Source organism: Mus caroli, unplaced genomic scaffold (assembly GCF_978045245.1).
Source record: "Mus caroli unplaced genomic scaffold, Mus_caroli_1 scaffold_13, whole genome shotgun sequence".
NCBI lineage: Eukaryota > Metazoa > Chordata > Mammalia > Rodentia > Muridae > Mus > Mus caroli.
This window is the reverse complement of record NW_028227268.1, coordinates 6,639,694-6,693,480: the sequence shown is the minus strand read 5'-3', so window position 1 is coordinate 6,693,480 and position 53,787 is coordinate 6,639,694. Positions and strand designations below refer to the sequence as shown.

General features: G+C 50.5%; 4 protein-coding genes and 3 non-coding genes across 11 annotated transcripts; 5 read left to right on the top strand and 2 right to left on the bottom strand.

The window, feature by feature from the left end:
* The first annotated feature begins 476 nt into the window (after positions 1-476).
* Positions 477-14,388, top strand: Cdr2l (cerebellar degeneration related protein 2 like). Its single transcript, XM_021177965.3, has 5 exons — positions 477-961; positions 8,876-8,988; positions 9,238-9,386; positions 10,909-11,073; positions 11,595-14,388. Exons 1-5 carry the CDS (start codon positions 883-885, stop codon positions 12,484-12,486), a joined length of 1,398 nt encoding a protein of 465 aa, XP_021033624.1. The 5' UTR covers positions 477-882; the 3' UTR covers positions 12,487-14,388.
* Positions 14,389-22,130: 7,742 nt separating this feature from the next.
* On the top strand, positions 22,131-28,955 carry Mrpl58 (mitochondrial ribosomal protein L58). 2 transcript variants are annotated; one of them, XM_021177640.3, is made up of 6 exons: positions 22,131-22,272; positions 24,929-24,965; positions 27,493-27,552; positions 28,092-28,174; positions 28,264-28,433; positions 28,674-28,955. In XM_021177640.3, exons 1-6 carry the CDS (start codon positions 22,174-22,176, stop codon positions 28,756-28,758), a joined length of 534 nt encoding a protein of 177 aa, XP_021033299.3. In that variant the 5' UTR covers positions 22,131-22,173; the 3' UTR covers positions 28,759-28,955. The 2 variants fall into 2 exon arrangements, with proteins under 2 accessions (XP_021033299.3, XP_021033298.3); XM_021177639.3 differs by having other exon boundaries at positions 22,131-22,359.
* A 2,229-nt stretch (positions 28,956-31,184) lies between these two features.
* Trnar-ccu (transfer RNA arginine (anticodon CCU)) lies at positions 31,185-31,257 on the top strand. Its single transcript has one exon. It is a non-coding gene; the product is annotated as a tRNA-Arg (tRNA).
* Positions 31,258-31,521: 264 nt separating this feature from the next.
* On the bottom strand, positions 31,522-31,594 carry Trnar-ccu (transfer RNA arginine (anticodon CCU)). Its single transcript has one exon. It is a non-coding gene; the product is annotated as a tRNA-Arg (tRNA).
* Positions 31,595-31,996: 402 nt separating this feature from the next.
* On the top strand, positions 31,997-32,069 carry Trnar-ucg (transfer RNA arginine (anticodon UCG)). The gene has a single exon. It is a non-coding gene; the product is annotated as a tRNA-Arg (tRNA).
* A 1,762-nt stretch (positions 32,070-33,831) lies between these two features.
* On the bottom strand, positions 33,832-38,499 carry Atp5pd (ATP synthase peripheral stalk subunit d). Of its 2 annotated transcripts, none has more exons than XM_021176728.3 (6): positions 38,259-38,499; positions 36,744-36,874; positions 35,985-36,081; positions 35,005-35,076; positions 34,151-34,213; positions 33,832-34,015 (listed from the first exon to the last, which is right to left on the bottom strand). In XM_021176728.3, the coding sequence occupies exons 1-6, from the start codon at positions 38,367-38,369 to the stop codon at positions 33,884-33,886; spliced, it is 606 nt and encodes a 201-aa protein (XP_021032387.1). In that variant the 5' UTR covers positions 38,370-38,499; the 3' UTR covers positions 33,832-33,883. The 2 variants fall into 2 exon arrangements, with proteins under 2 accessions (XP_021032387.1, XP_021032386.1); XM_021176727.3 differs by lacking the exon at positions 38,259-38,499 and adding an exon at positions 37,957-38,236.
* A 38-nt stretch (positions 38,500-38,537) lies between these two features.
* Positions 38,538-49,889, top strand: Kctd2 (potassium channel tetramerization domain containing 2). 3 transcript variants are annotated; one of them, XR_003838041.2, is made up of 7 exons: positions 38,538-38,876; positions 40,375-40,483; positions 42,838-42,929; positions 45,810-45,905; positions 47,890-48,015; positions 48,476-48,615; positions 48,902-49,889. XR_003838041.2 is itself a non-coding variant. In XM_029483842.2 (7 exons), the coding sequence occupies exons 1-7, from the start codon at positions 38,538-38,540 to the stop codon at positions 48,942-48,944; spliced, it is 855 nt and encodes a 284-aa protein (XP_029339702.1). In that variant the 3' UTR covers positions 48,945-49,889. The 3 variants fall into 3 exon arrangements, 2 of the variants coding, with proteins under 2 accessions (XP_029339702.1, XP_021032385.1); XM_029483842.2 differs by having other exon boundaries at positions 48,566-48,615; XM_021176726.3 differs by lacking the exon at positions 48,476-48,615.
* The last annotated feature ends 3,898 nt before the right edge of the window (positions 49,890-53,787 follow it).

Below are 53,787 nucleotides of genomic sequence, written 5' to 3'. Positions count from 1 at the left end.
AGCTGGCGTTACAGGCTGTTAGGAGCTTCCTGACATAGGTGCCGGGGAACCGAACTCAAAGCCTCAGCAAGAACTCTTGACCTCCAGTGTTCCAGCAGCCAAACCCCCATTCAAGGTTCTTAAAGATGTTTGTAATTTGATACCATTTTTTAAAAAGTTCCTGGAATATATCAGTGGGTCAGCACGTTCTCCGCAGTTGAGGACCACTGTGGACATCAGACAGACCCTTGCTCCCAGGAGAGCCAGAAGGACAGACAACAAGCAAACAAAATAATTCCAGATGGACGTAAATAAAAGTCGGACGTGGAGGAAAAGCAGGACAGAGGGTTGATCCAGCAATTCCTGGACCAGGACAGCAGGAAGGTCCTTGCCTTCGGTCCCGCCCCTTATTTGCATACGTCTTTTGATTGGTCTCCGGCGGCAGGTCCCACCCCGCAAAGCTGGCGGCCTGGGAAGCTGAAAGCGGGCCGGGCGGAGATGCAGCGGCGGCTCCGGGTGTCGCGGCGCGGGCTCGGCGGTGTGCGGGCCGGAGGCGGGCAAGGGGTACCCGCCGCTGCATCCGCACTCTGCTGACGCCCTAGCCCTGCAGGCGGTCCCGGGTGGTCCCAGCTGTCGTCCCACTTTGCAGTCCCCACCCCTCCGCCCTTTGTGCCGCCGCCACCCGGCGTCCCCAGTTCGGCGGGACCCGGGGAGCGCGGGAGCCAGAGGCCCCGCTGGGCGCACGGGGCCGGTAGCGGATGGCGATCACGGGCGGCGGGCGCAGGGGCGCTGCAGCCCGAGCTCCCGACGTTGGAAGCCCGGGCCGCCTCCGCCGCATTGTCCCGGGCTGCGAGCCCAGGCCCTGAGCTGCCGCAGCGCCCGCCCACCGCCACCCGCGGGGCCATGCGGAGAGCCGCGGGGATGGAGGACTACTCCGCAGAGGAGGAGGAGTCCTGGTACGATCATCAGGACCTGGAGCAGGGTGAGCGCGTTGGGGAGGGAAACAGCGTGTGCCCCAAGACCCCTGACCACTACTCCATTGTTGGGCGGTATCCCCTAGAAAAGGGCTAGGCTGGACCTGGTGAGCCCAGCGGAGCATGGTGCGTCTTGAGAATGGGGACGTGGACCGAGAAGGGCGCTGCCCTGGAATATTCTGACGCTGGAGAGAGACTTGCAAAAGTGTCCAGTTGACAGGGCATCCATCGCCCTTCTCATTTTAGTAGCAGCAACTGCTGGCGTGCCCCGGTAGGGTATTATTAGGGGGCCCGATTACTAGGTAGAATGGAAGTCTTGGGGCCCACAGAGGATTCCTGGTACTTTTGCTAAGAATGCACTGTATGATGAGATAGGTCATCTCTCCAGATCAACAGCACCTGTTCGGGCTAGAATTTCTGAGCTCTAAGACTTCCAGAAAGTTTCCCCAACTCGCTTCCCTCTGCCCAGAAAGGGGGTGGTGCATGCTCACGCCTGCGAAGAAGCTGAAAGTCTCCAATCTGCCGTCCCAAGAGAGGCGTTCCCTGGTCCTTCCCTGCACGGGGCTTCCACCCAAGTGGCTCAGGATGTGAAGGGGTCCTTTAGCAATTTCAGACTTTTTGCCAAATGAGATCCCTGGGGAAAGAGGGAGCCACTTCCGTGACACTCATCTAGAAAATGACTAAAAGGGAGTTAGAAGCTGGTGATGAGGTGGCTAAAATGACATCATTGAGAGGTGGAGCCGACCTAACCAGAAGGCCCGGGAGGGTCAGGGTCAAGGCCAAGGCCTGCTGAAGTAGTCAGACCCCAACCTCCTCTCTGCTGCTTCTTACTGAAACCCTGAGGGTGAGGGTCACCTGCATGCTCTGAGGTATTAAAACACAAGCCTGGCACAGTGTGTGTGTGCCACGAAGGCCGGTCTCCATCCTTAGGGCCCAGAGCCCTGGTTTTGCCAAGATGGGAAACATGCACTTGGATCCTGGAGCCTTTGTCTCCTGACCCACTTCCCCATGCAGCCGAGCTTCACCTGCAGATGAGGGGCTGTCCCTGTGCTTGTCAGTGAATCAGAACCTTGGGAGAGCTCCACAGGGTAGAGAGTGTTGGGTTAGACGTTGCTATGCCTGAGCTTCTGTGACACCTCTTCTCTGTCCTGGCCACAACCTCTAAAACTTTTCTACTCTCTAAACACCTACTGGGCCCATGTGAGCTCCAGACATCAGCCTGGGACCTGGGCACAGTCACAGCCTGACCCTCTGGGCACACAAGGGCTGATGGGGTAGGCCCACTTGTATGCTGCTCTAAGCATAGTGATTATGGGATGGTTTCCTGGGAGAGGCTAGCGCAGAAGGAAAGATGAAAAGCTGATTTCTGGCGAAGATAGCCTCTAGGGGAGGCAGATGCTAATACCATGGCGGTCGTCTCATTTAGTTCCCGCACCCCTAATGAAGGCTTGGCACCATGCCCAGCCCAGATGTGGGAGGAAGAAGCCTTGCAGTAGGGGTGGGAGATGTGTGGCTTCTGCCAAGGGACAGGAACTGCCATTCCAACAGGATTGATAAGCCCCGAACACTCCCTGCTTCTTGGGTCCTGCTGATCAGGCCTGCAGCTCTAGACATAGACAGAGCTCAGAATCCAGGATGATACCCAGTAATGAAACACGCTATAAAGACAGAGGCCCTTCCTTCTAGATGCTGTGCCAGCATCTAGGGATGGAATCTCTATCCTCCCGATCATGAATTCCAGCGGAGGAGACGGAAGTGGGGAGTTAAAGTAACCAGTGTGTGACAGTATAGTCCCCTCAGCAAAGAGCTCTGAAGGAGGGCACGCTGGGAGAAGGGATGTTTGTAACCGAGGCCTGGGGCCAAATGAAGGACAGGAAGTAGGGGACAAAGGAAGCCTAGCCACGCAGCTCTGCATGCCAGGCCAGAACTGGGCAATGGGGTGGAGCGTCTGCCAAAAGACAGTCGTGTCAGAGGGCCTGTTTGTGTTCCACTTTGTACACAGTCCCCAAATTCTGTCCTTCCCATCCGCCCAGACCCACAGAGTGATTTCTTCCCCCACACATTGGAGTATCCTTCCTGCCCGCTTGCCCTTACCCTGGCCCAAGCCCCAAACTTCTCTCCCCAAAGAAATTGTCCCCAGAGATTGTGTTTGGCTTTAGTGTGGCTCTGTCCCAGAGTCAGGAGGTAGTGGTCTTAGATTTGCTAGATTCCCTCCACCCACTAACTTGAGCACCTATAAAAATAGTAAGAAGTCATGAATTAATTATAAATGCTGGCTCTTTTTTTGCCCTCCCCCTCCCCCACCTGTGACCACCTCTGTCCAGGCTGAGGGATGGCTGCTGAGTCACAGATTTTGAGAGCTGACCTCCCTTCCTGCCTAGCCTGACCTTGAGTCCTCCCCACCCTTGGGGATGCTGACTGGTAAAGAAAGGGATGCCCTTCCTCCACCCGGCTCCTCCACCCTGCTCATCCACCAAAGGCCTTTCTGAGTTCTGACTCTTGTGCTCTGTGGGGCAGGGCTCCCAGATCCACCAGCACAGTCTTCCACCTCAATCCATCCTGGCCTGATCCTTGTCCCTCTCCTGCCTCTCTGTCAGGAGTCTGTCCTGCTTTACCATGACACCCAGCCAAATGGGTGATTTGGGGATGGGGGGGGGCTTCTTTGTTTTCTCTGGGGCATTGCCTTATAATAACCACTAAAGTCCCATGAAGGAAGCCCCCAGAGAGCCCCTAGGGCCAGGGGGCGTGGCAGCGCAGACTCAGTACCTTCCCTGGCTTAGTTCAGAGCTGCCGGTTAATCGGACAGGCTTGTAGTTGTTGCTCTGTGCCTGAGTCCTGCTCAGCGAGCTTCCGCATTTCCCAGCATCCAAGCCACCAGCTCGAGTCCCGAGCTGCCACTATCCTTCCGCAAGCTCCCTCCCCTAGAACTTAGTTTTTTCTCAGTCCTTTGCTCTACAGCGTCTAGACTCCACCCATCCTCCCTCCAGGCTGCTCTGACCAGCTTAGCTTGCAATTCGATCCAGTTTCCCTGAGATTCTCCCGCCTCCACCCCAAGCAGAGTCCGTTCTGTCTTCTTTCCTCAGTCGTTCTTGGATCACTAGGTGGCCAAGTCACATTCGCTGTTTTTGCTAGGCAGTCTTCGATGTCTTTATGTTCGTAGTGTGGCGTATCCCCCACCCCCCTGGGATCCCCGCCTATGGGCAGTAAGAACTCACACATCTTAGCTCGCCTGGAAGGAGGAGCCCAGTGCTGAAATTGTCCTTGGCTTTCCCTCATTCTTCTGGTTTTGAATTCTGGCTGGGCTGCAGGGTCTTGTCACAGGCCACCTAGGTATAATGGTGTATGGTTACCTCCTAGACCACCTAACAGTTCTGAATGTTGTGTTTTAGAAAAAGATAGGGAAGCCACGGGTATGTTTGGTGAAGGCGGGCCCATGCTGAGGCATCCCTCCCCCCTGAGAGACCAGCCACACGACAGTATAGTATAAAATAGAGTTTATTCAGGGCATAGGGAGGGAAGTTGAGGGGGTGGTAGAGGCAGAGAGAGAGAGTAGAGGAGTACAGGCCGGCCATGAGAACCTGGAGGGGGTGGGAATGGGGAGAGAGGGGGAAGAGGGTAAGGGAGCAGGAGCAAGAGGAGGAGAGCAAGAGAATAAGAGAGAGGAGGGGGCCGAGCAGCCCCTTTTATAGTGAGTCAGGCGCACCTGGCCGTTGCCAGGTAACTGGGGCGGAGCCTAGACGAAATGCCAACACCAAGACCTTCATGAACTGTTTAGGAAAGGGATGAAGTGAACATCACTATCCTGTTACAGACTGAGAACACCGCGAGGTTCCCTCAAAGCCAGCCTTCCCTCCTGCCCCTCCCCACTGTTATTCCTGAGCACATGATATGTCATAAGGCTGTCATTCAATAATCAGAACATTGGGCTTCAAGCTTTGTACAACTTTGTAGATGCCTCCAGACTTTGGACCAATGTATATAAGCTCATACGGCAAATGTCCTCAACTGCCTTACTAGGTTTATACGAGGTGGCTGGACCTTCGTCTTCATCGTCTTCATCAGGCAGGCTACTTGCCCCCAGGCTATGGAGTTTGTAACTGATTTAGATTTGTTTCCTACAGGAAAACTGTTTTTGTTCTAGGCATTGTCATTACAGTCTAGCTAGAGGGACTTGCTTCCCAGTGACATCAGGGCACAAAGCCCTCATCTCTGATTAATTCAGCTCTATCGGCCCCCAGTCTCGCTACTTTGAAACCTCACTCTACTCTGAGCTTCTCTATATCCTGTACTTGGGAGGCAGAGGCAACGGGATTGTAGTGTTTAAAGGCATCCTTGCTTACATATCAAGGAAACCCTGGACCCCGTGAGACCCTACCTCAAACCGACAACAAAAGTCACTGGGGGCATAGCTCAGTTGGTAGGGTGCCTGCCTAGCATGCAGGAAGTGCCGGGTTTGATTCCCCAAAAGCAAACGCTGTGGCACATCCCCACCTTGCCAGCACTTAGGAGGTACTGGCAGAAGGATGAGAGAGTTCAAGGTTAGCCTCGGCTACTTGCAAGTTTGAAGCCAACCTGAGCTACAGGATATTCCATCTTTAAAGAAAGAAAAAGAGGGGCTGGAGAGATGTCTCAGTGGTTAAGAGTTCAAATCCCAGCAACCACATGGTGGCTCACAACCATCTGTAATAAGATCTGTCACCCTCTTCTGGTGTCTGAAGACAGCTACAGTGTACTTACATACAATAATAAATCTAAAAAAAAAATTTTTTTTACCCTCATTGTGGAAGCTACTCTATGCTTGTTCCTGATTAAGTTCTAGGTGCAGTAGCTGATCAGGATGCTCTGCCCTCTATGCATCCAGTAACCCTGCTCCATAAGGGTCCAAGAGGAAGACTGGGCTTGTCTGCTGCACAGCAGAGAGGGTAGCCGAAACAACCACGTATCTAAAACTTGCAGGAGGTTGTGGGGAGGAGAGGGGGGCTGGGTGAGGGGGGACCAGAAAGCCCATCTGTCTTTGAGGTAAGGCAGACCTATCATTATGTGTAAAAATAACACCATGTCTTATTGGCCCCAGAAGAGTGGCTCTTACAAATCTTGGTCCAGATTTACACCATCGGCCTAGAATGACGGCTGGTGTAACAAACAGCCTCATAACGTTTAATAATAATAAATCCGAGCTTTCCTGCTCTGTGCAGAATGGACTGCATAGGCCCACTGTTTGCCCCACAAATCCTGTTTCTAGCAAAGTGTTCTCACCAAAGGTGTGATTTGCACTAAGGGTTTAATACAATGAAGTTAATTGTAGTTTGGCTTTTATTTTTCAGTCCTAGACACTGAGCCCAGACCCTCACACATGCTGGACAACCACACTACTGTTCCCATCACTGAACTATGACCCCAGTCTTCTTTTACTGTTTGCTGTTAGTGACTTTATCTTTTATTATTATTATTATTAATTTGTTTGTTTACATATTTTATGTATTTAAGTACCCCATTGCTCTCTTCAGACACACCAGAAGAGGGCATCAGATCCCATTGCAGATAATTGTGAGCTACCATGTGGTTGCTGGGAATTGAACTCAGGACCTCTGGAAGAGCAGTCAGTGCTCTTAACTGCTGAGCCATCTCTCCAGCCCTGTTAGTGACTTTAAACAAAGATTATAAAATGTTGTGTATGAATGTGTTGCCCACATGTATGTATATGTACCATGTGAGTGCCTTGTGCCAACAAAAGCAAGAAGAGAGCGCTGGATCCCCTGGGACTAGGGTTATCAAACAGTTATAAGCTGCTCTGTGTGTGTGTGTGTGTGTGTGTGTGTGTGTGCTGGGAACCAAGCCCAGATCCTCTGTAATGGCTAGAAGTGCTCTTAATCACTGAGCCATCTCTCTAGCACTGTAGTGTTAAGTTTTTTGTTTTTGTTTTTGTTTTTGGTTGTTGGGTTTGTTTTTCCAGACAGGGTTTCTCTGTATAGCCCTGGCTGTCCTGAACTCACGCTGTAGACCAGCTTGGCTTCAAATTCAGAGATCAACTTGCCTCTGCTTCCTGAATGCTGGGATTAAAGGCATGGGCCACCACTGCCCAGTTTTTAAGACAGGGTCTTACCCTATGAATCCTGACTGGGCATGGAACTTGCTGCAATCCTGCCTCAGCCTGCCAACTGTTGGAATTACAATGTGAGCTCCCAGGCTCATATATATTTTATTTTATTTTTTATTTTGAGAAAGTACCTCTGGGTTGCCTGAGCTGTTCTCAAACCTGTGGTCCTCTTGCCTCAGCCTCTTGAGTGGCTGGGGTCTTGGGCCTGTGGCACAGTTTGGTTGTTGTTTATTGTTGGTTTGTTTGTTTTTAAGCAGGGTCTTGTGTAACTCAGGCTGACCTTGAACAAACCCTATGTATCAAAGGCTAACCTTGAACTCCCGATCCCTCTGCCTGTACCTCAGTCCTGGATTACAGGTGTGCACTTCCACACAGGATTCCTGCTGGACCCTGAATGTCAGGATTCCTGCATGCTACACAAGTTCTCTGCCTTAGTTCAGCCCCAGTCCTGGTGTGTCAGGGTTTTTAGTTCTTCTTCTGGTTTTGCTTTTTTAGTTTTTTGGGTTTTTTTCCTTTTTTTTTTGCTGTTTGTTTGTTTGTTGAGAAAAAGAGTCTCATGTAGCCTAGGCTGGCCTCAAATTCCTGATCCTCCTGCCTCGGTTTCCTGAGTTCTGGGGTTATAGACATGCACACCACACTTGGCCCATTTTAATTGAGAAAATACTCAGACACTCTAAACACCCAACAATAAAAATTATTTAGGGGCTGGCGAGATGGCTCAGCGGTTAAGAGCCCTGACTGCTGCACTTCCAGAGGTCCTGAGTTCAACTCCCAGCAACCACATGGTAGCTCACAACCATCTGTAATGAGATCTGATGCCTTCTTTTGGTGTGTCTCAAGAAAGCTACAAGGTACTCACATATAATAAATAAATACATTTTAAAATATAAGATTATTTAGATAAGGGTGTTTAGAGCGTGAATACAATAGCATTGCCTCCATCCACTAGTAGTGTGTATATAGGTCTACCCACAAAAAGCTACCGATATACCTCTAGAGGAAAAAAGCAGATACAGACAGAATACAGCTCTGTTTGCACAAAACGTATTACTTTGTGTGTGTGTGTGTGTGTGTGTGTGTGGTGGTCTTCCACAATGAGGGTGTCCAAGTTCAGCAGCAGTTGTCTTTACCCACTGAGCTATCTCACTGGTCCAGTTTTGGCTTTTTAGGGGTGTGTGTTTGCATGTGTCCCACGAAAGCTAGAAGAGGATGTTTGATCCCCTGAAACCAGAATTACAGATGGTTGCGAACCTTGACTGCTGGAAACCAAACTGATTCTCCACCTCTCCAGATCCTCTGTTTTGTTTTGTTTTTTCTCTTTGAGACAGGGTCTCAATACATAACCCTGGCTGTCTTCAGACTCTCAGAGACCCACCTGCCTCTGCCTCCCATGTTCTGGGATTAGAGGCTTTGCACCACCACACCCGACTCAACTAAGTTTTTAGTGTTGACTTTCCACCTTTCTGCGATATCTGTTTTTGACTTCAGTCAGATCCACCTAGCTGGTTGGTAGCACACGTCTACAATCTCAGCTTTCAGGAAGCTGAAGCAGAAGGGATCATGAGTTCCAGGGTAGCCTGAACTCCGAGATAAGATCCGGTCCAAGGGAGTGAGCCTGGAGCTCTTGGGGGAAAGGCACTTCAGAAGGAAATGACAACAGGTTAAGCCCCTGGCTTCTGCCTCCTACCTGCTAGGGCTTCTGAGAGTGCATCAGGGTGCTGCTGGAGTCACCCAGGCCCCAGCCAGCCATCAATGAATGCTAGGGCTTCTCTATTAACCTCTGACTTCCTCATTCTGTGCTCTTCTTTGCCTCACCCCACCCCAGACTTGCACCTAGCTGCCGAGCTCGGGAAGACGCTGCTGGAGCGGAACAAGGAGCTGGAGGAGTCCCTGCAGCAGATGTACTCCACCAATGAGGAGCAGGTGCAGGAGATCGAGGTGAGGGGCCTCCGGCTCTGCCTTCTCCCATCTCCCAGGAACCTCCAGCTTTGGCCTGTGTGTGCCTCTGTACAGCTTGTAACTTAACCCTCACAGTTCACCACCTGCCCACCCACCGCAGGCTGCACGGTGGTCTTCGGCTCCTACACCTCTCAAAGCCAGTCGGCCAAGGAGTGGTAGAGGGACGGACAGGGGTATCTGTCCCCGTCGCATTGTAAAGCCTTATTCCATCCTTCCCTCCTCCCCTAGTACTTGACCAAGCAGCTGGACACACTGAGGCTCGTGAACGAGCAGCATGCTAAAGTGTATGAGCAGCTGGACCTGACGGCCAGAGACCTGGAGCTGACCAACCAGAGGCTGGTGATGGAGAGTAAGGCTGCCCAGCAGAAGATCCATGGGTAAGGGCCGGAATGGTGAGGGAGAGGCCCAGGGTGTTATATGTGGTTGGTGGGGGGGACTCATACTCCTAGAAGACCAGGCTTAAGAGACTGGGGTGGCAATGAGGTCAGCCTTGTCACATGTGTGTGCTTATCTATCATCCCACAACAGCCACTCTTCTGTCCCCTGTCCTTCCTCCCTTCTTTTTGTTGTTGTTGTTGTTGTTGTTGATTTTGGTTTTTCAAGACAAACTTTCTCTATGTAGATGAGCCTGGCCTCGAACTCACAGAGGTTCGCCTGCCTCTCCCTCCTGAATACTGGGATTAAAGGCATGAGCCACCACCATCCAGCCCTCTCATTTTAAGATTGTTTCTATTTTATATGTGTGGGTGTTTTGCCTGTGTGTATGCCTGTGCCAGGAGAGGGGGTGGGATCCTCTGCAACTACAGTGACAAATGGTTGTGAGCCACCGTGTGGGTGCTGGGAACTAAACCCAACCCCTCTGCAAGAACAAGTGTTCCTAACCACCCAGCCATCTCTCCAGCCCCCGACAGCCGGTAGGTGAAACATGGCCCATACTCCAGTAAACAACTTCCCACCTATGGTTATTCGCCGATGATGCACCCGACCCAGTTTGGGGTACTAAGGATTCAGTAACCCTGATTTGCCCTCTGCGACCTCACAGCTGCAGTGTTCCGTGATGGCAACAGAGCTGTGTGCAAGGACCTGGGGTACAGCTAGGAAAGTGGCCCAGTGGCTAAAGTGCTTGCTGCACAGGCTTGAGAAGCTGAGCTCAGGCACCTTTGTAAAATGCAGGGCACAACGACGCGCATTCGGAACCCCAAACTGGGGAGGTGGCAATGGGCAAGTCCCACCCTAGCTGAATCAGCCATTCCTGGGTTCCGGCGGGAGCCTGTCTCAAAAAATCCAAGGCGATAGCTTGTTGAGGTGTGATGCCCAGAGTCATCCTCTGGCCTCCACACGTACCCACACGCGTGTGGACGTGCATACAGGTTCACAGATACAAAAGGATCAGAGCTGGCTGAGGAGGAATGGTTGGCTCAGCCTGGGCAGTACAGGAGAAGGGCAGGCCCTTGGATACTGCAGAACCTTCTCTGACTTTAACACCAGACAGCAAGCTCAAGGTTGTCTGTTTGTCCTTAACTAGATGGCCTCCATCTCTGAGGCTCCCAAGCTGCAGTGAGGAGGTGTCCCTAGCTCCTGAAGACACTCCACCTTGGGGGGGCGGGGGGGGGGGGCGTTGCGATGAGACAGAGATGGCTAAGGGGTTAAGAGTGCTTGTTAATCTGGGCCCAGAGTTTGGTTCCCAGCACTCACAGTGAACGGCTTACAGCTCACAATCACCTAGTTCCAGGATCTCCAGCTCCACCTACACACACACACACACACACACACACACGCCTAAAACTCAATCTTAACATATTGGTTGTGAGCCTAGCATTTAGTGGCTGAACCATCTCTCCAGCCCTAACAATTTTTACAGAAAAAATGTCTCCCATGCATATCACCATCCTTTTCCAGGCTGACGGAGACCATTGAGCGCCTGCAGTCCCAGGTCGAAGAGCTACAGGCCCAGGTGGAGCAACTTCGAGGCCTGGAGCAACTTCGGATTCGCCGGGAAAAACGGGAACGCAGGAGAACCATCCATACCTTCCCCTGCCTGAAGGAGCTGTGCACAAGTTCCCGGTAGGCAAGGGCCCTGGTGTGTCATCTTAGAGTCCGGAGAGAGCTGGCTGAGGGATGAAGGTGGAGATGCATGGTGGACAGTGGCTGGGAAGGAGGACCGTTTGGTCTAAGCCCTCGGGATGCTTACTAAGGACAGCCATAGGTGTTACTAACACAAGCCATTTGCATCCATTTTCCCTACTAGTCAGATGAGAAAAACCTTCTGACCTCGGAGGAGTTAAGCACTGTAGTTGTACAGGCACGCGCCCAGAATGTGTGCAATGCCGGAATGGATCCCCATCCTAGTTAGGAGAAAGAGATAAAGAGCAAGGTGAGGCTGGAGATGTAGCTCAGTGAGAAACCTGCTTGTCCGACCCTTCAGTGTCTCCCAGTGCGGAAAAATCCTGGGTCAATCAGTATAGGTCATCGTACTCAGACACACAGTGAGGAGGGATAGTTAGAGGGGTGGAAAGTGACTGAGAGAGGTCAGTGTTTGACCACCTACTGCTGCCTGCCTCTCCCCCGCCCCCCGCCCCCAGCAGATGTGAGGATGCCTTCCGCCTACACAGTTCCTCTTTGGAGCTGGGTCCTCGGCCGCTAGAACAGGAAAACGAACGGCTGCAGACCTTGGTGGGGGTGCTCCGTTCCCAGGTGAGCCAGGAGCGACAGCGCAAGGAGCGAGCAGAACGGGAGTACACGGTGGTGCTCCAGGAGTACACGGAGCTGGAGCGACAGCTGTGTGAGATGGAGGGCTGCCGCCTGCGCGTGCAGGAGCTGGAGGCCGAGTTGCTGGAGCTGCAACAGATGAAGCAGGCAAAGACCTACCTGCTGGCCCGGGAGGAGCACCTGGCTGAGGCTCTGCTGGCGCCCCTCACTCAGGCCCCTGAGGCCGATGACCCCCAGCCAGGCAGTGGAGATGACTCTAGTGCCCAGGATGGTGTCTCCTCGCCTGCGGCTTCGCCCAGCCACGCAGTGCGCAAGAGCTGCAGTGACACGGCGCTCAATGCCATAGTGGCCAAAGACCCAGCCAGCCGCCATGCTGGCAACCTCACGTTGCATGCCAACAGTGTGCGCAGGCGCGGTATGTCTATCCTGCGGGAGGTGGATGAGCAGTACCACGCGCTGCTGGAGAAATACGAGGAGCTACTGAGCAAGTGCCGGCAGCACGGTGCCGGGGTGCGGCACGCAGGGGTGCAGACCTCACGGCCCATCTCCCGGGACAGCTCCTGGAGGGACCTACTGGGGGGCGAAGAGAGCCCGGGAGAGGGCAAGGCGGGTGAGAAGAGCCTAAGCCAGCACGTGGAGGCTGTGGATAAGCGGCTGGAGCAGAGCCAGCCGGAGTACAAGGCACTCTTCAAAGAGATCTTTGCCAGGATCCAGAAGACCAAGGCCGACATCAACGCCACCAAAGTCAAGACACACAGCAGCAAGTGACCCCTCTCTAGGCCTGTTGCCTCCCTCTGCCTCCTGACCAGAGGGGTTCCTCATGCCTGGCTGGCAGCCTCCTGGCAAGTGAGAAAGCCCTTTACGCAGCAATATATCATAGCAGGTGGCTGGAGCTGTGCTTGTGCTTGAGGAGGCCTTTCTGATCTGGGGACACTACATATTCCCTGCTGGTGGCTCGGCTCACCTGTTCTGCCTCCCTTGGCCACTTTGCTTCAGCTTAAAGGCACAGCTCAGTTTAAAAGCCAAACACACTCCCCACCCCACCACTGCCACCCCACCACTGTCCCTGGGGGCTTTTCAGCTCCCCCAGCCCTCAGCTTCTGGACCCAGGCCTCACCCTCAGATTGCTGCCAGTCTTCTGCAAGCCTTTCTAGCTTTGCCCTCCAAAGTTGTTTTTGTTTTTTTTTTTTCTGAGAGATTTGCAATGCAAGGCCTCCTGAAGCCTTGTCACAACTGGAAACACTTGAAAGGGGACCTCAGAGCCAGCCGTTGCTGGTGTCTGGGGTCTCCCAGACCACTCACTGCTTCTTGCCAGTCATTCCCTTCGCACCAGCTGTACCACTCCCAGAGGTCTGAGCAGGCCACCTTGCAGAGCAGGAAGGTTAGCCAGGCTCGAGTGTATCCCCTCCAGCCCCGGCAAAGGGCTTCTGCTCACCACAGATCTGTAGCCAGTCTGAATAGAGGAAGAGAGAACCCCACAACAGCCATACACGGGTAGTGTCCCTTTCCTCTCAGAGCCAAGTTCCATTCCTGGAGTTATCCTCTGGGCATGAAGCCTTCCAGGGACTGGGATGGTAGGGAGTTTCACCCCTCCCTCCCTCCCCGAGCCTGCAAACCACCTTTGCTTTCATTCCTTTCTCTGCGCCTGCCCCCATCTCAGGGACCATGATGTCTCATCCAGTCCTCTCTTCCTCAGGCCCCCCAGGGACAGTTCACATCTGCAGCCTTCAGAATGTCCTGTAGGAGTGTCACCAACCCAGGTCCAAGTGTTCATGCCTGTCCTTCACCGGGCACCGTAGGACCCTTACTTTGGGCTTTGTTTGGTTGGGCTTTGATTTTGTTTTTGGTTTTTTGTTTTGTTTTGTTTTGTTTGAGACAGGGTTTCTCTGTGTAGCCCTGGCTGTCCTGGAACTCACTCTGTGGACCAGGCTGGCCTCCAACTCAGATCCTCCTGCCTCTGCCTCCCAAGTGCTGGGATTAAAGGTGTGATCTACCACTGCCGGGCCCTCATGTTGTGTTGTGTTCTTAAGTTGAGGAAGAACTGTCTCCTCTTCCATCTTTCTACAGAATGCCTCTTCTTTACCTCCTGCCTCTATGGGGATGACTTTTGAGGCCCCACCTGGGTCAGGGGTTCAATATTTTAGTCTAAAACTTCAGAAAGTCAAGCATCAGCTAAGACATGCCCAGGGCCCCAGCTTGTCCTTAGCAGTCCTTTAGGACTTCTGGTTCCTTCTGCCACCCTTCTCAAGATTCTAGAAATCAAAGGAGCCATACAATTCGGCAGGAGGCAGTGACTGTGGCCTCAGTGCTGGGAGCCCAGGAGGAACCATCATGCCTTATCTCCTTCTAATGGGTAAAGGGGCTTTCTTATCAAGCATGTCTGACATCCTTGGAGAGGCTACACTGTTCGAGGTGGCACTAGGATGCCAGTTGGCAGCTGGATCCTTCTGTCCACATGACTTGGAACCTTTTGTCCTTTGGGGCTGGGCACCTCCAGACCCTCTATGTGTCGCTGTCATCTGGGGATGGGGAGGAATTCAGGCCTGTTCACTTCCCCAGTCCTGTAGCAGCCGATCAGCGTCACCTTTGAAGTATACATGAGAGAAATATATTTACAAATGCTTTATTCTCTTCTTTAATAAAAAGTGCACCAGTATTCTAAAAGCACAAGTGGCCCTGGATCTATAGTTTTGCCTCCGAGTCTCACAGGCCCTCTGCCCCCTGCCATGCGGCACTGCAGATGACGGGTGTGTCCTTTGAGGTTGCTTTGTGCCCTGAAATCTCAGCTTTCTCATGACTACTCACCTATGATTAGACAGCCTGCAATCAGCCCTCAGGAAAGTCTGTGTCTATGAAGAGCCTGCTATGCCAAGCACTCTGGTCAACAAAGCACAAAGGGTCTGGATCGCCCTAGAGTTTACTTTCTGGCTTGGGGAGGGTCCCCCAAAGCAACTACAAATAAAAGCAAGTAATCTAACAATGGGGGCAGGAAGGTGGAGCTCTATCAGACACAGCGTTCATGATCAACAGTGTGGGGGGAACGCTTGTCTTTTTGAGACAGGATCTCATGGATGTTAAGCTAGACTGAAGCTTGCTATGAGGTGAGTGATGAGGGTGGCCTTGAACTTCTGACCCTCCTGCCTTTACTTCCCAAGTGCTGGAATTATAGAAATTTGCCACCATGTCCAGTTTCTCTGGTACTAGGGATTGAAGCCAGGGTTTTGTACTTGTTAGACACTGTCACTGGACTACACCCCCAGCTTCTTCCTCCCCCTCTCTCCCTCTTCCTCCTCCTCCTTCTTCCTCCTCCTCCTTCTTCCTCCTCCTCCTTCTTCCTCCTCCTCCTTCTTCTTCTTCTTCTTCCTCCTCCTCCTCCTCCTCCTCCTCCTTCTTCTTCTTCTAGACATGGTTTCAGGACTGAAGAGATGGCTCAGCAGTAAAGAGTACTTTTTGTTCTTGCAGAGTACCTGGGCTCGGTTGCCAGCACCCAGATCTCAATTATCTGTACTCCAGTTTCAAGGATCCAATGCCTTCTTTCGGTTTCTGCAGGCACTAGGCATGCACATGGTGCACATATATACCTGCAGGCAAAACACTCATACTCAAACAATCAAACAAATGAAAAAACCCAAACAGGGTATCACTGTGTACACCAGGCTGGCTTGGAACTCAGAGATCCACTGACCTTTGCTTCCCAAATGCTGGGATTAAAGGGGTGCACCACTGTGCCCTGCCCCCACCTCTTACCTTAATCTGTGAAGATCGTAGATACAATATATGAGAAGACAGGTTTTTAAAAAGTCATAGAGCGGCCCACGAAATGGCTCAACATGTAAAAACGACTCTATGTCCTCTGACTTATGCACCGGCTTTGGCATGTAAAATAAATGTAAAAAAAGAAATGTAAATTTTTTTTTTTTTTTTTTTGGTTTTTCGAGACAGGGTTTCTCTGTGTAGCCCTGGCTGTCCTGGCACTCACTTTGTAGACCAGGCTGGCCTCGAACTCAGAAATCCGCCTGCCTCTGCCTCCCGAGTGCTGGGATTAAAGGCGTGCGCCACCACGCCCGGCAGTAAAATTTTTTTAAAGTCATAGAGGCCTGCTGTAAGATGGCTCGGCATGTCCTGGTGACATGAGTTTGGTCCCCAGAGTCCATGTAAAGTAGGAAGGCGAGAAGCCCACTCCTCGAAGTAGTCCTGACCTCCTCGTGTCCACGATCACAGGCGTGTGCCTCCACACCAGGCCTTCGCTTTCTTACTGCACTTAGGGTAGGCATGCCTTTCTGAAAGCTTCAGGGTCCCAGAACTCTTGGTCCCCACCCTCATCCCTGGTTCCGACACTCCTAAGGTCTCGTTGCCTCAGTCTTGGGTCTCAGCATCATCACATGGAACAGGAGATGCGTGTGACGATTCTTGTCCAGTGTCCCTTTTATTGTTATTGAGAAACGATTTTTGCCAGGCATGGTGGCACATGCCTTTAGTCAGGGGGCAGAGGCAGGCAGATCTCTGTGAGTTCAAGGCCAGCCTGGTCTACAAAGTGAGTTCCAGGACATCCAGAATTGTTCCACAGAGAGATCTTGCCTTGAAGAATCCAAGAGGAGGGGTTTATTATGGGAAATAAGTGTGCTGGGCTGTAATATTTAGCCCCTCTGGCCTTACAGGAATTTTCTGGGACTTCAGAGCTTCCATAGTACTGGGAGTTTAGGTGTACAGCTTATCACGCTTGGCTCTGCCTTCCCTTTTCAATAGCCTCCTTTTCAAACCTACTTAGAGAGTTTTCACCTATGATTTTTTTTATTGTGAAAAAAAATACATATTTATAACTAGCCTCCGGGACTGAGTTTGGATCATCCCCCTTTTGCTGGCAACACCCAAAGTCCCGCTGATGAGGAGCCAGTTGAGCACACGCCCTCTTTCAGTCCAGCTGGGAGCTGTTGCTCAACACCAACCACACACAGCTTCCTCCAAGTCTGTTCAAGCTGGCACTTAACCCTGACTTCCGTGAGGACCACCAACACGACACTTGGGTCTTTTTCGTGACTGACTCCATAGCCAGGGAGGCTGATGATGGTCCATGATCAACCTGGTTTCACCAGAGGACGTTCTCCCAGGATGACTGCGCTGCTGGACAATGGATGATGGATGATGGGTCAGCAGGTGGCTGTGGGAAGCCATTCACCATGAACTTCTTAGACTTCAAAACCTTTGCTCTGGCTTTAGCAAGGGAGGCTGGGGCAGGGGGCAGGGGGCAGGGGGCAGGGGGCAGGGGGCAGGGGAGAGTTCTTCCTTGCTTTAGTGCTATTAGGGAGAAGAGGCCCTGGTTGGTCCTGTTTCTCCTTTAGACAAGTATGAGTACCTTTCCTTTGCATATGTCTGTGTACCATGCGGATGCTTGATGCCTGAGAAGGCTGGAAGAAGGCATCGGATCCATGGGGACTGGAGTTTATAGACAGTTCTAAGCCCCCAGGGGGGATTCTGGGAATCAAATCCCACTCTCCTGGAACTGCATCCAGTGCTCTTAACTGCTAAGTCATCTATCCAGTCCCAACCACCATTTTTTATTCTTATTTATTATTAATGTGAGAGGGTTCCCCATACCATGGCTTAGATATAGAGGCCATAGAATAGCCTTCAGGAGTTGAGTGTCTTTCCACCTTGTGGGTTCCCAGGGTCAAACTGACATCACCGGGCTTAGCAGTGAGTGCCTTTACGTGCTGAGCCATCTTTCTGATCCTGGGCTTCTTAAAGATTTTCCTGGGTGGTAGCATCAAGGTTGAGTAAGTGAGAGGCAGAGGGAAAGAGACTGGGGGCCACTGAGACCCTAAGACAGTTACAGGAAGAGCAGGAGGCCCGTTTACCTCTGTAAGCATAAGTTCTCAAAACTTACATTCCATGCCCAGGGTGCTCACAGCCGCCATTCACACCCAGGGACCTGTCTGCTCCCAGTGGTGTGGATCGGACAGCACACAGCACTGTGAACTTGTCACCTGTCATCACTAAGACTCCACTTAGCCTTCATGGAACTCTGAAAGGGAAGAGGGTGCCATGTGCAGAGCACAGAGCTGGGCCACAAATGGGTGATTACATCAACTAACAGCCTGTGTGGTTTCATGTGAAACATGTATGAGAGGGTCAGAGGACAACACACAGACTCACATAGACACACAAAGACACATACATACACACATAGGCACACACACAGATACACATACATACACACATAGACACACACACATACACATAAACATGTACACAGACACACACATACACACATAGACACACACACATAAACATGTACCCAGACACACACACATACACACATAGACACACACACATACACACAGAGAGAGAGACACACATACACGCAGAAACATGCAGAGACACACATACATACACACATAGACACACAAAGACATACACACACACATAGACTCACACACAGACACACACATATACACATAGATACACACAGAGACACAGACATAAACACAGAGACACACATATACACAGACACACACACAGACACACGCACATACACATAGACATAACACAGACACACATACATATACACATAGGCATACACACAGACCCGCACACACACACACACACACACCACACACGCACACACACGGAGGCTGCTGTTTCTAGGAGACTAAGCAAGAAGCTGGAGGTAGAGAAGAAAGCAGTTTCCAAGGAAGCTCTGCCCGTTCATTCAAGCCACGGAGCATGTGCAGTGTTGCCCATCCCTCCGGAGAAGGAAGAGGGTCTAGAGAGCTTGTCAGAATGGATTTCCTACCCTACGGCTGCAGAGAAAAGCTATCAGATCTTCTTCAAGGCGCCTGTGTGCAGCACCTCTGAGTGGTGGCTGGCTTTTGTGTGCGTTCACTTGCTGGCTCTGTGGCAAGTGGTTCCAGTCTGTTTAGTCCCCCAGGAACGACATGAGACAAATACAAAAGCTCTCATTAACCGAACACCATTCTGAAGCTTGGAGGGTAAGTGACTCATTCAAGGTCACCCAGAACTATTCCATCTCAGGTTGGGGGCTGTAGCTGATGGCAGAGCATGTGCAAGCCTTCGTGGCACACACACACACACACAGTGTATCAGAAGTATTTCAACTAAGGCCCGATACCCCCACACCTCACTGGACATCCCTTATGCCCACAATGTGGAGAGTTTTAATGGGTCGTCTGATTTAGGGCACTCACAAGGACAATCCTGTGGATCCCTCAGATGGCAGTCATCTGCAGACAGACTCACAAGCTGTGGAACCAGGCTGGGTCTACAAATCCTTCTGCTTGCAGGACTGGCCTGTTGATTCTTAATCCGTTCTTTCTTTTTCCTTATTTTGAGTGATAGCCTCTTCCTGAAACACCATCTCGGACCATACAACCTTTGGGGGACCAATGAGAGGAAGAGGAGGCGCTGTTCTCTACCTTCAGTGCCAGGCTTCTCATTGTTATTGTTTAACATGAGGTCTTATGTAACCTTGGCTGGCATGAAACTCACTGTGTGATGCAAGCGGACCTCAAACTCAGAGTGGTCCTCCTGCCTCAGTCTTCCATTATAGGCATGCTGCACAATCCCCCACAGAGTGCTCACCTGTCCTGATTTTCCTCCCAGTATCCTCTCTTCCCCAATACTGAATGGCTCCTGGCAGCAGCCAGCAATGAGCAGGGCAGCTGCTCTCCTCCACACCCCAGGGCAACTTGTCTCTCTTTCTCCCCTCTACTCCCACCTCTTGCAGGATCCAGGCCGCCAGATGGCCTGAACAGGCTGTGTTTACTTGGAGCCCTGGAAATGTACAGCTTCCTTTTCTACGACTGTGGGTCAGGCACAGGCTGGAGCCCACCTCGGAGCAAAGCTGCCATGGGACCGCTCTGATTTTATTATTCATAATCCACAACCCGAGTGGATGCCTGGGCTTGCTCCCCTGAGCAGCATATTCCAGTCACTATGGAAACGGCTCAGCTCCCTCAGAGGTTCTGGGACTAAGTCAGTCAGGGAAGGACCCAGGAGACTCCTTCCGACCCAGAGCCCCAAAGGAAGATGTCAGTTGCCAATCCTTGGAGTTCACAGAGTGCCTGGGGGCTGGTTTATCTTTCCAATAATGTGGAGACTGGAAAGGCTTGCTTCCATGACAGTTTCCTGTTTCAATAAGCCAGTGTCCCTGGGGAATACTTCAATTGTCCCAGGGGTGTATGTTTGTAGGTGATGATACTGTCTCAAAAAAAAAAAAAAAAAAAAAAAACCAAGCTCTTCATTATGAGTTAATCACAAGCATTACTAACAATTACTAACATTTATTGACATCTATTTTCATTTTTGCACAACTTCAACCAAGGAACTTAGCCAAGGATTAGACACCTTCAAACACTGCTTGTCTTACTTGTAGCCTTAGCACTCCAATTTACTGCCTTAACACCACTATGAAACAACCCTACTTAGCCTGCAGTCTTCTGAACTCTGTACCTACTTCTCCAGTTTGCTTTTTTTTAAAAAATTTTTTAATGATTTATTTATTTCATGTATAAGAGTACACCAATGCTCTCTTCAGACACACCAGAAGAGGGCATCAGACCCCATTGCAGATGGTTGTGAGCCACCATGTGGTTGCTGGGAATTGAACTCAGGACCTCTGGAAGAGCAGTCAGTGCTCTTTAACCACTGAGCCATCTCTCCAGCCCCCTCCAGTTTGTTTTTAGTGGCTAGAAGAATCCACTATGCTGCTTCTTAAAGCTTGAGGGGGGAAGATGCCTGTATTTAGAACCACTTCCAGTGATCTGCCTCCTGTCCCTGGCTGGGTATAAGCAAAGCCATTCATCACAACTCTCACATGGGTGGGAGTGGCTTATAAGGCTGTTTTGTAGATAAAAACAAAAAGCCTGAAGTTGATTCAACTTGACTGAAACTCAACTTACAAAAATGAACTGCTGCTGGGCATAGTAGCACTTGCCCTTGATCCCAGCAGTCAGGAGGTAGAGCAGGTGCATCTTTAAGAGTTCAAGGCCAGCCTGGTTTACAGAGCGAGTTCCAGAACAGTCAAGGTTACACAGAAATACTGTCATGAGAAAAGAAAAAGAAAAAGAAAAACCAAACCAAAGAACAACAAAAACGTGAACAACCATGAAATTCGCTTGACCCACAGTTGTGGTATGTCTGTGATGTGACACATTCTGCATGTTTGGGATACAGCAGAGACCTTACATTCTAGCTTGGAGACAAGCAATATGTTAGAACAAAAGACTGGGCCTTGGAGTAGTGGTACTAATCTGAACACTTGTGAGGTGAAGGCAAGAGGGTCAGGAGTTCAAGACTAGCCTGAGCTAAATAGGTTGAAACCCTGTCTCAAAACACAAGCAAAAGACAGACCTGGTTGGGTAAGCTTTTAATACCAATGCCCTGGACCTAGAGTCAGGCAACCTGCTGTATATAGTGAGCTCCAGGCCAGCTAGGGCTACATAATTGAAACCTGCCTAAATAAATACCACAAAACCAACCATTAAGTTCAAAACCGAACACACAAAGATTGGTTGACTGTCTATCCACTCATCTATCTAAACCAAGTTAGGAATGTGGCTCACACACTGAACAAGGGATAGGAGAGGGCAGGAAAAGTCCGAGCTTAGCAGGTAAGAAGGTCGTTCTTGCTAGGTCGTTCTAGTTAGGTTGCTTAAGGGTCCAGGGGAGGAGAACAGACTCAAAAAAGAGAAAAAGGTGTTTCTGTGATGCGGGATCCAGTGTTTGTTTATGTATTTATGCATTTATATATTTGTTTACATACACACACATTTAAAATGATTTTCCAAGACAGAGTTTCTCTGTATAGAAGCCTCAGCTGTCCTGGACTCACTTTGTAGACCAGGCTAGCCTAGGTCCACCTATCTCTGCCTCCCAAGTGCAAGGATCAAGGCCTGGCCATGTATGTATTATTATTTTAAAATTATATATATATATATATATATATATATATATTTTTTTTTTTTTTTTTTTTTTTCGAGACAGGGTTTTTTCTGCATAGCCCTTGCGGTCCTGGAACTCACTCTGTAAACCAGGCTGGCCTCGAACTCAGAGATCCACCTGCCTCTGTCTCCCAACTGATGGGATTAAAGGCATGTGCCACCACCTGGCCATGTATGTATTATTTTTATGACAGGGGCTATGTGACTAGGTTAGGCTCTCATCTGCCTTAGCCTTGAGAGCAGTGCTGGGACTGCAGGTGAGCACCGCTCAGTCAGACCCATACAGGAATCTTTTTAAGAAAAATCTCCCGTAGGTGGTCTCTATCTGCGGGTCAACCTCTACCAGATGTCAGCTGGGTGCGCACCACTTCCCACCATCACGGCCAAGGTGGCCAGCCCGGAGCCCGAGAAACCCGGCGGAACTCAAGTGCCAGCTCAGCCAAGGCTGGCGGACCGCGGGAAGAGTGCGCACCGGAAGCGGTCCTGGGAGGTGAACATGGCGACCGCCTGGGGCCTACGCTGGGGCCTGAGCCGAACTGGAACGTTGTTGCTCGCGCCGCCCGCGCACTGTGCTCGCCGGGCTCTGCACAAACAGGTAGACGGCACCACGTTCCAGAGCATCTACAGCCTGGACAAGCTGTATCCCGAGTCCAAGGGCGCGGATACCGCCTGGAAGGTCCCGGTGAGCCGAGAAAGGCGGGACGGAAAGGGCGGTTACTCTCGCTGCTAGGTGACGCGAGGAAGCGGGGCGGCTTGCAAGGTTTTGGTTGCCCCGGGAGGAACTGATCGTCCTAGCAACCGGGCCGGGGGTGCGGGATGTGCTGGGACTGTAGGGTGTGATTGCAACCCTCGTGGCTCGGGTAGTGCAGACCCTGGGAGAGAGCCGCCACATACGCGTCTTTCTAGATCGTTAGTTTTTCCACGTTTGCTTCCTGGCCCTCAGGCTCACATTACATGGGAAGATGTGCATTATGGACCTTGAAAGTAGACAGTAAAACCTGAGGTCCGCAAGTTGGAACGTTACCCAGTCTTTTGCCCCTAGTAAGGTTAGGAAGCCGGAGACGGGGCTGGTTTGGTCCCTAAGGGTCCATATTTAGCCTGCTTCGTGTAGTGGCACTGCGTGGGGCCTGAGCAGGAAAGAGAGAGCATCTATTGAGCTGCACCTGTGGGATCGAAAGAGCATCAAGTATTTTCATTCATCCACTCGCACCTCATTCAGCAGACTTCTTTTGAGAGCATGCTGTTAGCACAGTGTTAATTTGGGGCAGAAATCCTAAGAAATCCTAAGGCTGTGACCTGGAGGGCGACAGACAAAAATGAACGAATAAACCCAAGTAACACTAAATATGATACTTCGGAGATAGTAAGACTCAGAAGGCAAAGGTGAAGCTAGAGATAACAGTTGTAGGTTTGTTGTTTGTTTGGACAAAGGATCTCATGTAACCCAGGCTAGCCTCGAACTTGCTACATAGCTGTGGGTGGCTATGAGCTCCTGATCCTTCCACCTTCATCGCCCACGTGTAAAGATGACTGGCATGTATCACTGTACTGTTTGTTGTGAGAAAGGCTCTTTAAAAGCTCTGGATGATCTCTAATTTGCAGTGATCTTCCTGCCTCTCAAGTACTGAGATTACAGGCATATACCAACAAACCCAGCTTAGCATTGAAGTTTTAGGTAGAGTGATCTGGGAAAAGCCTGGAAGACTGGGGCACAGTGGCCTGCATCTGTAACGCAAGCACTTGAGGCAGAGGCAGGAAAATCAATCGGTTCATAGCCAGCCTGGATGATATGAGACCTTGTCACATATAAAGACCTGAAAGAAGGAAGACATGAGAATACTGGGGAGATGAGTGTCCCCAGCAGAGCAGGTACAACCACTTGGGAACAGTAGCATGCTGGACAAGTGTGGCTGAGTGAGGCAGTCGAGAGAAGTGGGTGGGGCCAGGAATAGAATGATTCAGTTTAGTTTTACAAGATTGACTGCTACACAGGGTTACAGACAGAAGCCTGGAGAATGGCAACAGCTAGAAGGTGAGTTAGGAGATTGAGGTAATATAGGTCGCAGTAACATAGGCAAGACAGGATGAGCAGGCTGGAAGCAATAGGAGCCTTGAAGGGGATTAGGTCCTAGGCATCTTTTGAAGAAAGTCTAGAGAATTCTTCCCTACTGGATTGGAAGTAAACTGAGAACAAGCAGGGTCTGTGGGACTGTAGTGAGCAGAGGTTTACTGGAGCCCAAAAGTAGGGAGTCACCAGTATTAATGGCTTTTCCATCAGCTTAGAAGGATGAAATAGTCTGGGGGTGGGGGGCGGGTAAACAGGTATTCAGAAGAGGCCAGAGGAAACCTGAGGAGGGTGGCTTAGCAAAGAGGTGTTGTCTTCAGAGAGAGCGGCATGAACTGAGTGAGGTCTAGAGATCAAGTGATGAAGGCATGGAGAGGTGCAAATGGACACACTTGGGCTTGGAGGCCAGAGGAGCCCCCGGGGCGGGATTTGTTGCACTCTGTGGTCCTGAGGACTTAAAGTTGGAGGGTGCTGCTGCTGAATGAAGAGCTCGATGAGGAGGAGACCCGACATGAGGAGCTCAGTCTGACGCCAGCCCCCCAGGCAGGTGAACCAGAACCTGATCAAGGCAGACTGCCTCTGCTGCCGCCTTCCTGTGGGCACCAGAAGGAACAGGGCGGCCCACTAGGATTGTTATGTCAGGTTGGCAGAGAGCATCGGTCTTTAGCGGCCCTCATGTATGTGTTTGCTGTCTTGTCTCATCCATCCCTTTCCCCATGAGACAGGCCACTGATGGCACTCAGCAATAGCTTAAGGCAGGACAGGGACAGCTGGAGGCCTGAGCTGCATCTTCCTAGAGGAGTGCTTCAGAGGTAGCGTCTGAGTCAGGACGGGTTTGACAGCAAGATTTGGAGGCCTGAAACCTAATGCATAGCTTCTTAAAAGTGCTTATTGAATTTAGTGTATGTATAAGTGTGTGAGTGTATGAATGGGTGAGTGTGTGTGCACGCGTGTGCATGTGTGAAAGAGTGTAAGTCAGAGGAAAACTCACAGGAGTTGGTCCTTCCTTAATACCACGTTGATCCCAGGGAACCCACAGGGGAACTCAGGCTGTCAGGCTTGACTCTTAGGAAGTGCTTTTACCTACCGAGCCATCTCTTCAGCCCAAAATATATAACATTGACTTGTAGCTTTATATTATTGAAGTGACTTCATTCTTTGACAGTATGTATATATCACATTACAGGAGCATGCAAAACAAGCCAGCAGTTACATCCCTCTAGGTAAGTAATTTTATTGAAAATCAGACATTTTAGGCTAGGTGTCTAACTCAGTGGTAGTACTTGCCTGGCGTGAGAGAGACCCTGGGTCAGTCCCAAGCACCACACATACCAAAAAGGCGCACAAAACCTGCATGTAGGGCGGGATGTGGTTGAACAGTGAGATCTAAAAACAACAAACTGTCGTTACAGTAAGGTCTTCAGAGAACAAAAGAAAGACTTAGGTGCCTGTGGTCGGCACAGCTGAGGCGCCGAACACTCATGCTGAACACTCGGGAGGTGTGGGCGGGAAGAGAACTGTTAAGTTTGAGGTCGTGCTCTGTGATGAGTTCCGTGCCAGCTGGACTTTGGTTGGAAATCCTATCTAAAAAGGGAAAAAAAGAAAAGAAAGAACAGGAAACCAGGCAGCCAGGAGACAGATGTCTAAAACTCCCCCATTCGATAGTTTTAGAATTCTCTGTCAAAGCTTGGCATGGTGGTACATGCCTGTAATCCATCACTTGAAAGATGAAGGCATGAGGATTGGGAGTTCAAGACCAGCCTTGGCTCAATAGCAAGTTCAAGAATAGCTTGAGCTATATGAAACCCTGTCTTAGGACAAACAAACGACAAACTCTGTCCTTGCCAAACAGAGGCAGGCTTTCACAGATGTGGCCTCGAGAGCATTGAGCTCCTTCAACACCTTGGGTTCTTCTTGAGACATGTTCTCACTATGTAACCCAGGCTAGCTTGGAATTCTCTGTATAGCCCAGGCTATCTCATAAAGTCCTCCTACCTCAGTTGACCATCTTGCCCAGCATTGATCTCTTTAAAGTCAAAAGGTATATGACTCTTGTGGGCTGTTAAACAGAGGATAGGCAGAGATGTGTTTCTCCGTGGTTCTTGTCTATGGGACTTCAACGCAGGCATAGGACACCCAGTGGCCACAGAGCCAAGGTGCTGTTTCATGGAAGCAGATCTGTACCCTGCAGCTGTCTGTGGGGTGTCAGGGGAGAGGGTCGGGGAGAACGGGAGACCAAGGGAAGTGCCTCATTCCGGTCTCTGGGAAACAGGCATTCTGCTCCGTGAACAGCAGTTGCCTCTCCTGGCCTCCTGAGCTTGCTGGAGGATTGCATGGCATTGTTTCAGCAGACTCAGCTGCAGCCGGCATGACCCACATGTGTTTAATGCAAGCTTGCTAGGCTCCATAGTGCAGCCATCCCCCTGCAGTGCCAGGCACCTGTATTATCTAGTCAGAAGAATTACCTAGCTTTTCCAAAGGAGGGAGACCTGGGAGGTGGTCTCAAGATGCTGCTTCCTGGCATTGAGATGCCACAGACTTCAACACCCAAACTACTGTGGTTCGCCAGTTTCCTGCTTCTTTGTCTTCTCTACCCAGACACTTTCAAGGCCTTTGCATGAGCTATAGAAATGGGAGGAAGGGACCTCATCTTTCAGTTTTAAAATAAACAAGACAGGCAGTGGTGGCACAGTCCTTTAGTCCCAGAACTTGGGGGTCAGAGACTGGTGGAATCCCTTATAACTCAGTGGGACAAGGAATTGCTGAACGTGCTCATCCACTGCACTCTGAAAAAAATGGCTTTTAAAAACAAAACAGGGGCCAGGCGTGGTGGCGCACGCCTTTAATCCCAGCACTCGGGAGGCAGAGGTAGGCGAATTTCTGAGTTTGAGGCCAGCCTGGTCTACAAAGTGAGCTCCAGGACAGCCAGGGCTACATAGAAAAATCGTATCTCAAAAACCCAAACAAGGGAACAGGAAAGATGGCTTGTCAGTTAAGAGCAGCTACTGTACATCCGGAGAGCTTGAATTCAGTTCCCAGCAACCACATGGTGGCTCACAATCATCTATAGTGAGATCCGATGCCCGCTTCTGGTGTGTCTGAATACAGTGACAGTTTACTGTTACACAAAACAAACAAGCAAGCAACAAGCTGTGGATATAGAGTTAGTGGCAACACTGACTGCATTCAGGGTGTGAGCTCCCTCACTGAAGATCCGTCCATCCAACAAATAATTTCAACCCAGACCATGAACTGGGCCCTGAGAACACACAGCCAGAAGCAATACCGCTAGCCCCGTCTGACTTACTGTGTAGTCTAAGTCAGCCTCCACATTCCCGCCCTCAGCTCCAAGCGGCAGCTCCTCAAGGCCTGTGCCTTCCTCCACGTCCTCTGATCCTCCATCTTCTAGCCCATCGGATTCCATATCCACCATGCATTGAACTGTGTAAAACTAAGGCTGTCCCTAAGCTTGAGCGCCTGAAAGTCTTCACTTCCAAACAAGAGACAACAGAGCAGAAGGATTTGTTAGAATGTGCTAGACTTGGGTCCTAATTGTACTTCTCCCACTCTGGGAGGCCTTGGGGACAGTCAGTTGTCCTGGTTTTAGTTTTGACATCTGTGAATATTGTCTAGCTTTACTGATCTGGTGTGTGTGTGTGTGTGTGTGTGTGTGTGGTAGTCACACTGACTAAGCAGTCTACACATTCGGCTATAGGGGAATCCTTGAGTATGTATTCTTTCATTTCACAGATCGGTTAAGCATATCTTACTGTCGGAGCAGCGGTCCTGGGGGGCAGAACGTGAACAAAGGTACTGGCTGGCACCTTGTCCGCTTTAAGGATCTCAGCAACTCTGCGTCCACATTCCTGTGGAATAAAGGGGTTTTTCTGCTCAGTCCGCACACCTCCAGCTTATAATAATCCTTTCTAGTCTTCTGAATGTGCCCGATTGTCTGCCTCTCAGCTGCGGATTGCTAAGACTGGGATCGGCTTTTGAGGGTAAACAAAGAGAATTCACAGCACGAGAGGGCAGCCTGCTCAGTCCATGGAGAACAGGTTCCTTTTGCCCGTGAGAAACCCATCCCCCTGCTGTTTTCAGAGTCCAGTGACACTGCTGTGAGGAGCCTGGGAAATTCGCATAACTAGAAGTAGAATTCGCATAACTAGAAGTATTTGCAAACTAGAATCTTTATGCTGAAGAGCTCCATGAGCTTTGCGGGCCTTTCCATGGCCAGTTTTGACATAGGCTAGAATAGAATGTGCCTGCTTAGGTGGTTGACTATCCCTGAGGCCTGGACTCCGGGGCTTCTAAGAGTCTCAGAACTGATGTTCCTCCCTCCCCATCCGCAGTGAATTCCAAGGCTGAAGTAAGGTTTCACTTGGCCAGTGCAGACTGGATTGAGGAGCCTGTGCGCCAGAAGATTGCCCTCACGGTACCTACCCCCTTTCTGTCCCCGTGGATCCCAGGGGTGGGCAGAGGCTTGCGAGCCTTTCGGGCGTTCCTCATTTTCTTCCTTGGCAGCATAAAAATAAGATCAACAAGGCAGGAGAGCTGGTACTTACCTCTGAGAGCAGCCGGCATCAGTTCCGCAATCTGGCAGAATGCCTGCAGAAAATTCGAGACATGATTGCCAAGGCCAGCCAGGTACCCAAAGAGCCATCCACAGAAGATGCTCGGCTTCAGAGACTCAGGTAAAGGAGCACCCCCACGGCAAGTGGGTTCCTAGGGACCAGGGCTGGGCAGGTGAGAGGGCCAGGGGTCCAGAAGCTTTCCACAGGGCAGTGGGGAAAGAAGCTGCTAAAGGAGCAAGGTGCAGACCCAGGCCCGGGTACACATCTGGCTCCTGACTGGACTGCTCGGCTCCCCTTGGCTTCCAGCTTTGAAAAGCAGTGATTGCACATCTGGGCCTCATTGCTGTCCTTTGTTTTCAGGATTGAAAAGATGAATCGGGAAAGGCTACGACAGAAAAGACTAAACTCTGCCCTAAAGACCAGCAGGAGAATGACGATGGACTGAAGTCGGCCCTCCCTGCTGGCATAGACCCGCGTGCCAGTGCAGCTCAGCAGAACGCTGACACACACAGGAGACTTTTCTCCATTAACCGCCGTGCCCGAGCAGCGTTCCTTTGGAGCGAGGCTGCAGATCATCCAGGGCTGCCCCTTCCGTTATCCACCTCATGAATCACTGGCTGCAATAAACATGGAAGCACAGGAGCCTGTTTCCAGTGAGAGCTTTGCACAGGGCTCTTGCCTTTCGGTCTAAACCCACCTTATAGTTAGCACATACAGCAACAGAGGATTGTGAGTCCATCCACGAGGAGCACACAGGAGGGCCGAGATAGTGAGCAGACATTTGAGCTGGACCTTCAGAAAGACAAACTGAACACAGTGGGCTGGGGGGAAGCTGGGTGGTAGCAGGTAACAGGGAAGTCAGGGACGCCTAATGGCAGATTGTGTAGGAGACTTTTGAGAAGTGTACCGGGCAGGTAGGCACATAGAGCCCTAAAATCCATTGAGCTCCATTCCCAGGCCAGAAGTCCCGGGATTATTTATGTACACATATAGTGGGTGGATGGATGTGTGCTGCACACACACACAGAGGTTAGAGAGCAACTAGCGGTCACCTCTTCCTCCCTGCGGATAGAACTCCAGTCTCAGGCTTAAGGGCAAATATCTTCACCTGCCCAGCCGTTTCACTCTCTCTAGTTTATGTAGTATCAGGTGAGGTATGCATGTCTGGAGGTCCGAGGACAACTCGTGGGCGTCAGTTCTCGTCCTCCGTCATGTAGGTCCCAAGGACCAATCAGGCTTGGCCACAAGCACCTATAACTGCTGAGCCATATCAGCAGCCCCTGAAGGTTGTTTATTATACACCCCCAACCCCCAAATGTATTTATTTTTAAAACCAAAAATGAAGGCCAAAGAACAAACCTCACTGTCTAGACTGCCATGAGTTAGATCCCTGGTAGCTACACGGTAGAGAGAACTGACTCAGGAGAGGTAGTTTCTGACCTCCACAAGCTCCATGAAACATTCATGTGCACACACAAATATAACTTAAATTTTCTTAATCAAATAAGCTTTGCCATGGTCAATTTCCCAGAGACTAACCAGAATTTGGATTCTACATTAGCTTAAAAATTGAGCATCATAGCCGGGCGTGGTGGCGCACGCCTTTAATCCCAGCACTCTGGAGGCAGAGGCAGGCGGATTTCTGAGTTCGAGGCCAGCCTGGTCTACAAAGTGAGTTCCAGGACAGCCAGGACTATACAGAGAAACCCTGTCTGGAAAAAAACCAAAAAAAGAAAAAAAAAGAAAAAAAAATTGAGCATCATTCGTGTCAAGCAAAGTCAGTTATCTATAGGAGGTAAAACATTGTGTTGGGTTGCATGGAAATGTGGTAAATTTGCTTTGTCATTTTATTCTGCTCCAGGATTCTGGCATGCAAGAGAATCCATGCCTAAAATGTAAACCTCCAAGCTGATGAGCTGTCACTGGACTTGGGTGGGGGTTTATAACAATTATTTCCACTATTAATCTTGTTAGCAGTTCCCCAGGTCATTGCTGATCCCAGCGGCTCCTCCTTCACAGCTTCCTACAATTGTCCAATCTCCACATTGCTCCAAATGCTTTCAAACTTCAGCTTTAGCTCCAAGCATGGTCCCCACTGCCCCCCCCCACCACCACCACCCCAGTTGCAGTGAAGTCAGCATTGAGAAACAGAGCAGGAAATTGTTAGGATTAACTACAGGGACCAATTATTCCACACGGACAAGCCATTCACTAAACAAATGCTTCCTGTGCTCAGTTACATAGTTGCATACACCATACATACCTCCTTTCAAGCCTCAGCCCTTTCCCAGACCCTCTCTACACCTACCACGAAGCCATTGCCAAGCTATACCTCCCAGACTGCTCAGCGCTTCCATCCCTCGGGTTCTCTTTTAAAGTGCGTTTTAACACTCCAATGCTAAGATAGCTGTCTCTTTTGGTTTGACGTTTTCCTCTCTTCCTGCTCTTTTGACGCCCGCCCTCCGGTGTATTGCGTATTTGCAAAGGACATACGTAGTGTCTGAATGTTTCTATCGTTACTGGAAGGATCGGGAAGATTTTCAGTGCTCATGTTTCAATACTGTCAATATTATGTCTGATATTTGTCGCCCTTTCTTGTTTCACTGTCAGTTCTTTAGGGGGGCGGAGGGAGGGGTAGAAAATTGACGCCCCGGAAACTTTCACGCATTCTGCGTCCGGATGAGCAGGCGACCTCAAGGCGCCCACTAAGCTCTACCTTGTGCGGGTTGTGCAGCTGAATAGCGCGGTCGTTTTAGTACAGGTCCCAGCTTCTCCCTGGGTCAACAACCAAAAACCGTCTTTAAATCGGACCATTTAGAGGTATAGTCGTGAGCCCATTAGGACGGAAAAGGCGACACCTACGTGCCGTGAGCCCCAGTGGCCTAATGGATAAGGCACTGGCCTCCTAAGCCAGGGATTGTGGGTTCGAGTCCCACCTGGGGTAAAGAAAGGGTCTGTTTTTTTGTTTTTTTGTTTTTTTTTACTTTATCCTAAGATAAATGGAGGCCACCCTAACCTTCAAAACTACGGGACGCGCATGCCCGGGATACGGAGGGCCTTAAAGAACTACTACAGCCTTGTGTAGAATACCATTTACAAACCGAGCTAAATGACTGGTCACAAATTGGACTTTGGTGAGAGCTAAACAAAGCCTGGTATAGCGGCAGGAAGTGCGCGCACGACTCTGTCTCCAAAATTAAGGGAACACCACCCCAGGTGGGACTCGAACCCACAATCCCTGGCTTAGGAGGCCAGTGCCTTATCCATTAGGCCACTGGGGCGCGATAAAAAACCATGTTCACGTGGTCCGTGATAGCGCGACGTGCTGACGTGGCCAACCCTATCCCGGAACAGTGACGGAGCGCCTCCGCTCTGGCGCTCTGGTCCGGACACAGATATCTGGCCGACCCGGAGAAAAGCCAGAAGACGACGCCCTACATCGAGGGGCTGCGAGACAGAAAAGAGTCGCAATCCAACCCGTGGGCACAGAGGCTGACCAGAGAGGACTCAAATTAGCCGAAGTCGGATGAGCTCCTCATCAAGCCACGTAGCTGCGCTACCCAACTCCCAAGCGCCGCTGCTCGGAAGTTACAGATGCCACAGACATCACCCGTTGTCTGTCGTCGGAGCAGCTCCTTTACTTCATCAAATAATACGTTCCGGTGAAGCTATTTGCTCAGGTAGACCGCGTGGCCTAATGGATAAGGCGTCTGACTTCGGATCAGAAGATTGAGGGTTCGAGTCCCTTCGTGGTCGGAATGTTTTCATTTGGATGGCATCTCTTTCAATAAATCTTAATTTTCAATTAGCATTGAGTTGCTTCCAGGTCTTAAATAGGAAAAAACTGTATCGGAAACACCTGTTGATATTACCCTTAGATATGTTGTTTCTTTCAGGTACATTTTTGTGATATCCATTGTCACCTTAACCTCCTGAATGCTGGGACTGTAGGCATGTGTCACCATGTCTGTCTGGTTTGTGGGTTTAAATCATGTATTTATGTGTCTATTTAACTCTTGAATGAAACAATCCAACAGGGAAAATGCCCAGCTTCAATCTCTCCTGCTGCTGAGCTGTTCCAGCAAGAGTCTATACCCTTGGATGCCTCCCAGCCAGGCTGGGGACCCAGAGCAGTGGAGAGTAGCTCTCACTCCGTGCTTCCATACAGTCCTCACAACCCTTACAGTGATGGAGGGGAGGGGTGGTGAAAAGGTTAGGTGGGTAGGCCACAGCAAGCTCTGCATTGCCAAGGTGGGAGGGTGTCACCAGGGGTGGGGCAAAAGGATGGCTTCCAGAGGTTGGCAAAGGTCTTTCTCATTCTCTCTCTCTTTTTTTTTTTTTTTTTAAGATTTATTTTATGTGTGTACATTGTAGCTGTCTTCAGACACACCACGGGCATCAATCCCATTACAGATGGCTGTGAGCCACCATGTGGTTGCTGGGAATTGAACTCAGAACCTCTTCAGTGCTCTTAACTGCCGAGCCATCTCTCCAGCCCTAGTCTATTTTAACTTAGCAGTTTCCTTCATAAAAATACATACATGTCTCCTCTATTTCCTGCTTCGGTATATGTTCCTTTAGCAAAAGATTTGCTTGCAGAAAGGGCTGGCCTCAATTTTACAGAAATTCACCTGCCTCTGCCTCCCTAGTGCTGGGGTTAGAGTTTACCCTAACACTTGGCTGTTTTGTTCTTTTTTTTTTAGTTTTGGTTTTTCAAAACAGGGTTTCTCTGTATAGCCCTGGCTGTCTTGGAACTCACTTTGTAGACCAGGCTGGCCTTGAACTCAGAAATCCACCTGCCTCTGCCTCCCCCAGCTTGTTTTCTTAGAAGTACAATAGCAGTAGTTTCTAGAGTTTTCTGAGGCAAGAACATTTAAGACTGATAATACAATGTCTCTTCTAAAGTGGCTCTTCCGCCACAGACAGGAGGTAGCAAAGAGGTCTGACCCCTGGAGCTCACATGTAGTTCTGCCTATAATGTTCACAACAGCAGCATACCACATGGAGTTACCCCTAAGTCATGGCCCTGGCACCCCACTGAGGAGCTATGGTTTCTTCGCCAGCCCCTACCCTACAGACTGGGACACCAGACTCAGCCAACCCCTGCAGCTAATTCTGGCCTGAGTCTGCAAACTCTCTCTCCCTCATGCTCTCCATACAGGACTTTAAACTACAGCAGTGAGATAGGGGTGCTTAGATATTTAGAAGCTTCCCAGGCTACGTCATTCTCACTACAACCCTGATGCTTGTGAGAACAGGAGAAGACTCAGCAATTGTGTACTGGTCACAGGTGATGTGTAAGGGCTGTCTCTCCCCATCACCTTAACTGGTTCTGTTTGTGTGTGTGAAGTAGGGGCCAGGACACACATGAAAGAGCACAGGACAATCTGCAAGAACTGGCCTCCCCATACTATGCCCTGCTGCTCCAGCTCCAGCAGTCTTAGTCAGCATTGATGTCCACATAATGCTTCTGGTGGGGCCCCCTCACAGTATTTATCTACTCAGAGACAATAGCCAGCACTATTTAAATGTTTTATTTCATGTCGGCCGGGGCTCCGTCCCAGGCTGCTTCATAGGTTCTCAATGGGCTGGTGGGGCCAGTACGGGTACTTCTTCTTGTCCAGCTTGGTTTCTGGGAAGACCTCATTCAAGTCATCAATGGTCATCTGGTCAAAGGGAATTATGTTCCTCATTTTCTCCAGCTACAAAGAGCAGAAACCTGTTAGCTATAGGAAATGGGCAAGGCCGCTGAGACCAGAACAAGAATCCAAGGAAGATCACTGCCATGCAGTGACAGAGACAACGGGTCCCAGAACGAGGCCATGGCTCATCCTCACCTGCTTCTCATACTCCTGGATCCTGAGCTGGGATCCAGACACAAACTCAGCACAGTTCTTCACCTTTAAGAGAAAGAAGAAACTGTCCTGAAGCCAAACTGTGTCCTGACCCCCGAGCGTGGGGGCTCAGTCTGCTCCTTTCCTGCTGCCATCTACAGAAGAGCAAGCTTGGCCCAGTCCCGAATGCTTTTGTTGAGGACAAGCGACACCTTTCAACACCCTCACAGCAGTCAGGCAGGAAAGCAGCTTAGGACTGACCACTCAACAGTCGAGGAAAGTCATGAGCTGCCCCCCACCCCACCCCCAACCCCACCCCCAGGTTCCAATTTAGCATGAGGTATTTTCAGACAAATAGGTATTCGAGAGCTGAGTGGTTATGTTCTAAAACTGATGTCCTGTTCTTAACAGACCTGTTGGGTGTAAGCACTGAGCCACTCAGATTTACAGAGCTCTGGCTGCCCTCTAACTCAGACATAGGGCATTAAAGTGCATGCCACCAGGCCTGGGCTTGCTGGCTTCTTTCATTCAGTATTATTTTTAGATTCATGTGGCTGCATTTACTAGCATTTCAGTCCTCTTGACTCTCACACTTTAGTCTTCAATTTAACTCGCTCTCTACCCTAGCTACTCAGAATTAAGGAAGCTGCAGGGTCTGACCATGGTGGCACTTGCTTATAATCCCCACCCTTGGGAGGCTGAAGCAGGGGGATCGCCATGAGTGTGAGGTTAACCAAGGTGACACAGTGACACCTTACAATAAAACAAACAAAAACCAAGAAAATTTTGGAGGGGGGAAAAAAACAAAAACAAAAAATTAAACAAGACAACCACAGAAATGCCCACCCGGTACTTACATCCTCCTTCTCCTCCTGGTCCACCAGGGCTGTGTATTTATCCTCAGGCACAGGAATCTTCAGGGCATTATACTATAAACAAGGACAGACACGTCACTCTTGTAGCCCAAAAGTCTGTAGGCTGAAAGCCTCTACTTCTTACAGACTACATGGGACACTCTCACTTCCTATGATCTCTGTGTGTGGTGGGGAGACTCGGAAGACCCCCTCCACCCATCACTAATCACACAGGACCCGCCCACATTTCCTTCTCATAACAAGCATCACTTTGTCTCCCCATCTCAAAAGGGCTCCCACACCCGATAACAGCCACTCAGCATCTTACAGTCTAAGACATTCTTTTTCACACAGAACCCTTGAGGGCTGACTGGTGGGAATCATATTTGCAAATGAGGTATTTAGTATTACAGCCCTGGCACTGTATATGCTAAGCCACACAGAGCAGGTCTTCTAGAAACATCTTCAAATAGTAAGCAAATGGACTCTGGATCCAGAGACATTGTATTATGTGCAGGTACCAAAAGAATACAGGTCACTGATGGGGCTGGAGAGACGGCTCAGCAGTTTTGTGTACTGGCTGCTCTTCCAGAGGACCTGGGTTCAATTCCCAGCACCCACATGGCAGCTCACTGCAGCCTGTGACTCTAACTCTGGAGCATACGGTACCACCAAGCTTCCTCTGGAATATCGCAGGAAAAACACCCAGAGACAGGAAACTCATCTTTTTAAGAGAAGAGGTTGGAGAAGGGGGTCGGGGGGAGAACTGTTAGTTTACAAGGAGGAGGCAGGTAAGAGACTAAAGGCCCTCCAAGTCCTTCAGCTCCTGGGAGCAAGGCTACCTGCACTGCCGAGTGACTGAACCCTGACTCTCTACAGGTGCTCACTAAATCCACCCCAGCCAGGGCCTTTGGCCAAACCCACTCCCCCGACCTGCCAGCCCCTTACAAGACAGACCTTTACTTGATTATCTGAAGGCTCACCTTCTTTTCAAAATCATCCACCAAGCCAGGCTTGGCCACATTGGCCCTGTAGTAAGCCCAGTCAATCGCAGGTGGTTTCTCCGACAGACTAGCCAACCTACTCGTATGGAAGAGGAAGTCAGCATTGTTATTCCTGGACTGGAATGAGCAAAAGACACAGCAACCTCCCATCCCTGACACACTGGAGTGTCAAGAGCACTTGTATCTGAAGGGCCACCACAAAAATGCCAGAAATGCTTTAATTTGCAAAACACATTGTTTCTTTCCTCTTGTCGGGCTATTAGAAATGCTTACCTCAGCCGGGCGTGGTGGCGCACGCCTTTGATCCCAGCACTCGGGAGGCAGAGGCAGGTGGATTTCTGAGTTCGAGGCCAGCCTGGTCTACAAAGTGAGTTCCAGGACAGCCAGGGCTATCAGAGAAACCCTGTCTCAAAAAACAAAAAAAAAAAAAAAACAAAAAAAAAAAAGAAATGCCTACCTCTTGTCGGACTATTAGAAATGCCTAGCTAGGGCTGGCAAGATGGCCAAGTGGGTAAAGGCGCTTGTTGCCAAACCTGAGGACCTGTATTTAATACCCAAGACTCATCACATAGTTGAAGGCAGAGAGCCAACCCCACAAGTTTTCCTTTTGATATGGCACACACAGCAGCAGATGCGAACTCATATGCTTACTAAATACTAAGTAGATGTGATAAATGTCAAAACATTGCTTCCAGGTTCAGCAATGGGATGGGGGGCTTCCTCTTACAGCATACTGACCTGGTGTGGAAGGTCTCATTCCAGGACTTCAGGGCATTTCCAATTGCCTTCTGGTTTTGGGGCATGATCTCCACAAAAGACATCCAATCAATGGTTTTTAGAGCAAGTTTACGCCCAGCCATCTTGGGATACTAGAAAACAAAACAGGTCAGCTTAAACAGTGCCTTTGGAGAGAACCCCTGAAGGAGACCATTCCAGAGAAATACAAGTCGTTAAGAGACGGATCGGCTCGAGCATTTGATGGGTATATATATGCAACAGATGAAAGAATTCGGATTTAAACCAGGAAAGAGGGCTAGGGATGTAGCTAGTTACTAGAATGCTTGCCTGGCATGGACAGAGCCCTGGGTTCCCTCTCCAGCACCAGAAACACTGAGGTAGAGGCAGAGAATCAAAGTTCAAGGCCACATGAGAGATATGAGAGCTTGTCTCAATACGTCAAAATAAAGCTCTACAACCCAGAATATAAACATGTTCTCTCCTACCAGGCTGCCCTTCCTCTATCCCAACTCATTTCTATTCTTTGCAGACACTGCTAAAGGAAGTCATAAGCTGCCCAAAGGCTGACTAAGCTACTGTGTTTTGGCCACTGACTCTCCACCACAACCCCGGCCGATCACTCGAACCGTCCTGCCCAGGTCATCCTGTCCACAGCACACATACCGTGCACTTTCAGAGGCATTTTTACACAAATGATACTGTGAAAAGAAAGTGACTGAAGTGGTCTTGAGACCAAAACAAGACGAGATACAGAAAATAACTATGAAGAGAGCCAACCGAAAAGTGGAAACCATCTACACAAGCTCTGAGTGGGGGATACCTTCCTATCGATCTAAGTTGTCAAATGCTGGTCTCTCTCCCTCCTTCCTTCCTTCCTTCCTTCCTTCCTCCTTCCTTCCTTCCTTCCTCAGTAAAGCTTACGTCTCTAAGAGGACAGAGACTAAGACAGTTGTCAAGTGAACTAAGGATGCCAGAGAACGAAGTGCACTGGAGAAAGCAGGAGTTATAGACTTTTTGTTATCTGATTCATCTCTAGCGCTGGTTGTTTCTCAGACAAATTGGCCAGCCTGCTCTTATAGAAACAGGTCATAAGCATAGAGAATGACCAATAGTTAAATTAGATCAATCGGTAAACCTCACGAGGAATCCTCCATTCGAAGGAAAGAACGTAGAGTTGAAGTCTGCTAGGTGTCTTGTCCTCTCTGAAACTTACCACCCTAACTCTGTGCCGCTTTCCCGACCCCTAAACTCCACTCCTGAGATCGCCACACCGTGTGAGACAAAAGTCTGTGAAAACATCTAAATTCACGGTGATTGGCTAAGTCACTGCCAGGCCCCAGGCTCGCCCCGCGGGGAAGCGAGCAGGGCAAAGCAGTGACCTCGGGCGCTCTGCCAGCGGGGCAGCTCGAAGACCCGACGTCCTCCGTGGAGCTGGAACAAGTGTGGAAGCGAGGTCTGGAATACAATACAAAAGAGTCCGTGGAGATCCGACCCAACACCTCAGACCCCACTCACCTTCACCGACCCCCGGCGGAGTGCTCTCTCTCTCCAGCAAGCAAGGAACGGAAGAGAGTCGCCGGAAGTTCTCTCCTCGGCCAATCCGAACGAGCAATAGGCGGGTCTCATGTCACACTTCAGCCAATGAGCATGGAGTTCCGTCCTTGGAAGGCGGGCGCAGCGCCTGCGCCGTCGGGGTCCCTTTTCCCCCTGCCCCACGCCCGCCGATGGGTCGGCCCGGCTCTCCCCGCCGAGGAGTCGGCCGGCCCGGCGGCGCGCGGGCAGCGGCGGCCCAAGATGGCGGAGCTGCAGCTGGACCCGGCAGTGGCGGGGCTGGGAGGGGGTGGCGGCAGTGCGATGGGCGACGGCGGCGGCTCGGGCCGCGGACCCCCCAGCCCTCGCCCTGCCGGCCCGACACCCCGCGGACACGGCCGCCAGCCCGCCGCCGTCGCGCAGCCGCTGGAGCCCGGGCCCGGACCTCCGGAGCGGACGGGAGGCGGCGGGGCGGCCCGCTGGGTCCGGCTCAACGTGGGCGGTACCTACTTCGTGACCACCAGACAGACCCTAGGCCGGGAGCCCAAGTCCTTCCTCTGCCGCCTGTGCTGCCAGGAGGACCCGGAGCTGGACTCCGACAAGGTGCGCCCCGCCCTCGGGCGCGCCCCCGGGTGTTGGGACCCATTCCAGGCTGGTGCTCCGATCTCTGGGACGCGTTTCCCTCCAGCGAGACCTGCAAACCCGGACTTGAGTCCACTCTCTCTCTCCGAGTTAGCACTGGCCACCTCAGAATGACCTCCCTTCCCAGTTCTGCCCCATCTTCAGGCACACTCCGGCTTCCCTTCGCACCCCGCTCTTTTCTCAGCTGCTCCTGCCTGGAGTTGTCTACCTGCACCCACGGGAGCCCCCTTCGTGCTCCTGTCACATTCCCTGCCCCTCCTGGGGACCACCCCTTCTCAGATCTGCATGAGTTTTTCTTTGGCTCCGGGACGGCCCCCTGCTGCTGGTGCCAGGTGCATTCAGAACTGGGTCAGGGTGAATGACCACATCTTGGTCACTTTCGGAGGACTCAGGTCCTGTTCCATCCCTGTGTAAAGTGGTATTAAACTCGGGGTTTAACGATAGCGTCCACTACTGAAGGCTGCAGGGAGTGCTTGTGGTGATACATCCTGTGGTGGTGATAAAATCCTGGTCCCAGACCTTGTATGCTGTAACAGTCACCGTTTCGGTACATTTTTGGAAGTAAATGCACTCCTTGGAAAGATGGGCTGATCCGTTAGGACCCAGAGAGTGTGTAGCGTCAAACACAGGGTTGAGCAGTGGCAAGACGTCATTCATTTCCAGTTTGAACCGTAACTTTTGCAGGTTCACCTTTGACTCTCAAACGCATCCATACCATAAAGCACTCCAATGGTTAGTAGACTTGCATAAACCCTTAATCAGTTTCATCTGTTCTCTGATACCAAATTGATGGGGACCCTAAGAGATTCCAGAACTCCTGTTTATAGGGAATTATTTTTATATACCCTAAATCTTCCTTATGGCCAACACAAGCCAGTTTCTTGTTTCTTTTACTGTAAAGATGAGTAGGATTAAAGTTGCTCTGAGCCAAGTCCTGGCAGTACCAAGCTTCCTCTGGGCACAGAGCTAGGGTGTGTGAGATTGCAGCTGCCAGTGCGGACTCCCACTGATGTTGGCCTTGGGCTCAGGAGAGCTGCCAATAGAATGGAGGTTTTCTCAGAATTAGGACTGTAGTCCAGGGGCAGTGAAGGAGTCAGAACGCTTAACACAGCTATGAGATCTCCTTCATCCCCTCCCTGTAGCTGGTACCCTACAGAAGAATGTTAACAGACTCTGGGTCTACCCAGTAAATAAAGGCCTGGGCAGTGGGAGTGACTGTGCATCTAAGACATCTGACCTGAAATGATCTTAAAGCCAGCCTCTGGTCAATAGTTTAAAATAAGCAAACTGTAGCAAAACCGGCTCAGTAAATAAATAAATAAATAAATAAATAAATAAATAAATAAATGGTTTTTAGCTGACAGAGTGACTGTTGCCTGAATGCCCCGGCGAATTAGGGAAATGCTATTTAGAAAATGTTGCTGAAGGTTCACAGTGCTTGGCTGTGCTCGGTTGACAGGACGAGACTGGAGCGTATCTGATTGACAGAGACCCTACCTACTTTGGTCCAATCCTAAACTACCTCCGCCATGGGAAACTCATCATTACCAAGGAGTTGGCAGAAGAAGGTAAGGCCACCTGGCTGGTTTCAGACTTGTGGTTGATTAGAGCTGCTTCGAGGACTTCCGGTTTGGTTTGGGATCGCCCCTGAGCTTGCGCAGGTGGGAGGGTTAGTGAAAGTAAGCAGATAGCCTCCAGCTCCCGGGCTTGTGCAAGCGCCTGGAAGGAGGCTGTGCAGAGCTGGGTCAGCTGTACTGCTGAGCCGACTTGCTCCGCTCGCAGAATCTGCTTTAGGCTTGTAAACCTGTGTCCCCATCACATGTGTCGTATTTGCTGGGGGTGAGTGCCTGAAGCGCCACGTCTTCGTCAGCCAGGTGTTTCATTTTTCCATTTTCCTTTGGACTTGTGAAAATAATGTTAATAAATGCCTGACCTCGTTTCCTAAGACTCTGGTCTCATGCTTCTCTGTGAAGTCGTGCAGCTGACCTGATTCACTCTCCAACTCACTCTGAGGCAGGCGTGTCGCAGGCTCCTTGTCATTGCACTTTGTAGGGCATTTGGATCGTAAGTGGGTCTAGGCTTCGATGTAAAAGGACTGCCTGGTCTCTGGAGGCATCCAGTGGAAATTTGGAGTCCTTTCCTAAATCCGGGCCCCTGATCTAGAACCCGTACCTTTGGCTAGCGAAGCTTGTACTGGCAACCCTCATTAGAGACGCGGCTCAGGAGCAGCTCCATTGCGTCGGGAAAGAGGAACTGTTCGTTCTTGCCCAGTCTCTGTCTCACGGTCCCTTCCCTGCTCACTCTTTCTCCCTGAAGGGAGTCTGTCTATAAATGCCCTTTTAAAACAAATCACACAGTGCAGTGGTGGCGCACATCTGTAATCCCAGCACTCAGGAGGCAGAAGCAAGTGGCCAGCCTGGTCTACAGAGAGAGTTCCAGGACAGCCAGGGCTACACAGAGAAACCCTGTGTGGAAAAAAAAATCATTTCAGATGCATACATAAGAAGTAGGAAAAGACGCAATAAATTCCACACACATTGTGTTATCTGGTAGCCTCTTAACAATCTTTTTACGTCTTTAATAAAAAAAAAAAAAAAAAAACCACCAGTAAACGTTGTTGAGCCAGCGAGGTGACTCGCCAGGTAATAGCTCTTGTTGCTGAGCCTGACAACCCGAGTTCAGTCCCTGTCACACCCATGGTAGGAGGAAAGGATCGATCGCAGCAAATTGTCCTCTGACCTCCTTTTCACCCACACCGCAAATGGATAAACGTGGTTTCCTTTGTTTTTCTGAGACAGAGCCTCAGTCTGTAGTGCTGGCTGACCTTGAACTCACAGAGTCTGCTGCTGCTGAGATTAAAGGCATTAAAGCCACCACACCTGACAAAAATAAATATTTGACAAAAATAATTTTGAAAACAGTTTATTTTGAAATAATTTTGGGCTTAGAAAAAGAAAGCATGACTAATACAAAGTTTCCTTTACCAAGATTAACCAGTTTTGATCATTTATTTGGTTTTGTTTTTTTTTTGTTTTTTTAAATCACTGAACTTTGTCTCCTGGGCACTTCTATCCCCTACCTCTCCTCCCTCATTCTCCTAAGAGGTTTTACTTCTGAGTTGTTTGAGGATAGATTTTGAATTTCGTTCCTTAATAATTCTCAGCCAGGCGTGGTGGTGCATGCTTTTAATCCCAGCACTTGGGAGGCAGAGGCAGGCAGGTTTCTGAGTTCGAGGCCAGCCTGGTCTACAGAGTGAGTTCGAGGACAGCCAGGGCTACACAGAGAAATCCTGTCTCAAAAAATAATAATGATAATAATTCTCTGTGTTACTCTAAAACCAGAACCTTGGCATGATCCTCCTTAATGTTCATTAGAGCATTTTTTTTTCCTAGCGCGGGGGCAGACATCCGATAATTACTCTATCTAAAAATCTTTGATTTTGTTTACCATGAGAGGAGTCACTGATTGCCCCCCCCCCCACACACACACACACATACACGTTTGTTATTAGTTAAGGATCAAACCTTGCTAGGCAAGATTTCTGCCACTGCCCAGCCTGACTGAAATAATTATCCTATTAAACGTGTAAGTTAATATACATGTCCCTATCAATTTGCCCGTTTTAGAGAAAACAAGAAAAGGCTGCAGGGTTGGGAACAGTCCCGTGTGGCAGGTTCCAGGAACAGGTGACAGGGACATAGTGAGCAGGATGGGTGAGACAGGAGGGTGCACCCTGTGTTTGATTCCCCTCAGTGTGAACTCTTGGGCAAGCCCTGGAGAGCAGAGTCAGATTTCTTACGTTTCCTAGGCTGAAGGGGAGATGAGATTTGTGTTGGAAAATGCAGTACTTGGAAGGCAAGCCTTGCCTTGCTGTTCCCCCTGGGCTCACACCTCTCTGACCACAGCCTGGTCCTTCTTCTAGGTGTGCTGGAGGAAGCAGAGTTTTACAATATCGCATCTCTCGTGCGGCTGGTTAAGGAAAGGATACGAGACAATGAGAACAGAACTTCACAAGTAAGATGTGTGGAACTGCTAAGGACAAAACCTGTCCAGGCAGCTGTCTGTCTGTGATGTGAAAAGGATGCCCTGCCCTCCGGGCTGGAGGGCCAGGCTGGTTCAGAATGGGAACTGAGTAGCAGAGCAGACAGAGCAGCCCCAGCCCTTCAGGATAGTGGTAGTGTTCAACAATGGCTGTGGGAAAGGCCCAGCCAGGTCTTGCACTCCCCTGCCTCAGCTTCCCTAGTGCTGGGTTGCAGCCCAGAGAGCTCGTTCTTACTGGGGGAGCCTCTGAGTCCCTCAGAGGAAGCCCACAGTCTCACCTGCACCCGCCCTCCAGCTGCTACAAGCCACTCAGAAGCGTCTGAGCCGTGCTGTGGAGAACGCCATGTTCAGCCTCATTCTCTCACAGCTTTGGGTTTTTATACCGACTTAGATGTGATAATGAAAGTGCCTCCTGTAAGGCGGGCAGACAGTGGGGCAAACTCCAGCTTCTCCCAGCCCTTCATCAGTGCTGAGCCCTTCCTTCTGTGGGGTGGGAGCCCTTGGGATTTTGTAACAGGAGAGGATCTTTGCTCCCAAGAACTTGGGAGTCTAGCAAGAGAGAAAAGACTGTCTCTTCTTTGTGTAAGAACAGCCATAGCTGTCCGTCTGTCTGTCTGATGACACTGTGCTGACTTCCCATTAAAGAAAGGGCAATCAGAGCTGCTCAGCCACTCCTCTGAGGCGTTTGCAAAGACGGAGGCTTACTCTGTCTGCTAGAAGGCTTCTTGTTGATGTCCACAGTAGACTTCTACTTGGTAGATGGGAAGCAGGACCCTGTGCTCTACTCCTGGCCATCTTACATCCCCAGGGCATCTTGCCTTGTAGATATTTAGTAATAGAGGTCTTGGAAGTCTAGCTTTATCCCCAGTTTCCCACAATCTAAAATAAAAGAGTGCTTAGTAGAAGTTTTATGGTACCCTCAATTGTGTAATCTGAAGCCACCCGAATCCTGGAGCCTGAGTGCTCTGCATTCCTGGCCATTAGTTGATCCCTTGAGAGCATCCTAGGGTTTCTATTTGATGGCAGCAGTTAACTGAATTAGCCCTCCAGGCTCGGAGGCTTCAGCACCGATACCCAGTTGGAAGCGTTCTTGTTCTAGGAATGTCAGGACCTTTTATGTTGATCTTCCATCTGTCCTTTTCATGAAGAGAACTCTGAGAAATGGGATGATATTAATATTGAAAGGTGCCCTCTTTCCTGTCTATGTGCTTCTCAGATTCAGTTGGTTGGCTGTGTAGATTTCTAGATCTTACCTCTTTGAACTTGTGCACTGCCAGATGTACATGGCAGGTGTTCGAGCAGAGCCCAAGGTGTGGGGTCTCTAAGACCGTGTTTGCCGTGGTCTCTTCTCTCTCTCTCGGTGTCTGACAGGTTTCTAAGTACTTTTCTGTTCATGTATGTTTGTTTATTTATTTGGTAGTTAGTCTTGATTCTTTTTGGAGCACAGGAGGATTGACTCTGGAAGAGGAAAAAGAGAGCCAACGGCAGCTTAGATCCTAGGGACTTTGCCCACTCTGGCCAATATCACAGATTTTGGGATGCCCTGATTGCTTCCAAAATGTATAGGCAAATAAATGGCTAGAACCAAAGGGGTTGTCAGTGGATTGTCTGTATTTACAAAGAAGGGCGCTCCTGTCTTAGAGCTGTGTTGTAGTCATTGTCCTCTGGTTTATGGTTGTGCCTCTCAGTGTGTCTAGGGTGGAAGCCAGGGTCACACAGTACTAGACAGTGACTCCACTGCTGAGCCACATCCCCAGCCCCAAAAGACACTTTTTATGTTTCTTAGTGTTTTGACATGTAGCCTCTTTGTACAGCCCCAGCTCTCCTGGACTCTCCACTCTCCTGTTTTAGCTTTCTGAGTGTTCCACACCCGCCACAGTTACTCAGGAAATCCTAGGCCGTAGAGAAGCTAGGCAGGAATGCAGACAGAAAATAAATGTTTCTTTCTTGTTGTCTCACACCTCTGTAACAGGAATACACTGTTAGACCCTGGCAGCTTCCTGGCAGCCTCAGCAAAGGGGAACTAATGAGTATCTGTAGAATGTGCTTTCTTCTTGATATGAAAATGGATTAATACGGAGTTGCCATTGGCAGGCAGCAGGCTGTAGTCCCAACACATGGGAAATGAAAGCAGGGTAGAATCAGGAGTTTGAGCCCAGGTTGGGATATAGAGTGAATTCCAGGACATTTTCGACAGATGTGCCAGGTGTGATAGTGCATGCTGTTAGCCCAGTGCTTGGGAGGCAGAGGAAGATGAATCTTGAGTTCAAGGCCAATGTGTTCTACATAATGAGTTCCAGGACAGCTACGACTACATAGTGAGACCCTGTCTCAAAAAGAAAACAGTATGAGGCTGAACAGCTGGCTCAGTGGGTAAGAGTCCCTGCTGGACTGGCTAAGGACCTGTGTTGAATGTCTTACAGCCACCTGTAACTTCAGCTCCAGGGAGTCCTACATCTTCATAGGTCTTCTACGGACACCCACAAACACATGCCATACACATACATACACATAAATAAAAATAGCTTTTCCAAAAGGTAATTGCCATAACCATTTACATTCAGTCTGGAGCACCAAAATTACATTGTGTATTTTAGCCTCTAAGTAACATATAAAAAGTGACTCTCCTATTGTCACACGAGCTGTCCGTCTGGAGCCCAGGCTTATGGCATGCTTTGGTTCGTGTCTGTTGCCTTGCTTTCTGTTCTTGTAGCTGGTGAGCTTTCCTGCACCCCATCGTGCTGTTTGGAGAGTGAGGTAGTGGGTGGTCTGAGAACCCACCCCCAGGCAACTGTGGGCGGTGGGTCCTGCAGGGGCCCCCACGATGCTGACCTAGTCGGCCTGTTGTTGCAGGGCCCCGTGAAGCACGTGTACAGGGTCCTGCAGTGTCAAGAGGAAGAGCTCACGCAGATGGTCTCCACTATGTCTGACGGCTGGAAATTTGAACAGGTATGTTGCTCAAAGAGAAACAACCCCAGCACCTCATCTCAGGGAGTCACAGCCAGCCAGGCAGTAGCCCCAGGGTGGAGGTGGGTGAGCTGTGTGATCCCATTTTCATTTCAAAGTTAGGAAAAGAGCTCCTTGGTGTGCATTGCTCGCTCAGTGCTGTGACGGGCAGGCGGCTGGGGAGGGCTGGGAAGAGGACTGTGGCTTTTCTGGCTTCACATCCGGAATCGGAACTTGGCAGTGCCGGTGTGTCATGAAAGACTGAGAAGTGCCTCCTTTTGCTTGTCTTTGCCTCAGAGATTTCCTGTCAGAAGTGCTCTGCTGACTCCATTCTGTTAGTCCTAAAGAAGGCTGGCTTCAACGGGAGCCGTATAATTCTGGGTGTGTGCACCGCAGTGTGCTGGGGGGGATCAGACACATGAGTGTGCACGTGTGCATCGTAGTGTGCTGGGGATCAGACCCACGAGTGTGCAGGGTCATTTCCCAGCATTCTCTTTCCCTTCCTGTGCCTTGTGCTTAGAATGGGGGTTATTTGAACAGAAAGCCCCTGAGAATCTGGATTTACCACTTTCTTCCATTAGGTGGCAGCCTAGTGCATCTCCTGTTGCCTCAGCCCTGGGTCCAGAGCGTGCGTGCGAGAAGGGAGTGAGCTTTTGTCTGGAGGTGACTGCGTTTATGTGGCGCTGCAGAGCCAGCTGGCCTGGCACCAGAAGGTCACTGAAGGAACAAAAGCCACAGCTTGTCTCAAGGCTGTCACTTTATAGCTAGAGGGAGAGGTCCCTCTCTCCCTTCAGGATCAGTCCCACTGTCACATGGGTCCCTCTTCCCAGTCAGCTGTGGGTGGCCAAATGCTGCACAACGTTTATAGTCACGGCCGTTTTTCCTGGAGCATAATCTGAAGCAGAAGTTATTTTTATAAATTATATGTAAAAAATTAAAGTAAAAATAGATGCGTGACTTTTCTTTGTGAAGGTGATAGATGGTTTTTAATGTGACTTTTATGTTATCACAGTCCTGGGGTTCGAACCTGTGGCCTCATGCAGTGCAGGCACGTGCCCTGCTAATGAGCTGTGCTTCTAGTCCTGAAGTGGCGATGTCCTAAGGGAGAGTGAAGTCTATTCTTATTGTCTCCAAGGTGTAGATGATGAAGGGGAGTGTGGGGCACCCCAGTCTTGCGACAGGAGTACCCCGGCTTGAGGCTGTGAGTGCTTACGAGGCTGCATTCGCTCTCTGCCGGGCTCCTCTGTGTGCACTTCAACTTTAGAGTTAAGTGCTGGATTGTGTCTCCAAGAAGGTTAAGAATACCATGGCTTGCCGGGCGTGGTGGCGCATGCCTTTAATCCCAGCATTCGGGAGGCAGAGGCAGGTGGATTTCTGAGTTCGAGGCCAGCCTGGTTTACAGAGTGAGTTCCAGGACAGCCAGGGCTACACAGAGAAACCCTGTCTCGAAAAACCATAAAAAAAAAAAAAAGAATACCATGGCTTGTGTCTTTTGGTGGCCACAGACAGAGTGGTTCTCTTGGTACTGCCATGTCTCTGTGTTCAGTTCTCTTGTCTAGAGCAAGTACGAGTGGGAGCAGGTGGGGCTGAGGAGGGCTCATTTGCTTGGTGGTGTACCTCAGAGGACACAGGCAGTGACTACATTAATGACGCTCCTGATGCCTTTGGGATGGTGTCGGGTGCTTGGTTGAGGGGAAGAGGATAGAACTCAGACCCATCTTCTTCATGATTGGATTCTCCTCCCTAGATTGGGATCCGTTTAATCCCCTGGGCCTTGGTTACCTCAGAGAATGTTTATCCTCTGAAGGATAAAGCTACAAAGCCCAGTTGAGGGAGGGGAGGGTCCTGTGGCAAGGAAGTTGGTTTGGTTTGGTTTGGTTTTGTGGGGGTGTTTGTTTGTTTGTTTGTTTGTTTGTTTTGCCCTTGAGTGTTCTTAGGTCCTGGCTGTATGGTTGCAGAGTCATCCACTATCTTTGTGTTTTGTCAGTTAATCAGCATCGGCTCCTCCTATAACTATGGAAATGAAGACCAGGCAGAGTTCCTCTGTGTTGTCTCCAGAGAACTAAATAACTCTACCAATGGCATCGTCATCGAGCCGAGCGAAAAGGCCAAGGTAGGACACTGCCTCCTCCTCCTCCCCCAGCTCCCTCCAGCTTTGCCAGGCTGCTGCTGGCTTTCTTCCACTCCTTCTGCAGCTACGAGCTTCCTCTCAGCACACTCTGTTAGAGGCTGGATTTAAATCAGGATTTGTTGGGTCTGGGGAGGTGGCAGGCATAGCCAGACTGGTGAGCTCCAGCTTCAGTGAGAGCCCTCGTCCCCAAGGGAAAACAAAAGGAGGTGGAGAGTGACAGAGTGACAGAGCAGAGGCGCCGTTTCCACTCTGGCCACCACCCTGCATGCACACCCACACACGTGCACACTTATGCCACACTCGTAAAACTGATGGGGGCTGAGCCTGGACCAGGGCAGGTTTGTATCCTGTCAGGATGCTGAAGGCTCTTGTTTGTGTCTAGACTCAAGTAGTGTTTGCCTTGCTCCTTGACAATCCATTCCTCCCTTCTCTTCCCACACAGTGCCCTGCAGACACACACTACACACTTGTGAAGAACCTGTGTGCTGACTGTGAACCGCTTTCTCTAACTTGGAAAACTTTGCTCTAACAGCACAGATCCTCCCGGTCATCTGTACCTGGCAAGAGAACCATTGCACTCAGGTACCCATTGAGCAGAGGCTCCGAGCCTGCCTCGCTAGATGGGCTGACGACAGACTGTATGCTGTCCACAGGGCCCAGAGGAAGCAACTACAGGAGGTTTTAAATCATTTGTAAATTGTTCACTGTCATCAGCTTTCCTGTGACTTAACTCCCTGCAGCCATCTGGTGCTGGAGACCCAGCCTTGCCCAGGTTGTGTACAGCTCCACCCCTGAGCTGCACCCCGACCCCAGGGGCCTTGGCTCCCAACAGTTACTCAGGTGACTCTGTCTTCCCCCATCCACTTAGATTCTTCAGGAGAGAGGCTCTCGAATGTAAGCGGACAATCTGAAGTTTCAGAACCCTGAAGGCAAGAGAGCAATCGGCCCAGCAGCTGCGACGGGAGATCCTGCACCTGTACAGTAACCGAGCTACTGCAAAGCAAAGCTGCGCCTGGTCCCGAGAAGTGGTGTCCGGCCGGCCAAGCCAGAGGAGCCCCACCGCCTGGATGAAGACAGTGCGCCTCTGGCTGCACGGTCCCTTTTCAGAAACCTGCTTTTGTTTTCTAGCCAGTGTTAGAACAGACCTTCACAACAGCATCTGGGATGGGTCCCTGGCTGGAGCTTGTGGGGAATTGGGGGGAAAGGAGTAAGGTCTAGCTCCCTGGAACAGTCTAAATGCTTTTCTAAAAGCCGGAGCTGAGGAAGAAGGCTTGTCCTGAGCTGTGCCTGGTCTCAGCCTGCGTGCGCCATGATGGACATGAGCAGCTGCTTGGACCATTCTTCCCTGACCTAGGCATTCTGAGGTTGGCAGGGGATTCCGTGTTAGTGTGGTGGACCGAAGTTCTGGGTACAGAATAAAGTTGCCAAAGGACCCACAATCCTATGAACAGAGCCTCAGGGGCAGGAGGATAAGGTGTCCTGTAGTGTGGTTGGAGCGTGGAAGTTGCTGTTCCTGGTCCCACAAGTGGATCACCTGGTGTCTCTCTCAGCCGGGTCCCTCGTAGCCCATCCTCACCCAGAGGTTTGAGGCTGCGGCATCCTAAGCCGTGCTGGATGACCCTCGAAACTGAGCAGTCAGTGTAGCTGCTTCTGCAGCCTTTTCTTACCTGGCTGACCCCGTCTTCCTCCCCCAGCTTCGTGAACTGGACCAAAGAGGAAGGACTTTGTGGGCCTCTGTAACGGCTTGGGGTGAGGAAGGCTGTTCTGTGGACGCTGCCAAATGTGTCATATTGTCATAGCTAAAAGTGGTGGTGTGTTTGTGATTGTCTCTTGAACATGCGCTGACTGATAGGTGATACTTGTGTCTCTCCATTTTTTCGACAATCTAGCTCTTCAGCATCATCGTCCCTCGCTCTGTGTGTGTGTGTGTGTGTGTGTGTGTGTGTGTGTGTGTGTGTGTGTGTGTTCACTCACGTGGTGGCAGTCTGTGCACTTCCTCCATCTCCTGGGCAGGAGATGCTGCTGGCAGGCAGGGATCTATGCCTCTATGAAGGGTACTGCAAAGCCTCTTGAGGCCGTCAGTCTGGAACTCACTACATTCTCCTCTCCTATGGAAGACAGAGGGGCCAGGGTCTCGTCTGTTTATCCTAGACAACTTTAAACTGACACGTGACACAAGACAGGTAAGGCTGTCTCTGGATTGACCCAGGCCAAGCATTCATGGCACCTTCAACACCAGAGAGTTTTCTGCATTTGATGGGTGCGGTGGCTATTGCCTTTCATCCGAGTACCTGCGAAGCAGAGGTAGGCAGATCTCTGCAAGTTCAAGGACAGCCTGGTCTACATAGAGACCCTGTCTCAAAAGGGGGAGATATGAAATCTATGCATCCGCCGGGCGTGGTGGCGCACACCTTTAATCCCAGCACTCGGGAGGCAGAGGCAGGCGGATTTCTGAGTTCAAGGCCAGCCTGGTCTACAAAGTGAGTGCCAGGACAGCCAGGGCTACACAGAGAAACCCTGTCTCGAAAAAAAAAAAAAAAAAGAAATCTATGCATCCATTCTGTAGCACAGCGGCTACCCACGGGCTCCACCACGGCGACTTCTGGAAAGGCAGCATTGCATGTCAGCTGTCTCCTCACGTGGCTGACCGTGCCCAGCTGGCTCCCTGTTCTCCAAGAGTCATCACTTCTCTATAGAAGTGCACCCGTTCAGGCCCCCTGTTGTCACCTCGGGAGTCCAGTGGCTGTAACATTTTATCAGCCACACCGTATTAGATGGTCTGCCTTCAGAAGTGGCTCCCCCCTTCCAAAGGAGGTGTCGATTCTATCGACTTTCAGAAAAACAGAAAAGGTGGGTGGGTATATTCAAGGAAACTGAAGGGATGGGGGCAAGCTGCTCTGTCCAAATAGCTAGAGCTTAGAAAAGGGAGCTTTGACCCCACCTACAAGTGATGTCAAGTTGGGGGACGAAGCAGTGGATTCATTTGGAGCCGCTTGTTCCCTCACCTTGGGGGAGCCCCCTTATCCCTCTGCTTTTCTGGGACCACACCAAGTGGTCTGGACCGACACACTGCTTCCATGTTCAGCAAGGGGTGCGGAGGGTTAGGGGGCAGGCAGTACAGGCATGGGACAGACATGGGGCAGACATGGGGCATCAGTCTTGCACCTGTTAAGTGTTCTCATCACTGAACATTCCAGAAAGCTCCAGCTAGTTCTGTACAAAGGACACTGCTGAGCCTCAAGCCTAGACGCAGAGCCAGGCATTCACGGCCCTCTTGTCCTGGACGGTGGGTCGTCGCTTCCCGAGCTTTGCCTAGTGTGGTTTTAATAGTCCTGTGCTCCAGGCAACAGGGGGCTCACAGCTTTCCTTGAACCGCTCCGCTTCCGTGCTAGAGTCTGGCTGATCACTGCAGATGGAGGTCTCTGTCTCATGGTGATGTCCGGAGACCTACATGCCCCCCTGTTCTTAGAACTGTCAAATGGGAGTGTCTTTCTGCATTTTTCTTTGTCCCACCCAGGTCTTTTTCCTCTGGTGTCCTTGGTGGTGATGGGCCCAGCTACCTCTCAAGTGACTCCATTTCTCAGTTACTTCTTGGCTGTCAGCAAGGTGTAGGAAGGGAGTGATAAGAGATGCTAAGGAAGTAGGCCAAAGGGACACCCACACCTTCCAGTAAGGCCTTCGTTCCATGTCTCTGGGACCATGCCAGTCACTCTCCCATGCCCTTCGTAACTGGCTGCTCATGTGTCTGAACAAAGTCTGAAGTGTTGTGAGTTTTTGTCAATAAAGATAAGCAACAGCACTGGGCCTTGGACCGTGTGTGCTTTTGCTAGCTCCTGGCTCCAGTGGTCATCTTGTGATGACCTGGCTGCTTTCAGCAAACAAGTCTCCTGTACCTGCTCTGGAGTACATCTTAGAGCACTGTTAGAACTGCCAGAGGCTTGCAGGGCCCTCTCCCTCCTCCCTTTCATCTCACTGGAGCTGAAAAGCCCCCAGGAGTGCTGAGGACAGAGCTGGACGAATAAGGGAGGGGCTCCTGAAGAGAAATGACCAGGTGCCCATTTTGTACCCGGCAGAGGCAGGTTGAGGAGCAGGTGGGGAGGCTCAAGGAACCAGGCGACAGATGTTGATCACAGGCTGGCATTAAGGGAAGCCTTTAAAGGCCTTGTGGGGGCTGCAGCAGGGAAGAGGGGGAAATCTACGCAAATAAGTGGACAGGCTGGCCAGTCCCAGAGTCACTCCAGTGGCAACCTGTTAGTGCAGTTTCCTGGGGCTGAGCACCACAGCCACAGAGCTGGGTTCAGTGGCCCTTCCCTGGGTGGGAAGAGGTTGAACATGCAACCCGCATGCAGTGTCGGGGGGTACTGTGAAGGGGCACTCAGCACTGTTGTCCCCAGGCTTGGTGAGGCCGGAAATACCACAGTGAACCAGCGCTACCTCAGAGCCAGCTGTTGGCACCAGGGAATGAGGCTGTCACTGGCGGGAAGCAAACAGGATCTCTTAAGCAGCTTGGTCTTCATGTGGATCTCCCAACAACCGAGGCAGGGGGCTTACCCTAACTCTGGTCTGCCTCTGGATCCTCCGTGGGAGAGAATGGACCTAGTTCTGCAGTGACTTGGGGTGCCAGGGTGGGTTGTTTCCCTGGGTGGGACCTCTCCCTTCTCAGAAATGAAGGGGATCAGGAAGGGGACAGGTGAGGAGAGGCTACAGGGGCTGCGATTGGGATGTAGGCTGAAAAAAAAAATGAAAAAAAGAAAAAACCCTCACTATTCCCAGCATGCTGGTCAGGAGGCTCCCAACTCCCAGACCTCTTCTGACCAAACCCACACTATCCCCTAAATAGGTAGTTCTTGTTCAGATTTCCCCCATTGTCTAAACACTTGGGGGCTTTTTAAAGTATTTTGTTTTTATGTGTGTGAGTGCTCTGGCCGCTTGTATGTCTGCCCAGCACGTGTCTGGCTTTCAGACAGGAGCAGCCGACTCCCTGGAGATGGAGTTACAGGCAGTTGTGAGCTACCACAAAGGAGCTGGAAATTGAACCTGGGTCCTCTGGAAAAGCAGCCAGTGCTCTAACCACTGAGCGAGCATTCTCTCCAGCTCTACTTTAAGCCAAAAATCTGATGTTCTCACACCAAATTCCAGTTTTAACTTTTTTTTCTTTGACATTTTGTTTTTTTGTTTGTTTGTTTGGTTGGTTGGTTTTTTTTTTTTTTTTTTTTTTTTTGGTTTTTTGAGACAGGGTTTCTCTGTGTAGCCCTGGCTGTCCTGGCACTCACTTTGTAGACCAGGCTGGCCTCGAACTCAGAAATCCGCCTGCCTCTGCCTCCCGAGTGCTGGGATTAAAGGCGTGCGCCACCACGCCCGGCTTTCCTTGACATTTTATGTATTTTACGGATGCACAAGTGTGTATGCTATGGCCGCACATGAGCCATCTGTGGGATACAGTGACAAACTCGGGTCACCAGGACCTTTACCCGAAGTCCATCTCACAGGTCCTCATAACTCCCGCCCCTTAAGGTCTAAGTGAGGGCATATGACTGTGATCCCTACCCTTTGGAAAGAGAGGCAGGAGGAAAGGTCAAATGTGGGTTTGTTTCTTGGGACAGGGCGTGAGGTAACCCAGGCTGGCCTCTAACTTACTGTGTCACTGACAATGACCTCGAGCGACCCCAGAAGCAGCTCCTGCTTCCATTTCACAAGTGCAGAGATGACTGACAGGCTTGTGCTGCTGTGCCCAGCTTCCTGCTGCTGGGGCAC

Excerpts from the sequence above, each read along its gene's own strand:
- Atp5pd (XM_021176728.3), bottom strand. The coding sequence starts at position 38,369 with ATGAGACCCGCCTATTGCTCGTTCGGATTGGCCGAGGAGAGAACTTCC. Across the intron at positions 36,082-36,743 it reads AATGAGACCTTCCACACCAG|GTTGGCTAGTCTGTCGGAGA; the intron begins GTCAGTATGCTG and ends CCATACGAGTAG. Across the intron at positions 34,016-34,150 it reads TCCAGGAGTATGAGAAGCAG|CTGGAGAAAATGAGGAACAT; the intron begins GTGAGGATGAGC and ends TGCTCTTTGTAG.
- Kctd2 (XM_029483842.2), top strand. The coding sequence starts at position 38,538 with ATGGCGGAGCTGCAGCTGGACCCGGCAGTGGCGGGGCTGGGAGGGGGT. Across the intron at positions 42,930-45,809 it reads ATGAGAACAGAACTTCACAA|GGCCCCGTGAAGCACGTGTA; the intron begins GTAAGATGTGTG and ends CTGTTGTTGCAG. Across the intron at positions 48,616-48,901 it reads AAGAGAACCATTGCACTCAG|ATTCTTCAGGAGAGAGGCTC; the intron begins GTACCCATTGAG and ends CCATCCACTTAG.
- Mrpl58 (XM_021177639.3), top strand. The coding sequence starts at position 22,174 with ATGGCGACCGCCTGGGGCCTACGCTGGGGCCTGAGCCGAACTGGAACG. Across the intron at positions 22,360-24,928 it reads ATACCGCCTGGAAGGTCCCG|GAGCATGCAAAACAAGCCAG; the intron begins GTGAGCCGAGAA and ends ATCACATTACAG. Across the intron at positions 24,966-27,492 it reads CAGCAGTTACATCCCTCTAG|ATCGGTTAAGCATATCTTAC; the intron begins GTAAGTAATTTT and ends TTCATTTCACAG.
- Cdr2l (XM_021177965.3), top strand. The coding sequence starts at position 883 with ATGCGGAGAGCCGCGGGGATGGAGGACTACTCCGCAGAGGAGGAGGAG. Across the intron at positions 962-8,875 it reads TCATCAGGACCTGGAGCAGG|ACTTGCACCTAGCTGCCGAG; the intron begins GTGAGCGCGTTG and ends ACCCCACCCCAG. Across the intron at positions 8,989-9,237 it reads AGCAGGTGCAGGAGATCGAG|TACTTGACCAAGCAGCTGGA; the intron begins GTGAGGGGCCTC and ends CTCCTCCCCTAG.